The 72,089-nt window shown below is 34.5% G+C and overlaps 2 protein-coding genes and 2 long non-coding RNA genes across 8 annotated transcripts in view; 3 read left to right on the plus strand and 1 right to left on the minus strand.

Annotated features, from left to right (window-relative positions):
* Positions 1-16,243: 16,243 nt before the first annotated feature.
* LOC18433295 (peroxisomal targeting signal 2 receptor) lies at positions 16,244-17,215 on the plus strand. The gene has a single exon (XM_006843389.2). The coding sequence runs from the start codon at positions 16,244-16,246 to the stop codon at positions 17,213-17,215; it is 972 nt and encodes a 323-aa protein (XP_006843452.2).
* A 13,296-nt stretch (positions 17,216-30,511) lies between these two features.
* On the plus strand, positions 30,512-41,823 carry LOC18433294 (uncharacterized). Of its 4 annotated transcripts, none has more exons than XR_966647.3 (3): positions 30,512-30,900; positions 31,696-32,812; positions 41,366-41,823. XR_966647.3 is itself a non-coding variant. In XM_011624667.3 (3 exons), exons 1-2 carry the CDS (start codon positions 30,813-30,815, stop codon positions 32,565-32,567), a joined length of 960 nt encoding a protein of 319 aa, XP_011622969.1. In that variant the 5' UTR covers positions 30,512-30,812; the 3' UTR covers positions 32,568-32,570; positions 41,366-41,823. The 4 variants fall into 4 exon arrangements, 3 of the variants coding, with proteins under 3 accessions (XP_011622969.1, XP_088719347.1, XP_006843451.1); XM_011624667.3 differs by having other exon boundaries at positions 31,696-32,570; XM_088863221.1 differs by lacking the exon at positions 41,366-41,823 and adding an exon at positions 33,012-33,027 and having other exon boundaries at positions 31,696-32,570.
* Positions 41,824-54,272: 12,449 nt separating this feature from the next.
* Positions 54,273-56,601, minus strand: LOC148783791 (uncharacterized). 2 transcript variants are annotated; one of them, XR_016046781.1, is made up of 2 exons: positions 54,741-56,601; positions 54,273-54,595 (listed from the first exon to the last, which is right to left on the minus strand). It is a non-coding gene; the product is annotated as an uncharacterized LOC148783791 (long non-coding RNA). The 2 variants fall into 2 exon arrangements; XR_016046782.1 differs by having other exon boundaries at positions 54,273-54,598; positions 54,741-56,563.
* Positions 56,602-69,307: 12,706 nt separating this feature from the next.
* LOC148783792 (uncharacterized) overlaps positions 69,308-72,089 on the plus strand; it is a 3,464-nt gene continuing 682 nt past the window's right edge. Inside the window, exons 1-2 of the long non-coding RNA XR_016052964.1 lie at positions 69,308-70,021; positions 71,553-72,089. The exon at positions 71,553-72,089 is cut by the window's right edge and continues 682 nt beyond it. This is a non-coding gene — a long non-coding RNA (uncharacterized LOC148783792). The remainder of the gene's footprint in view (positions 70,022-71,552) is intronic.

A 72,089-nucleotide genomic window follows, 5' to 3' on the forward strand; every position in this document is an offset into this window, starting at 1 on the left:
GCTAAAAATAAAATCATATAATTTGAGGAAAAAATCATGGAACTCAATGGACAGTTCTTGGATTTTGCAAGGTCCGAACTTATATGCTTCATTGATGAGTTCATAACTCTCAATTCCCTTAGGATATCTAGCTGAAATTTTGCTGGTAGACCATACTCTAAAAAACACACAATATCACTGAAGTATGCAATGTAAAAATACATCATTATCTTCGTCATATCACTACTCCAAAATAGCACAGAATACCTATTATGCAGAATACATTTTTCGGTGTTTGAATATTCTAATGGTAATTAATCGTATTTGTATTACATGACCACAAAGGACATTAGTTTTCTTATATCTCATTATCAAGCTTGATTTAGACTCAATAAAGAAAAAAAATAACTAATGACATCAAGTATCAATAGCTCTAATATTAATGAAAGAAAAACTAATGTGATCTTGCCGAGGGATATATTTTTTTATTTTTCTACTTTTCATCCATTTTCTTTTTTTTTAGTTTTCTTTTTCTTTTCTTTTCTTTTGGGAAATATCACTTACAAGTAGTCTTATTACAATAACTCGTACTTCAAAGAAAATAAAATCCAATATCTTAAAACCTTGATGTCATTAAACCAATTTCTTTAAACAAAAAATATATGCACAATTCTTATGCTTGAGAATATAAAGACAATATAATAAAATATGACAATACACAAAAAAAGAGTGTCGGATATTACCTCAATTGGGCTTCGTACACCCCACACCAAGTCTCTTGATCGGTCTCTTGATTTTCTTACATATGGAAAAATCCTTTCAATGGCATATGAATCTAGATCTAAAACCAACTGCCTAATGCCTCAATGCCTTAACCTTGTTCAAGCCCCTTTGGCTTGATCTTTGGAGATATGATAGATAAATCAAAGAAAGTGGTAGAGATCTACTAGCAAAGGGTATCCTCCCTTTGCTACCCAAAAATCAAACCACTTGGGAGTGTCACTAAGAAACGAGATAGAGATGACTTGGGCGTGCCCTTTTGGCTTGGGGGAGATATTGGTAGAAACAAGATAGTGAGAGAGAGATGACTTGAGCGTGCCCTTTTGGCTTAAGAGAGATTTTGATTGGGGTGTGCCCCCTTTGAAAAACTTGGAGGAGATCATGATGCCCTAAGTAGGGCGTGTCACCTATAAAGAGATCTTTGACAGAGAGAGAGAAACCATTGGGGCGTGTCACCTATAAAGATATCTTTAGAGAGACCTTGAAGTGTCACCTATAAAGAGATCTTTGACAGAGAAAGATAAACCATTGGGGCATGTCACCTATAAAGAGATCTTTATAGAGACCTTGAAGCCCTATGTGGGTGTGTCACCTACAAAACGATCTTTGAGAGAGAGAGAGATAAGCCCTTAGAGAGAGAAAAGAAAATAGGTGTAGCAATTTTGTGAGGTAGGACCCTTAGAGAGAGAAGAGAAAATAGGTGTAGCGCTTTTATAAAGTGGGAGGGCCTCTTTTTATAGATTTATGTCTTGGGGTTTGCCTCAATTCGTAGGGTTAAATCTTGACTGTCGATCTAGGGAGATTTGTGAGGTGAGAGATTTGAGTCATCCATCGCTTTGATCCACCATCAAGATTCAAAGAGATGAGTTAGAGGATTATCTTCCATTTTTTAGATCTATTCTCTTCACATCTTTAAATAATATATATATATATATATATATATATATATATCTTATTTTCTATTTTAGTATATCCAATCTTTAATTCTTGGATGAAACAATTTTTAATTTAAAAATTTACAAAATATTTCAAATATTCAACATTATCATATAAATTAGTTATACCCAGAAGATAAACCAACAAACAAAGGGATAACTATTACCCAATATTGGAGAACAAGTTAATCCCTATCGATGGGGCGTGCCACCCTTGGTTTCCATTGGCCCCACCCAATCCCACATGTTTTAAATTAGGCCCTAGGTCCCATATAATTTTAGAAAATATTTTATTTTGTATTTAAAATTTTTAAATCGTATATTTTATTTAAAACATTGAAAAATTAATTTATCTTAATTTATAAATCCAAATAACCAAAAATAAAATATCAGAAGATTCACAAAAATTAAAATAAACATTCTAAAAAATCATATATCACAAAATTAATTAAAACTAATTAATTTTGATGGTAATTAGATCCTTTATGTCTATGAATTTATCAATATATGGGAGCACTCTACCTTCAACTGCGAACCACAATTTTTTCATAACCCACAGTCCAATGTTGGGGCCTATGATTGGACCACCAAGGTCAGCCAATAGACCAGGGGACGTAATCACAATTTATGGATTTCATATTCTCCCCTAGAGAAGAAAAATCATGGTCCTCCAGACCATGATGCAACCATGGTACATAAGGGTAATCTTGCAACCATTGTAATAACTCTATGGTACATAAGGGTAATCTTTTGCACATGTACACGCTTCACCTATGTATATGCCGTGTTATATCGCTTCACCCTCATTGGCAAATTTCAAAATAGCTATCTATGTACATACCGTGTGATGATATAACGATGAGGTTTTAGCCTTGTCTCTAATGGCTATTCATCGCACCTAAGGGCCACACATTCTATCGACTCTCATTTAGGCATACTCCGACCTCATCAATGGATAATTCAAGAGATAAAATATTATTATCTAACGGGTTGAAAATAACCACCCACCTCCCAGGATTACAGGACCACATTTCTCGGATATTTTAAGAGGTAAACCGAATATTGGAGAACGCCCTCCTCCCATCCTCTTTAAGAAGGGCTTTCATGGCCATGGAGAGATAGACGACATAATTAATTTTGAGTTCTCATTGTTTTGGGAAATAGCCTAATCTCTGCGATCCCAAGTTTCGCGACACTGGCCATAATCTTGGAAGCTTTGGTGTTTTATCTCTTCCCATCAAAACTCCAACATTGGTATCAGAACTGGTTCCATTATTTATATTTGTTTAATTATTATTTTTTATCCTTGATCTTTTTATATTATTTTCGTGATTAATTCGTACTCATCAATTATCATTTTTTTTTTGCTACCTAGTTACACAAAGACAGAGAGAAAAAAATCACATATTTTTCTTTTTTCTCTCTCCACTTTTATTTCCTGGTCATCATCAAGACAAACAATATATATATATATATATATATATATATATATATATATATATATATATATATATATTATACTGATCGTAGTATTTTTTTTTTTTTATAATACAATACACACAGATGATAGTAGCTTTATTCATCCACGTTTATCTGTGGATAAGAGTTGATAGTAGCTATCTTATTAATAATAATAATAATAATAATAATAATAAAATAATCTTTAACCCTAATTTTTATGAGCATATATTTCTCTCTCTCTCTCCTGTTAACTAAAGATTAGGGTAGCCGTGCGTTTGTTTATTTTTATTTTTTTACCCGTACACAAGTTCACTTTATTATTGCCAAGCCCTCCATTTCATCTTATGAAATTTTTTTTTTATTTTCCATTTAATATCACAGTGAAATTTACTGCATTTCAGTGAATATCAGGACTTTTACTTTTGCCCAAAAGAGTACGATCAAGTTCTTTTTTGTCCCCTGGAAACCTCATGTAGTTAGGAGGCACACGCCTTAACCACTCGGCCGTAGCAAATTGGTGGCTCTCTCTCTAAATTTGATGGTTAAAAAAAGGAAAAAAAAAAAGAAAAAAGGCTGCAGAAATTTTTGAGAGAGAAAGAGAGAACTACTGTTGGAATTTTAGAGAGCGACCGACACGTATAAATGCTGCCAATAATTAATCATTTTACTTGGTATGTAATTTAGAGATACTTCCACATATTCTATTTGCATAATAATTCATTACCTTGCATGATTTTCCTATGCTTTGGTCTCTTTTGCATAATAATTATCATTCCATTCTATAATTATCTTATGCTCTGGTCTCTTTAAGTTAGAAAATTTCAATATCTTGATTTTGTGAATTCATTTTTTTGTGATTATGCAATGCCATATTTTTGTTAAAAAATATCAAATATCATTGTAGACTCTCTTTGTTGTGCTAAGACATATCCATATATTTATGAAAATTATTCTTATATAAGAGTTGACATAAAGTAGTTGTTGCCTTACTTTATTAATTTTTTGTTGCATCACAGCAATGCACATAAACTATCCGAGAAAATTTTTCTTTGAGTTTGCAGCTCACTAAGAGTCGGTAAACCTATTGATTTAGCTAGCAGATAACTCTTTCTTAAATACAATTAAATTTTTTGAACTTTTAGGTTTTATCTAAAAATTTAAAATGGCATCTAGGCTAGTCATGTCAGAACTATCCAAATTTGAAAAAACTCAATGGGACCTATTTTTCTATGTGGAAAAGAAAAATTTGATATATTCTTTTCCAAGATAGCGTAACTTATGTCCTAGATGCAGAACCACCAGTTTTAGAGCCTAATACCAATGGTCAAGTCAGAAGATGACTTGACAAATGGTTAGAAGATGATAAAGTAGCTAGGACTACTATGTTAAACTTTATGAAAGATGACTTAATTAGAGTCTTTGAGGATTACACCACAGCTCAAATTATGATGGGTGCTCTATTTGAAAAGTATGGGATCACTTCTGAGACCCATGTGCAACTATTGTTAGAAAAATACAGTTCTTGTAGAATGAAAGAATCAGACTCAGTGACCGAGCATGTCAATAAAATGACAGTGCTCGCAAATGACCGTACTGCGGTCGGGAATCCAGTCCCTGACCGCATGCAAGTGTCTATTTTCCTTAACAATCTCCCTCCAACTTTGAAGCCTATTGTAATTGCATTGAACCATTCTGCATAAGGGATAACCATTTTAAATATTCCCATGCATCTCAGCATTGAGGCTAAGAGAAGAACGAGGAAGACGTCAAATGAGCTCCATTTTGCCCAAAGTTCATCTTTTCAGATTCCCGAGAAACCTTACAATAATCAGAAAAATAATAGGTATAAGGGAAATGAGAGAAATTTTAAAATCAAAATAATAAGGTTGAGAATACTTATTTTTATTGTAAGGAAATTGGACACATGAAGTTTAATTGTCCTAAGCTAAAAAATAAAAATAGGAACCAGAATAACAACCATGCTCGAAATAATCAAAATAAAATAAAGGACTTGACCTGTGTAATCCTAGGATGAATAGTTGTCGACCATGACCTAAGAAATTGGTAGGTCGACTCAGCCTCTACTCGACATGTCTCGAGAACCAATGACGAATTCACATAATTGAAGGAGATTGCAATCAGTAACTAGCGGATTTATATGGGAAATGACACCTATTGTGATGTACTTAATGTAAGTACTTTCAAGCTGTGTTTACCAGGAGGAACAAATCTCCTATTGACTCATACTTTGTATGCACCCAATATGAGGCGCAATTTGATTTATGCTTCTAGGCTAGACGACAAGGGTTATGAAATAAGATTCAGGTCTGGTCGGGTCACCATTTGGAAGCATTCTAGAGCATTGGTGTATGATATTAAAGTTGATAATTTGTACCGACTGAATATTAATAAAAGTTCCTTTTATGATTATTTTGATGCCTCTTTTGATGGTTTTAAGTGTATGGATGAACCATATTTATGGCACTTAAAATTAGGACATATAAATAAAGACATAATGAATCCAATAGTTAAAAGAGGCTTGCTCTCCAATTTAGGAGAAATTGTATTCAAAACGTGCGAGCCATGTATTTTTGATAAATTAACTAAGTAGCATTTTCCTAAAGGGAAAAGATCTAGTGAACTACTTAGTATTGTTCACTCGTATATATGTGACCCATTAAATGTAAAAACACACAGAGGTATGGAATATTTCATAACATTTATAGTTGATTATTCACGTTATAGATATATATAAGAAATCAGATCCATTAGAAACTTTTAAAAAATATAAAGCTGAGGTTGAAAATCAGTTAGGTAAACATATTAAAATTCTTCGAACAGATAAGGGAGGTGAATATTGCTCCGCGTTATTATCGAATTTTATAAAGAGCATGGTATAATTCACCAAACAACCATGCCATACACACCACAACAAAATGATGTAGCTGAAAGAATAAATAAAACTCTAATGGATATGGTTAGGTCTATGATGAGCCATTCAAATTTATCACTTTATTTTTTGGGTGAGGCTCTCAATACTGTAATGTATATTATTAATCGTGTTCCAACTAAATCTATAAGCTTGACTCCATATGAATTATGTGCAGGTAAGAAACATGACCTTACTATATTGAAAGTTTTGGGTTCTTGGGCACATGTGCTTATAGCACCACAAAATAGAGATAAATTACAAAGTAAAACTATAAAATACTATTTTATAGGCTATTCAGAAAATTTTGAAGGGTATAGATTCTATAACCATGATACTAGATCATTAGTAGAAAGTCTTGATAGTCATTTGTTAGAAAATGTAGATGATGAAAATATTTTAAATAAGTCCGTTGACTTACATGAAATTGATAAAAATAAGGGTTTGGAAAACCTTGTTTCTCATACTCCCTCTATATTTTGTGAGAATGATTCAATTGAATCAAGTATACTAGACATGCCTAAAAGAACTAGAGCCTCACCTATGACTTTAAAAGAATTTTATGTATTTATGAAAAAAAATAATTATTCTTCAATGAGTGATGATACAATAGATGAACCTCGAAGCTACAGTGAAACGATTAGCTCACATGACTCAACTGAGTGGACTCAAGCCATGGATGATGAACTTGATTCTATTAAAAGAAATCAAGTTTGGGAATTGTTTGACCTTCCAAAAGATTGAAAAGTCATCGGTTGCAAATGGATCTTAAAGAAAAGCTTAATGCAAATACAACCGTCGATAAAATAAAGCTAGGTTGATATCTAAAGGATTTACCTAAAGGGAGAGTATAGATTATGTAGAGACTTATTCTCGTGTAATAAAATTTTCATCTATTAGGATCATCCTAGCATTAGTGGCATATTATTATCTAAAATTATTTCAAATGGATGTCAAAACAGTTTTTTTAAATGTACAAACTTAAAAAAAATTATATGATCTAAAACAGTCTTCTAGACAATGGTACTTTACTTTTCATAATGCAATCACTGAGATTAGTTATATAACCAACATGTTAGACCATTGTATATATGTCTGGAATGGTGGGAGCAATTTTGTTATATTGCCACTATACTTAGATGATAATTTGATAGCCGGTAACGATATTGGCATGATTAACCATGCCAAATCATGGCTAAGTTCCCATTTCGAGATGAAAGATATGGGAGCAGACTCATATGTATTGGGTATTAAGATAACAAGAGATCGAAGTTCAAGACTTCTATGTTTATCTCAAGAGAGTTATTTAGAAAGTGTTTTAAAGAGATTTAAATGAAAAATTGCAAGCTCATAGATACACCTATTTGTAAAGGCTTGAAATTATCAAAGAAAATGTGTCCATTAAATGATAATGATAAAGCTGAAATAGAAAGAATTCCATATGCTCAAACTATATGATGCATAAATTATGTCATGTTGTGTACAAGACCTGATTTGAGTCATGCATATGGTTTTGTGAGTAGATTTCAGAGTAATCCTGGGATGACTCATTGGCACGCCGTAAAAAGGATACTCAGATACATTCAGAAAACTAAAAATTACAAGTTGTGTTTCCAGCTGATAATTTAGGGGTTACAGGGTACTTTGATGCAGACTTTGCAGGACACCCAGATGATAGAAAATCAACCTTAGGATTTGTATTTCTCTTTGGAGGTGGATGTGTTTCTTGGTCTAATAAGAAACAAGGTTGTGTAGCTCGGTATACTATGGAAGCCGAGTATGTTGCTTGTCGCATTGCTACAACTTATGTCGTTTGGATTAAACGTTTCATAAATGATTTGAAGCCGAATATAGCCGACACACCTGCTAAATTTTTTTGTGATAATCAGGCTGCTATCTCATCAATTAGAAATGAAGCTTATAGTTCCAAGGGTAAGCACATTGAAATTGATTATCATTACCTTTATGATATTATTGAAAAGAATGAAACAATTGTAAGTTATTTGACATCTTCAAATATGATTGCAGACCATTTAACAAAAGAATTGAGTGTAAAAATATTATCAAAGCATGTAGCTTTGATGAGACTTAGAAAAATTTAAGTCAGGAACTCTCAAATGAGATATTTTTGATGTCTTGATCATGAAAAAAAAGCCGTATTAGTGTGAAAAACCCATGACATGACTTTGGATATTTTTTGGTACGAGAAGTATAACTGCAATAGTGTGAAAACCTCATGACAAGGATAACTCATAAATGCTAAATCACTAAGTGATAATATTTTAATTTACCTAGCCCTCATGGCCAGTGGGAGAATGTTGGCACGTATAAGTGGTCATAGGGCCCTCAAATTGTTATCTCCTTATTTTATCAAAAAGTATATGCTTATCACTAAAATAAGGATGCTCTTAAAGAGAGACAATATCGTTATCTAACGGGTAGAAAATAATCACCCACCTCCCAAGATTATAGGGTCACGTTTCTCAGAGATTTTAGGAGGAAAGCCGAACATTGGAGAACGGCATCCTACCATCCATCTTTAAGAAGGGTTTTAATGGCCATGGAGAGGTAGACCACATAATTAATTTTGAGTTCTCATTGTTCTAGGAAAGAGCCCGATCCTTGCGATCCCAAGTCTCGCGATACTGCTCATAATCCTGGGATCTTTGGTGTTTTATATTTTCCCATCAAATCTCCAACATTGCAGATGTCCCTTTGGAACTGCCACGAGTTAATGTTGTAAAGTAAATATGCTAATGTTGTAAAGTAAAAGTTCACCTACGTTGGAGAATTTTAAGTCCCAAAAATAGTACGTCTTATAACAAGTTATATGGATCTTCTATTTTTAAGATTTTCAAGTATTTTTTTATTTGCTCGATCTATACTATTTTTTAAAATTAAATTTTATAACTGAGAATAAAAAGACATTTTGAAGCTATCATAAAGTTTTCGACGCCAAAACAACATCTCTAAGTAAATTTTATAGGTGCGCCTTATAGCTACAATATAAGGAGGCAACCTTACACAAATCTTACTGATGTTGTACATGCGGATCTTAATTTTTTAAAAAATATATGAAATGAGCTATTTATAAGCAGAAATTACAAAAAATGTCAATCAACTTGCTTTTTTATATATATATTTATGTCAAGATTACCTTTGGTTTGATGATGGAATCTTCGGTCTAAAATCTAAATGTTTTTAACCTAGTAATAAAAACTAATAAAAATTAAATTTCAGTCTAAGGATATCCTCGAACTAATAGAAAATTTTAAAAAAATAAAAAATTGGGTTACTGACTTTTTTTATAATTTCCACTATAAATAGAGCATTTAATAGCCTGTATACGGTTGGATTTTATCAAAAACACTATTTTGACTAAAGTTGACAAGGGCTACCGGGGCACCTGAGGCCCCATTTATTTGTGCTTTTTAAATATTAATTTTCTTTTCAAAATCTAGTACGGCTTTTGTTTCTTCCAATTTCTGGTTGGAGCCTGCAACTTTCTCGCTCTGTCTTTTCTAATTTCACCCATTTGTAAAATAGAGAACTTGTGTCGGCTTTTTTCTCTGCTACATTACAATTTGTTGGCAACTGAATTTTTTGGTGGTCCCCAGTCTAGCTTCTGTTGCTCTGAGACTAAATATCCCTGGATGTTATGTGATGCCATTGCATACTTGTTTTTCTCTTCCATGGGAAGTTTGAAAAACTCAGCTGCTGTAGCCTTCAACCTCTGGGATCCATGGTTTATTATATGTGCAAGTAATATCAGTTCAGGGTTACACTAAATTAGGATAATGTCGCATACACTTAACAGTACTCGACAGCTGCAAAGAATTATCGAATATAAATAGAGTTATGAGTTACTTTTCCATACCTAAAAGAAGCCCCATTCTTTGCAAGAAAGATCTAGCTGCTGGAGTTCATCTTCATTTGGTTGAGATAGCAATGGTGGGAATGTGAGAAGTGAGAAGAGGGGCAAAAAGTTTATATAGAGCCGAGGCTCTAAACAGTCAAATTGGAGCCTATCGCAAAAATTTCACTAGAAGAGGGTTTTTTGATGTCCAAATATCCTCAAATTGATCATCTCGACATCAAGATGTATGGACATGAAAAAAAAAAATAGATTTCAAGTTTTGGAAATACTGTATTTTGTAACGTATTTTTGGACCATCAATTTTCAAGATTTTCAAGTTTTCGTAGATTTATCGACCTACACTATTTTTTTTAAGCTTTAAACTTTATAAATAAAAATAAAAATAAAAATATATTTTAAGGCTATCAAAAAGATTTCCAGTATTGAAACGACATTTCTTGACACCATTTGATGGTAGGCTCTACACAAACCGTACCCATATATATATATATATATATATATATATATATAGGATTTCATTAAGCTAATGAAAGTGAAATGCAAAGTGATTGTGTTTCCTCGAAGTTGAGGTAGAACAGAAGAGCTTGAGATCCATTACAAACAATGACTTGAATCTACTTTGGCAAGTTTAAGCAGAACCGGGCTATGTATTCGGTTACATAGTTCAAAAAATTGACTCAGCCAAGGTATCTGGCCCTTGGCTGAGGTGATTTATTCGGACAAGGCCGAGTAACTCTCCTGAGTCCAACTTCTTCTTCTTTTTTAAAAAATAAAGATAAAATTAAGTTTTATATAGTAAAAGTTCACTTTTTATCATTAGGCCACATATGGGTGTGTTGGTTATTGTTGTGTAAGTAACAACTAAAAGGACAATTTTACGTTCCTGATTTAGGTTGGACGATTAAATATAATTAAATTCAAAAAAATGGTGTACAACCAACTCGATCAAAACTCATTGCGCCTATCGGGCGAGGTTGAGCTACTCGGCTGAGTCTAAATTACCTCGGCCGAGTTTTAGAATGCTGGTATTTTCTGTGTTTTCAGAGAGTTGAGGGCTCTCACTCTGAAATTTACATCTCTATCCTCGATCAACTCCTTTCGTTGGGTGAGTCAATGACGAGAGGGCCCCTACCCTATGTAGGAATTCAGTACTTTTTGTTGGGTGAGTCAATGAGGAGAGGCCCCTACCCTATGTAGGAATTCAGTCCAGGCTGATTACAAATCATCAAACGACAACCAATTAAGCCCAGCCGTTTTCCATCCATTCCCGTCCCTAGGTTTTAGGGATGAGAGACGGCCACCTAACCCCGTTTCCTCCAACATGAAAGACCCGATCCCAGACATCCATTTCATTATAATTAGGTATGGGAAAAGTTTGTACAACATTACAACCTTAAAATGTAGGATCACATATGCACATAAAAAATCTATCGAAAATGTTGTTTTAATGTTGAGAAAACTCTCTACTCGATCATCTCGACATCGAGATGCATGAATATAAAAAAACAGGTTTTTGAATCTTAAAAATAGTGCATCTTGCAACACATTATCTAGACCGTCCATTTTTTAAGATTTTCATATATTTATAGATCTACTTGATTTTAATCAATTTTAAAATTTAAAATTTTCTAATTAAATATGAAAATAGATTTTAAGATAATACTAAATATTTTTTACAACAAAATTATATGTTATGATAAAATTTTAAAGTGCACTTTAATTGGATTGTTTAAAGTTGCAACCTTATAGAAACCGCACCCAATAGGTATAAATCACTATTCTAAATTATACATTTCGATGCCTTGTGGGCCAAGATATAGTTGTTCGGCTTGACATACGCACCATCCATGTCATGTATTGTGGGCCTGAACTTGTATAAAATATTATTGTAGGGAGAAGTTTATATAGGGCCGAGGCTCTAAACAATCAAATTGGAGTCTATCATAAAAAATTTATTAGAAAAGGTTGTTTTGATGTTCAAATATACTCAAATTGATCATCTTGACATCAAGATGCATGGACATGAGAAAAAAATAGATTTCAACTTTTGGAAATAAACATATTTTGTAATGCATTTTTAGACCGTCAATTTTTAAGATTTTCAAGTTTTCATAGATCTGTCAATCTGCACTATTTTTTAAGCTTTAAACTTTATAAATAAAGGTGAAAAATATATTCTAAGGCTATCACAAAGATTTCTAATATTGAAATTACATTTCTCGATACTATTTGAAGTATGCTCTAATTTGATTGTTTAGAGCTTAGGTTCTATAGAAACCCCACCCATACTTGTATGGTGTAAATCCACGTAGAATTGGAGCCGCAATTCATATCACCATCACATTTGTTTGAAAGGCCTGGACATCAGGAGCCTATACAATGCACAAGATATAGTTGTCCGGTTCACACCGGCACCGTCCATTTGAAATATTGTCGACTCTGACGTGTGAACCGTTTAATTTTATTGAACATTGTAAATCCATATAGATTTGGGGCCGCCATTGATATCACCATCACATTTGTTTGAAAGGTGTACAATGCACACTGTTGGAAACTCGGCCCGAGGTGGACGGTGCTCTAGTGAAGCAAAAAAGTATTAAAAAATAAAAATATAAAAATAATTTTAAAAATATGTCTAAAATAAAATTAAACAAAATATATCTAAATAAGATTAAATAATGTTGAAAAAAATCAATTTGTGGCTGTGGGTATTTTATAAAGGGAACAGTTTATATAAGGTTGCAACCTTAAAATGTAGAATTATAGATGCATCTCAAAAATCCATCGGAAAAAGTTGTTTTAATGTTGAAAGGCCTCTAATTGATCATCTCGACATCGAGATGTATGAATGTGTAAAAAAAAATATTTTGAGTCTCAAAAATAGTGCATCTTGCAACACATTATCTAGACCGTCCATTTTCAAGATTTTCACATGTTTGTATATCTACATGATTTTAACTATTTTTGGAGTTTAAAATTTTATAATTAGATTTGAAAATATATTTTTAGATAATCCTAAGACATTTTTACACCAAAATTACATGTTATAATAAATTTTGGAGGTGCGCCTTAATTGGATTGTTTAAGGTTGCAACCTCGAAACTGCACGCTTTTATAAATAAACTAAAATAGAAGGGGAAAGATAGAAATAAGTATTCATGTCCAAAACAATTTTCAATCTTTGCCAAAATGATAAAAAGCATAAAACAATATATTATAAATAAATTTCTTTTTTTCGATTTACTGTAATTTTTTTTTAGATTCTCAAATTAGACCACCCAACTCGGGGATACTCATGCAAAATTGATTTGCATGTCTACTTTATTTAGATAGTCGAGATGTCGAGGCCCGCAGAACAAACATACGGTCTCTGATGCATGAAACACTTTTTCTTTCTTTCTAGAGGACCATGGCGATGGCACTCACATTTACAGTGACTACTTATGTTGAATAATGGAAGGAGCATAGCCACCACAAAAATACAATATTAACTATCAATTAATTTTTATAATAGGGAAAAGAGTATGGGCCTAATTGGTTCGCACTTGCAACTCCACGTCTTAGGCTCAATTCTTATCGAAACTAGGGCCGTCTCCCCTATTGACTCATCCAAATAAAAAATTAATTAATTCCTAAAATATATTCACTTTTTAATGTTATTTAAAATTTACTGCTAAGTTTTTATGTCATATGTACCTGTTTTGTAACCGTTATTAGTGATATTTAATTTGTGTTGTTAAGTTTTATGTCATATGTACGTGTTTTCTATCCGTTATTACAATAATACTTCGACATTGTTTTAAATGACTAATTTGCTTATTTTTCGATTTTCAAAATCCATTTTAAAGACTTTGAGATGTTCAACACAATGTTATCAAATTCGCATTGCTTCGGCCGAAGAGGCCGAAGCTTTTCTCAACACAATGTTATCAACTTCGCTTTGCTTCGGCCGAAGAGGCCGAAGCTTTTCTCAACACAATGTTATCAAATTCGCTTTGTTTCGGCCGAAGAGGCCGAAGCTTTCGGTTTTTAAGCATAAACCGAAGCGAAGAGAAGCGTGGTGCTGCTGCTTTGAGCAGATTCGGGCCGCCTCGGGTTGCTTGGTCAGATTTGGGTGTTCTTCGGTCGTAGCTTCTGGCTGCTTTGGTCAAAAAAGAAATTACTTATACAAAAGTATTTTTTAAGGGAAAAGTTTACATAGAGCCTAGGCTCTAAACAATCAGATTCGAACCTACCTAAAATATTTCACTAGAAGAAGTTGTTTTGATGCCTAAATATCCTCAAATTAATAATCTTGACATCAAGATACATGGACTTGAGAAAAAAATAAATTTCAATTTTTGGCCCATTAATTTTTAAGTTATTCAAGTTTTCATAGATCTTCTCGATCTACACTATTTTTAAAGTTTTAAATGTTATAATTAAAGGTGAAACTATATTTTAAGGCCGGTTAGAAATTTCCAATATTGAAACCACATTTATTGATACTATTTGAAGGTGGGCTCTAATTTCATTATTTAGAGCTTCGGCTCTATACAAACCACACCCATTTTTTATTTTTTTTTAATTTTATTATAACGATATAACCCTTTCCTAATAGTAACTTGTATTGAGTACGAAAACAAAACTCGCAATTTGAATTTGACAAGAAGCATTTTATTTATCTAAAAATAATTCTAAAAAAAATATAGATAAAGCAAATAGAAGCAATTTACAACTAAGACATATTTAAAGCCACTAAGTTCGATAATGAGTTATGATATTTTCATTCCAATTTATATTAAACATTATTTTCAACTATGTCATTTATAAACTTTGTAACATATTTATACCATTTAATGTTTAAAAAAACATATATTTATAACTTTTATTGTGTATAATCCAAATTCAAATTCATCTAACTTAATAAGAATATATACGACAATAAAAAATAAAATTAAATCAATGTATTAAAGTACTGATAATATCCCAAGAAATTCCAGTGTAAAATAATCCATTTTTCAATTAATTTTTTAGCCCTTAATAATTCATTATTGAAATAATTTTGATTCCTTAAAGTAGGGTTTTATGAATCCCCAAACTTATATGTATAAATGTGGCCCCACTTACTAATTCATTTTTTAAATAAATTTTGACCCTCATTATTAAGGAATGGAAAATGCTAGTGTAGGTCCACTAGCCTACCGTTACATATGAGCCCAAATAGTCTAGATTAAATATGGGCCGATCTGATGGACACGATTTTATTTTGTATTTGAATTTTAGTTTTAATTTTTTTACAAATCTAAAATGTTTCAGGAGTATTTTGGTAAATCTATTTTTTATGATTTTTTTTTTATCTTTTTATTGGATTCTTTTATTTTTCTAGAACACACGCTCAAAAAATTCAAGTGATTTGAATTTATAAAAAAATAATTAAAATTAAAATACGAAATATAATTGTGATCAATGGATCAATCCAGATTCAATCTGAACCATTGGGCTCATATGTAGTTGTAGGCTAGTGGGCCTATACGAGTATTTTTATTAAAGAATATACAGTCATTAATATGGAGATCATTAATGTGTAAAAAAAGTTAAAACTAAAAATTAAAATTTTTTAAAAGGAAAAATTAAATTAGATAAGATGATACAATATACACCATTTTCGATGCTTCAAAAAACCCTTTTTTTTTTTTATAAACGTCCAATGAGTTTCGAGGCCTCGTCGTATCAAAAACGTTATCCTACACCTTTCGGAACTGACTTAGAAGTCAATGTGGACAGACAACAGCTAAAAGCACGTGAAAACAGCCGCACCCTAAAACTTGGAAACACTAGTTGTTTAAAGTCATGAGAATAGAACTTGTTTTTTAGCGGCCAACCTTGGAATCGAATTATACATGCACCTAAAAAAATCCATCGGAAAACTTTGAAATTAGGAAGTTTTTTTCAATTTTTTTAGAGTGTGGACAATAAAATTTTAGTTAAAATATGAAATGCTCAATATTTTTTTTTTTCAAAATTACCTTTTAGTAAACTCCATTTTTTATTTTTATTTTTTCTTTTTGTTGGTAGAGCAGTGTGAGGCAATGCCGAAAAAACTAAAATTAAAAAAAAATTAAAATTCACATAGCATAACATTTTGTATTTTACATAAAATTTTAAAAAAAAATTTAAGACTATTTGACGTTAACAAGTACAAAGGTGAGCCCTCACTCCAATAAAAACCAAGGAGAAGTAAGAGAAACTAAAACAGAAGAGAGGCAGGCAGTTGTAGCATTTTGAATTAAGCTTGCTGCCATGACAATAAGAAGCTACCTTCTCTGCCCATGGGAGGGCCGAGCAGTAAGGTTCAATCCCCATCCTTCTCTACCAGGCACAGTAGCTGTGGCCACCGGATTCGGAGAATCCGGAACTGTGATGGTCTGTTGCCCGCATCCCACACTCAACCAGCTCGTTCAAGTGTCCATCACGTCCTTCCCCCAACCTGTCATGGCTTGCAGTTGGTCCCCGGCCAACGAGGATTTGATAGCATCGGCCCACAACGGCGTCGGTTGCATCTGCATTCTCAACATTCGCACCCATGAGACCCAATGGAGCTCCTTCCGTCACTCTTCCTCGGTTACCTCCCTCGAGTGGGATGTCGTCGGCCGAGAAACCCTAGTCTCCGCATCAGTAGACTCCACACTGAAACTTTCGAAGCCGTGTGAGAGGATTCAATGCACTTCGACCCTGCATAGCTTCCCGAGAAGTCCGATCCGATGCGTGACATGGGACCCGTCCGACACCGCAACATTTGCCTCTGCATCACAGGATGGACAACTCAAGCTGTGGGATGCACGTGTGGGGGTGCATATTGGTGTCCTTGCTGAGAACCAGCCGGACTTCTTCTGCTGCGACTGGGGTCGAGAGTCGGGCTCGAATTGTATCGCCACCAGCTCAGAGAATGGGTGGATAAGGGTTTGGGACCGGAGGCGGAGCGGTCGGGCAGTGGCGGCATGGCAAGGCCACGAGGGGCGGGCCGTGCATGGTGTCAGATTCTCGCCCACTGTTCCAAACACAGTGGCATCATATTCGAGCGGATCGGAGGTTTGCATGTGGTCCGGGGTTACAAGCCATGCGCGGCTGGCGGCCACATATTACATGCACACAGAGAGAGTGGGGGGCGTGGACATGAACCACGACGGGGAGTTTGCGAGCACTGCAAGCGACTGGAAGCTCACAACGTTTAGCTACGCTTGTGGTGGCATGGTCATGCAACGTCCCCATTGAAAAGCTCACTCGACTATTTTAATTTCACCAAGAAATCATTTTTTTTCTCCCACGGTTGAACAGGCATTACAACGAACGTTAGTTGAAAAAAAAAACAAAAAAAAAAAAGAATACTTTGGACGCTAAGCTCACAATTTTGTAAGAATTATGCGAAGACCACCCCAAACCTACAGCTCTCTCTTTTCTTTTCTTTCTTTTTTTTTTTTTTGTTGAGAATGCCCAAGATTAAAGGAAATCCATTGAGAAAATGTATGGCCAACAAAATAATATTGAGCGTATTTTTAATTAAAACAAGAGACATAGTTTTCAATTTAAACAGAAAATTTTTCAGACAAAACAAGGGGATAAAACAATCACTAAATGTCTTAGTACTCTCAAGAGTATGTAGGATGAGTTGGTAATGTACTCACATACAACTGTTGACTTGGCAATCTTGCAAAAATGTATTGAGGAGGACACAATATTTCAATTTTTAGCTGTGTAAAAGAATGAATATGAATATATTGGGAGTCAAATTTTAATGACTGTATAATTGCCTTCCTTTGACAGTGTATGTGGTACTATTTAACTAGAGCAAACTACGAAGAAATTATGAATCTTGATTTCAAAAACTCCAAAGAAAATGTTGAGAAATTTGCCCCGGTTGCTAATAATGAAAAATATGAAAGAAAAAGGCGTCAAAATAGTGGTGGAGGTAGAGGCCCTAACAACTATCGTAGTGGTGGAAGGGGTCGTAGTAATAGAGGGTGGCTTAGATGTGATCACTACAACAATATCGAACAAGTGAAGGATAGATGTTGGGTATTATTGTTATATATCATTTTTGAAGTACTTATATCCCAGAGGCAAATAAGGAGAGAGTCGATACTAACTTGATCCCGCCGGTGCCCAAGACTCTTGCAGACCATGGGAACACTGTAGCAATAAGCCTAAAATTGTGCGATATTTAAAGAAGTTTCAAAATGGCCTCAAATTACATGATAGGGTAGTTTTTGATACCCTAAGGACACACGTAAAGTTTCCTCACATTCTGATGACTTTTGATATGATCAGGATAAAACTTGGTTTTCAAATCCAGTTCCTATCATGCTGAAAATGGACCCTATAACTATAGCTCCACTTTTCGGGTCTCAAAATAGTGTTATGGAAAGGTTTCTATATTTCCCCTATAGCATAGAAGATCTATACTTTCCCTACCATCCAGCCGTCCAATTTTGATCAAGAGAGATACTCACCATTTGATCTTAGATCCGACGTCTCAAAGTATTTTTTTTTTAGTTTTTTTTTTTTATATAAATTCTATGAATATGAAATTTGGTATGTTCCATATTCTCATTGGGGCGCACTTATAAAAAATATTAAAAATAATTTTTCGATAAAATATACTGACCAAAATTCTCTTTAAAATTTTCAGGAGTATTTTGATCATTTTATTTTATTAAAATATGTTTTTTATATTTTTTACAAGTGCAAGTTTAATAGGGGATTGGACATCCAAAATTTGGTGTCAAAATAGTTTATAAAAAAATTATTAAAAATAAAATAGTGCAGAGATGTGACATTGTGATTGGGGTAATCTTAGCCCTCCAATCAGAATGGACGGCTAAATGAGGGGAAGTATATAAGTTTTATGCTGTAGGGGAAGCACATAATGCTTTCCCATAGTATTATACCACTGACATTACATCCAAAATATTGAAAAACCCCCAATTACCAAATTTCAGCTCAACAGGACCCTTCAAGACCATTTTGGGCCTAACTTACCATAAAAAAGTGAGTTTTATACTATCGCATTATAGCCTCGGTGAACCAGTTTCTATTTATGGAAATTATGTTTTCTTATTCAAATACTCATAACTTGCTCGTTTTAAGTCCAATTAAGCTCAAATTCGGATACGAGCTAGATCTCGACGACCCACTCATTTTGACATATGGTATGTTTCATGAGGTGGCTCGAAACGAGAGAATTTTTAGAGAGAATAGGGGCTCGAAACATGAAAATTTAGATTTTATAAAGAAGAATATACATTTCTTTGAGAGGTCATTCCTCAAGATCTCGATGTCGGATCGTCGCAAGTATGGGTCCGCTGTGACCGTGCTTCGAAGAGCTATAGTTTGATAAAAAATTTTATGTATGATTTGAAGACCGGATGACACGAATTTTAAGGTAAAAAATGGCATACTTTTACAGTAGCTGGAATCTCATTTTCTGATGACTTCTCAAAATTGGAACGTGCTCAAACGGATACCAAAATTGATGAAATTTATTACAAAATGATTGTGATAGTGTCCTCTTCAATTTGTGGTCAAAATGAAGGCTTGGAACGTCATCGATCGTGCCGGATTGGTTGTCGAAGAATCACAAGGTTATGGAACTTGGGCAGGTTATGGAACTTGGGCCAGATTTTGGGTTCTTCCTAAAACATCTGTTCCAAGACAATCAAAGGGTATCAAAACACAGGTAATAGTTCAAGCATCAATTCTACGATGATTGATTGCCCAAATTATTATTGTAAGCGTCCAAAAAAGCTGTCGAGGCCTAGCAATAGTAAGAGCCCCCTCATGGAGGGATGATTTTGTCTTTTGCTAAAAGTGCTTAGGAGTATTTTGGTCATTTGATCCAAAAAGAAGATTAATATTTTAATTCATAAAATGTGTATTTTTTGACAATTTTGATAGTTTTGAGCATTCCACCCTTGTTTTGTAGTTGCTCTATATAAGGAACTCAAGTCATTTGTAATAAGACTTTTGGAGAGACTCTTGAAGTTTTAGTCATCGGCAATCAAGCTTTTCAAATTCTTGCTTGTTCTTTTGCTTTTCTTTCAAGTTCAAGACTCAAGATGAGAGGAGAGAGAAACATTTCCTAGAGAGAGAAAATACCCCTGGAACCCCTCACCCCCTAGAATTCCAAAATTCCAACTACCTTAGGATTTCCAACTCCCAATTCCATACTCCCTAGAATTCCTTAGTTCTATACACCTTATAACCCCCTAGCTATACAATGAAAGTTACATAATAGATTTATAGAGTTACATAACGCCTACGTCCACGAGTGGTAAACCAATATTTCATTTATAGAGATTACTTTTGTTTACTAGAGATTTATAGAGTTACAATGTTTTTCATTTGGAAACAAATATCATTACAAATGTAATCTCACAAAATAGGAAACTCAATATCTTGTGATCCACAAGGGTTAAAGAGGAAGTTCTATATCCTAAAATCTATTATGTAACTTTTATTTGTATATAGAGCTTCCTCTTTAACCCTTGACAATACACAGCCGAGCAAATCTTTTTAGACCCGCACTCCCGATCAGCATGACTCACTGATCTTCATCTCAATTTCACAGCTAAGCCACTGTATAGGAAGAGACCATCTCTATTTCACATCTAAACTGCTATCAAAGAAGAGACCCTTGAGAGCAACCTAGACTCTCACTAAAACAAGAAACCACCCAAAATCACCATAGGAATTACTTCTCTATAAGAAACCAGTCTCTCACTCTACAGGATGCACATTGTGGAGTTTCTTTCCATAGAAGCTCACTTGTGTCTGAAAGGAGGCTTTGCCTTTCATGCACAGGAGGCCCCTGCCTCTCTCTCTCTATAGGAAGCCACCTTTTACATATGGTGATCCAAATAAGGTACACATATTCTTTCTTCTTTCATCCCATATATTTGAGGTTAGGAGTCCACACTAAATAGGAAACATCAAATTGATGGTACATATATCTCAAACCAAGAGATATACTTAATAATCCTAATATTTCTAGATTTCTATTTCCTATCAATATCAATCTCAATCCCACATAATATGAAATTTATGTAATTTTTGGATATCACCATATAGCCTTTTAGAGTCGGCTCACATCAACGAGCTCGCTTGCTGCACATTTGGTTCGCGTGAAATAATTTTCTTATAGTAAAGTAATTTCATAGGAAATAGATTTCTTAGGTTTAGATTTCATATGTTTTTCTTTTACGTGTTTTTTTTTCTCATGTTTAGTAATATTGTCTAAATTTCCTATGAAATTGTTTACTTTCGTTTGGTAAACTATTTGGGAATCTACCATCTTGGAATCTGGAGTGTAAGGTATTTTTAACTTTTACTTGTTATTACAAATATTATAGTGAAGGCATTAATAATTATCTAACGAATTCCTATGAAATTGTTTCTACCATCGTAGATTTTGAAATGTAAGCTATTTTTAACTTTTAATTATTAGTACAAATATTATTGAGAAGGCACTGATAATTATCTAATGAATACGATATCTTGAAAATTACCCATCTATTAGATGACCAACAAATTAGTTAACCATTAAATCCAAACATATTATCCTTTCTTTCCCTCCCTTTGAGGGCATGAAACGTTAATTATTTATTGATATCACTATTGTGTTAAAATGGTCACTCCCTGTCTAGATGTTAAAATAGCCTCTCTCCCTCCCACATAAGCTTCATATGAACCCCACCTAGTACCAACTCTATTCGATTTTAGTGCATTGTTAAATCAAATTTGCATCATAAAGCATAAGAGGACACATAGAGGATGAAGGGCACGGCATAATTCCAATGAAGCATACCATACATTTACTCTCTTGGGTAAAATACTTGAGAATTTTTTTTATATGAAATTTCACTAGATGATTATTATCAAAGAAAATGTTTGGATTTTGAGCTCTTGGACTTCTAGATCGTTCCCTCCAAAAATTGCATAGTACAAATGCAATCATGGATTGCCATTCTTTTTAGGCACATAGAGAATGAGAGTTAATTTTCTTTTTTTTCTTTGATGTTGGTTGCCTGGTTCTCGATATCACATCCCTAAAATTTGAAATATATAAAAGATATTCTTAGTATAAATTTGGCTGAGGGATTAGAAAGATAGTGTATAAAAGATCTCTATAGAAACTCATAATCTCTCTCTCTAGAAACCCAATCTCTTGTTAAAATTGTTAAAGTGTATTTTCTAGAAAGTATATTAGTTTTCAAGTTATTTTATTATGAGTGATGTAATGAGATTGTACTTGTTTGTGTAGTAGGAAATTATAAAAAGACTAAGTGGTAATTAGTTATTGTTGCAAGTGGGTAGTTTTGGTAGTAAATATGATAGTAAAAACCTCTATTTAAAGAGATGTGTGGTGAGAAAATTGGGTCATATGTTTTAAGATTAATCTTGGATGTCAAGATTGTAATGCCTTTGTATACCCCTCGGTCATATATATTAAAATTAATATTGGGTATCAAGGTTGTAATGCCCTAGCGTACCCCTGAGTCACATGTTTCAAGGTTAATCTTGGGTGTCAAGATTGTAATACATTTGTGTACCCCATGTTTTTTCTTTATGAATGTTTTTATTCCACATCATGTTGGTTCTTCTTCTTCTTGCTATTTGGTTGTGAGTCTTGGGCTAGTGTGACATTGTCACACTAATTAAGAAGCGAATTGTTCCGGTATTGTGGCATATGTCTTTCTTTATATGGTAGCAGAGCCACAAGGATGGTGGTTATGTGGTCTTGACTCCCTTGGTCAAGAAGATCAATTGTCTTTTTTAAGATAGATTCAGTGGAAAGTTTAATGGTTTTAATGTTGAGTTGGGAACCCAATTCAAGGTGGTCTTTCTATTTTCTAATTCTTCTTAAGATTTAGAATTTTTGTTTGGAGATCTCCCATTGATGCGGAAGAACCTATTTGGAGGCAGCAATGAAATGACTTATCATTCATGGGTTAAAGAGGGAGTATATTATCAATGTTACCTCCATTCAAGGGTGTGCTACGCAGCCCTACTTGGTGGAATTTGATAATCTTTTTGGTGGCTTGCTAAATGACCGGATTTTTAATTTCGAGAAAAAATGGAAATGAACATGTATGCATGGTGTCCCTTCCAGAAAATCACTTTAAGATGAAATGTTAAAATTGTCAAAGTGTATTTTCTAGAAAGTATAATAACTTTTATGTTATGTTATTATGAATGATGTAGTGAGTTTGTACTTATAAGTTTCTGTAGTAGGAAGTTATGAAACTACTAGGTGGTTAGCAGTTGTTGTTGCAAGTGGGTAGTTTTTGTAGTAAATATTGTTGTAAAAAAAATCTATTTAAAGAGAGGTATGTGGTGAGAAAATTCATTTACATGTTTTAAGGATAATCTTGGGTGTCAAGATTGTAATGCATTTGTATACCCCTGGGTCACATGTATTACGGTTAATCTTGGGTATCGAGATTGTAATGCCTTTGTGTCCCTCTAAGTCACATGTTTCAAGGTTAATCTTGGGTGTTGAGATTGTAATGGTTTTGTGTATCCCAAATTTTTTTTTGATGAATGTTTTTCTTCCACCTCACCTTGGTTATTCTTCTTTTTTCTATTTGGTTGCAAATTGTTCTGAAATTGTGCCATGTGTTTTCTCTACATCTCTCTCTCCGTATATATTCATTCTTTCTCTCTCTAGAAACCCAATCTTTATTTCTCTTTCTAAAAATCTAATATCACTTTCTCTCTCTAAAAACCCATTCTCTCTCACTAAAAACCCAATTTCTCTTTCTATCTCTAGAAATCCATTCCCCCTCTAAAAACCCATTCTTTCTCTTTAAAAATCCAATGCCTCACTATTTGAAAACCAGTTCTCTCTCTTTCTCTCTCCCTAAAAACTCTCTTTCTCTTTCTAAAATTCAATATCTCTTCTCTCTCTAAAAACCTATTCTCTCTCCAAAAACACAATCTCTCTCTATAACCTATTCTCTCCCTCTAGAAACCCAATTTTTTTTTCTCTCTTAAAATCCATCTCTCTCTCTAAAAACTCATTCTCTCTATAGAAATCCAATCTCTCTATAGAAATCCAATCTCTCTTTCTCTTTCTCTTTCTAAAATATCATTGTGTCTCTCTGAGAAAACCTAATCTCTCTATCTCAAAACCCATTCTCTCTATCGAGAAACCCAATCTCTCTCTAAAAATTCATTATTTCCAAAAACCCAATCTCTTTTTCTTTATCTAAAAACCGTCTCGGTCTCTACACCCAATATCTCTTTTTCTCTCAAAAAACTATTGAGAAAGGTTTTTATGCTTTCCTTATAGCATAGAAGTTCTATCCTCCCCCTATCATCCAGCCGTTCAATTTTGATCAAGAGAGTCACTCATCGTTTGATCTTAGATTCGACATCTCCAAGTATTTTATTTTTAGTTTTTTTGATACAAATTGTATAAATATGAAATTTGGTACGTAACATCTTTTCAATGGGGCACACCTATAATATATATATAGATATATTAAAAATAATTTTTCGATAAAATATAATGACCAAAATACACCCTTGAAACTTTCAAAGGCATTTTGATCATTTTATTTTATTGCAATTTTTTTTTTCCGCTAGTGGGAGTATAATAGAGAAATGGACATCCGAAATTTGGTCTCAAAATAGTTTATAGAAAAAAATTAAAAATAAAATAGTGTAGAGGCGTGATATTGTGAATGGGGCAATCTTAGCCCTCTATTCAGAATGAACGGTTGAATAAGGGGGAGGATAGAACTTCTATGGTGTAAGGGAAGCATAGAAAGCTTGTCCAAAACTGTTACCTCTATAGAAACCTACTCTCTCTCCCTCTTTCTCTCTCTCTCTCTAGAAACCCAATTTCTCTTGCTCTAGCTAAAAACCCATTTTATCTCTTTCCCTTTCTAGAAATCCAAACTCTATTTCTTTATTTAAAATCCATTCTCTCTCTTGAAACCCAATTTATCTTTCTCTCTTTAGAAACCCAAGCTTTCTCTATCTAGAAATTAATCTCTTTCTCTGTCTAGAAACCCAATCTCTATTTCTCTTCTCTTTTTAGATGCCTTAATTTTTTAAAATGCTCTAAATAATATTTTAGCATATATATATATATATATATATATATATATATATATATATATATATATATATATATATATATATATATATATACACACACACACACACATATGGGGTCGGGATTTTATGCAACGACTTCATAGTAATACAATACAACAACCTTCAAAAACCATGTTTGGGCAATTTGTTTGATCCAAATTTTAAAATGTACACTCTTTCTATTCTAATGAACAACAATCGCAAAAAAGAAAAATTTGAAATCTCAACTTCGAAAGTATTTTTTAACCCAATTAATATAGGCCGCCCATTTTGATAAGATGCTTAGATCGAGGCCATAGAAAGATTTTTTTTGTTTCTAATTTTTTTAGATGGCTTTATTATCATTAGATGAACAATGTTAAAAAAGAAAGAAATGATTTTGAGTTTGTAAATGCTAAGATCTTAAAATTCACCAAATGAATGGTCTAGATTTGTTGTTGGAGGAGTCACATTTCGACCAAATCTAGAGTTCAAATCAAACTTTTTTTTTTTTGGGATTGATTTTTTAGATAAAGAGAGTGTACATGCAAAATTTTGGGTCATACAAATACCACAAACATGGTTATCTAGATGTGTGGTTGCATGATACTATGGTATATATATCAAAATTTCGTACGCACACTTTCTTCATATAAAAAATCAATCTCAAAAGAAAAAAGTTTCAATTTGAACCCTAGATTTGGTCGAAATAAGTCCCCTCCAATAACGAATCTAGACCATTCATTTGGCGAATTTCAAGATATTAGCCTTTACATACTCAAAAGCATATTTCTATGTTTTAACATTGTTCATCTAATCATAATAAAGCCATCTAAAAACATTAGTAAAGAAAAAATTCTTGTAAGGACTAGATCTAAGTATCTCACAAAAATGGATGACCTATGTTAATTGGGCTAAAAAAATACTTTTTAGGTTGTGTTTTAAAATTTTCTTTATTGTGATTGTTCATTAGAATGAAAATAGTGTATATTTCAAAATTTGGATCAAATAAGTAGCCCTAACATGTCTTTTGAAAGTTGTTGCATCATACTGCTATATATATATATATATATATATATATATATATATATATATATATATATATATATATATATATATATATATATATATAGATGGCTTACTATAAACAAGAAAAGTTTGAACAGTAAAATAAAAAGAAAAAAAGCTTTTTAATGGAACGGGCCAGGCCTAGACCCCATATATTCTTTTTGAGTTGGGCCATTGATGCAGATTTGGTTGTTCAAAATTTTAATTTATTTTTATTAATCTTATTTTTAGAGATTGGGTAGGCTTTTTATTTTTATTTGTTAAGATTAATTATTAAAAATAAGATTTTGGCCGTTAGTTGATAAAATCCATATTTTTATTTATTTATTTATTAAAGTTAATTATTAAAAATAGGATTTTGCGGTTAGTTGATAAAGTCCATGTTTTTGTAAAAAGTTTAGTACTTTTCTTAAAATATGAATAAATTGTTCTCTTCGTTAAAATCATTTGTGGTGATATCCGTACCTCGATAAGGAAGATAAGAGGTTGCCACTTTTATCTTTAAAAAGGCGCGTATTAGTTGGAGGCACAAGTATATCTACTAACAAACGGAAGTACGTAGTTTAAAAAGGATTGTTTTACTTTTGGGAATTAAGTCCTATAGATAAGGGAAGTGGATAAATATTGTGTTTGTAAGGGGGAAAACTTTTAGAAGGATGGGAAGTTTAAAAGAGGAGGGGCGTGTATTATAGAGAAGGTAGTAGTTAGCGCATTAGGAATAGAAGTTTATTTGGGAGTAAAAGTTTGAGAACGCCAGATGACCGGTGTTGGGCGTAAAAACTAGCTTTAATCTTGGGATTTAGATATTAAAGTTAATTTACAACGTAAAAACTAGCTTCGATTTTAGGATTTAGGTATTAGAGTTGATTTACCAAAGTTTGTAAGAATATTACAAGCAGAAGAATTTATTGATTGGATTTATTCAGTGCATCTTCGAATACAAGAGGTTCCCAATGATTATAAAGAGGTTCCCACTGATCGAAAGGTCTCTCTACAAGAAACACTTTTTTTATTCCATAAAATTTAATCTCCTCAATTACAAATCACGTAGTCCTTTTAAAAGAGTTTTGCTTCTATAAAACTAAAGATAACTAACAAAAAAAGATAACTACAGAAACTTATTACCTATTCCCACCAAATTCAACTCCTACCCACGTTACACTTCACAAAGTAGGCCGTCCTTTCTATAACTAAAAGGTAACTACTTTGTCGATTTCTTAGTATCTCACGTCCCTATGGTAGGGGATAAGCTTCTTTCAATTTATGGACTCTCATTCTTCATCTCCTAAAATATCTTTCTAATAAATAACCAAAATTAAAATAAATTTAAAACAAATCCAAAAAATATCTTCTTACTAAATAACCAAAATTAAAATAAATCTAAAACAAATCCAACACAAACCTATATTAGATGCTTCTATCCCTCTAAAGACCCCACCCCTCTCGTAAAAAAGAACTACCAACTAATACCTCCAAAAATATTCCGTACTTATCTTTTTATTTTTAAACAAGGCTAAAAAAATTACGCATAAATAAATCACCACCTAGAAAATGAGGACAATTCCTAAAATATAACTTTATCAAAAAAATCCCTACTAATTCTATTTCTAAAAACTGATCCTAATTAATAAAAATAAAAAGTCTACCCAATCTATAAACATAAAATTAATAAAAATAAAAATAAAATTTGTAGCCACCAAATTTTAAACTGCATTATTCTCCCATGGTTGGAAAATATTCATCATCGAGTTTTAAAATGCAATAAAATCAAATTTTCCTCACATCCTTGAGTAAATGCAAACCAAACATGCCTTTTACTCCCTCGAGTAAATTTTTATTTAGAATTAAATTTAAGATCCTAAATTTTGAGGATGAATCTCTTCAACCTATAAATTAACCTCAATAAAAAAAATAAAAAAAAAAATCTTAATTGCACCCTTTATGCACTTGATAATAATAATTTCTCGAGAGTGAATAAAGACCCTCCAAGTTTGAGATTGTGATATCTAAGACTTGGAAAACTCAAATTTTAATCTTTTTATTTTTAGTGTAATCATCTACTGATTCTTAAGTGGTTCCCACCATTTCATATTGAAAAAAATACTCGTAAGTATGTCTTTTGACTTGGGAGTAGAAGTAAACTATACTCCCAAGAGGAAATATAGTTTATTTGCTCTTAACAAATACATATTAGATGTCATCTCATAAGTACTCTAAATTGTTTATTTTATTTGAACGGTGTAGATTGAACAATATTTTAAAAGATGTATTATGTATGGGTGCAATTGGCATACAGATGCATCCGTAGCTATAGAAGTAAGGTGCACCTTAAAATTTAACATGGTATATAATTTTGATGTAAAATGTTCTTATGATTAGCTCAAAATTATTTTTATATCTAATTATAAAATTTTAAATTTAAAAAATGGTTAAAATCAAGTAGATCCATAAACATATGAAAATCTTGAAAATGGACGGTGTAGATAATATGTTGTAAAATGCATTATTTTTTAGACTTAAAATCTTTTTATTTTTCATGGTCATATATCTCTATGTCAAGATGATCAATTAAAGGGTTTTTTAACAATAAACTACCTTTTTCGATGGATTTTTGAGGTGCATCCGTAGTTCTACATTATAAGATTGCATCTTTATATAAATTTTTTCCATTATGTATTGATACTGTTTTAAAAGATGTGTCAAATCTACATCGTCTCCATTATATAAACTTTTTTCATTATGTATTTATACTGTCTTAAAAGATGTGTCAAATCTACATCGTTTCTAATAAAATTAATAATAGAGAGTATTTATTTATTTTTAAGGAGAAGTATCCTCATACTTCTTAACTTTGATTTTTATATCTCAATAGATCCAAATATTCAAAATATATTTCCTAACCCCTGACTAACTTTACCCACTTTTAACTATTTTTTTTAGCCCTAACAAATATAGAAAAAACATGCTCATTCTAAACCTTTCATCTCTTTACGTGATATATTCTTCCAAATTTGTCTCTCTCTAACATTCACCTCCTTTGTCTCTCTAAGGGAGAGAGAGAGATACAAAAGAGAGGAGAGTAGGAAAATAGGTAGCGAGAGATTTAGGGAAAATCACATGTAAAAAGAAACGATGGTATTTAGAAATGATATGTCTTTTTAATATTTGTTTGGGGTAAAAAAAAATTTTAAAAAGATAAAATTAATTTAGGGAGTTAAAAGATATAAAACTTAAAATTTGCACGACTCAAGATATGTTTTGAAACTTTTAATTTATTGAGATATAAAACTTAAAAATAAAAAAAAATGAAGATATTTTTTTTATTTTTAAACATTAAGATCTTTTCATTGAGATAATAAAAAGAAGTTACAAGGGCGAAAAAAACTAAATAAACGTAAAGACAAAAAATGGAACAAAAGCACGAAGAGGACGTAACAAGCTTAGCAAGAAAATCAGCATCCAAGTTGAAGCCATGACGGACATAAACAAAAACCGACTTCTCGAGCCATCATCAATAGGAGAATCTCATCCATAATGGTACTCAGCTTCCAAGGCGTGAGGTCATTGCAAACGATCACATTAGCAAAATCTCCTTACATAATCCACCTTGTAGTGTCACATTCTTATTACCACCAATAAGATTGTAACCTTATATAATTGCCAAACTTCCCAAAATGTAATTCCTACATTCATGTTTGAGTGACCACATGACAGATAGAATAATAACTCCACAATATCTCAAATCTAAAAAAGCGTGAAAATTAATTTTCTCCACCTCTTTCCATTTTTGTTTTGGGTGCGGTTTGTATAGAGCCGAGGCTCTAAACAATCTAAGTAAAATACACCTTCACATAGTACCGAGAAATGTGGTTTTAATAGTAAAAATCTGAGTGATAGCCTTAAAATATATTTTTATATTTAATTATAAAATTAGAAGTTTAAAAAGCAGTGTAGATCGAACAGATCTATAAAAACTTGAAAATCTTAAAAATTGACAGTAAAAAAATGTGTTACAAGATGCGCTATTTTTAAAACTTATAATCTATTTTTTTTCTCATGTACATGCATCTTGATATCAAAATGATCAATTTGAAGATATTTGGACATTAAAACAACCTATTGTAATGAAATTTTTGAGGTGGGATCTATTTTGATTGTTTAGAGCCTCGGCTCTATATAAACGTTTTCCTTTTAGGTTTACAGGTTCGTATAATGAGGCTGACGTTGATTGCGCCTCCAAATTTCACCAATTTGAGGGTTAGTCGTGGAAATTCCAAGAAATAGAAAGGCATTTAGGAAGCGTGGGCCGACATGCAGGTGGACCGGTAGGCACAAAATCCCGGTCTGCGTCTTGGAATTCAGCTGCAACTTTTGCCTCCTTAGATTTTGCCCCTCTCTCTCTCTCTCTCTCTTTCTCTCTCTTCCCTGCACCCGTTCCTCTCTCTCTCTCTACATTCTTAGACCAAGCATCTCTTTCTCTCTCTAACTTCAAGATTACCTGGCAGACGCAGGCTCTTTCTCGCTCCAACTCCTGAGATTACCTGGCAGCCCGAGCTTCTCTCTCTTAACCTTCTCCCCGCTCTCTCTCTCTCTAGATATACCTCAAATTCCCAATTTCCGAGAGTATTTTTTCTCTCCTCTCTCTCTCTCTCTCTCTCCGGACATGGCGGACTGGAGAGCATCACAGGGCATCGGTACTCATGAAGCCTCCAAGAAAAGCACCAGGCCAACCCACAGGAAACCTCCTCCAGGTATTATCTCTCTCTCTCTCTTCTATCTCTCTATCCGTTTCTTTCATTTCTTATATTTTTTATGTGCTTCCGTTTTCTATTTGAGTTATGCTTGGTTTTCTGCGCTCTTTCTGCCTCTCTTTATTCTTATTTCGATTCTTGGGTATTGATTGATGGCGTTTCTTTCTCTAGGGTTTCTGTTGCTTTCTTGAAAATTAAGTAGGTGTTCTTGTGAGCTGCGTTTTCATTCTCTTTGAGTCTTTTCTTTAACCATGTAATTCTTGGGTTGATCATGGCGTTTTTAGGACGTTGTTGGTTCTCTGTTAGAACTTCGGCGTTACCGTCTCTGAATTTGAATGCTGTGTTTCTTTCGTTTCCTTTTTTCTCCATCTGGATTTTTTGTTTCTGGGGTTAGGTTGATACTGCTTGGTTTTTGGTTTTTGTAGGTTTTGCATGAGATATCTGCTTATTTGGAAACCTTTTTTTAGATTCAAGTTTGGTATTCCATTTTATTTTGGGTCAGTTTTACCTAATTTATGTGACCTCTGCCTGGAAATCGATTGGTATACGTGGTTTTTTCCGTTGATCCTTGTCATCCACCCTATTCTATTGCCTTTCTTTTCCTAGAGCGAGAGAGAGAGAGAGAGAGAGAGAGAGAGAGAGAGAGAGAGAGAGAGAGAGAGAGAGAGGGAGGGAGGGAGAGAGAGAGATTCTCTTGTGTGGTGTTGAGATAGAGAGAGGGCGGGTTTTCTTGCATTCTGTTTTGGTTTGTTCTGAATTTTTATGTGACATGCCGTGTCTTTTTTCTGATTCCAGGATTTTGGAAACCCACTGTGCCTTCGTGGGAGAAGGAGTTCTGCACCTCAGTGTGCTGCATACCCTGGCCAAAGCTCTGCGAAACAAAGAAAGTGATGGGAATGTATGCAAATATTGTTCAATGGAATGACTCTGCCGGTGAAGAAGCATTTCACAATGCAAAACAGAGGTTTTGGGCCATGATTAATGGTATTCGCTGTGATATTGCTCTTCCTGATCCCGACATTTACATCGACAAAGTTGATTGGAACTCAAAAGTTGTTGATCCCGAAGATCTGTTTGACCCACCTGATATAGATACAACACTAGAAGATAACGAACAGTTTGGCCTGGGTTTCGAGAATACAAGGGTGATAAATGATGAAGAAACTGATAAACAGGTGCATTCAAATTTTGGTTGGGGGCCTGAGTTTTGTTCAAATAGGATTGGCAATGAATTGAATGATTTGGTGCCTTGCTCTGGCTGGGGGGATTGTGATGAACCTTCAGAAACTGTGAAGAATGATTATTCGCCCTCAAGTGGTTGGGAAATAACTGAAGATAATTCATGGGACCGTAGAGGATGGGAGACCGACTTTCAAGTATCTCATTTTCCTGATAAAATAAAAGATGGGAATACGTGGCAAGCCAGAAACATGAATTGGAGGAAGAGAGAGCAGCTCAATCGAAACGGGTCGAGATATAAGACCACAAGGTATCATCAAGCAGTTGCAGATGAGGCTCATGAGGATAATGGTGTTAATGGTGATTGGTTGGATTGGAAGGGAAGAAATAGAGTTGACTTTACTCACCAATGGCCTGGTTATCCTATCACCAAGGAAACTTTCGTGCCCCGACAATGGAATACTATCCAGTCATGTGCTTACCGATAAATAGTAAGCACCCATGTCCTATTGGAATTATTTCAAGAAAGAGAAATGGCTTCCGCGACCTCTTTTTGTATGGATAATATTATAGAACATGATGGTTGGATTTTATAAGTGCCCCAACAACAATACACACTGGGGATCTTCTCATCCCTTAAATGGGTAGCATTATGCATCGTGATGGTTGGTTTTTATAAGTGTCCCAGCAACAGTACACAATGGGATCTTCTCTTCATGTATTGTGATTTTTGGTTGGTATTCAACAGTCTCTTGTAAGACCTATTACTATATAACTTAATCAATTGGTTGTTTTTAACTTCTGTGTAGAAAGATGCATTTGATGCTCGATGTGTAATTACTGTTATTCCATAATCTCTGTGTTCCGACTCGAAAACCTGACTTTGTCGGAATTTTGTAAAGTAATGGTTCAAGCTTATTCCTGACATGTAGGTACTTAATGCAACTTTAAGGTTGTGGATTCGTATTCTGCTCATCTAGTAAAAAAGAAAATACAAAAAAGGAAGAAAGGTAAATGACAATGCTGTTAAAGAGTGGACCAGAGCTCGAACAGCTGGGATACCGATTCGGTCAGACTAGTCAAACCAGACCAATCAGCTGTCAAACCGGTCAAAAAACTGAAAAAGAATCAGAATCTGAAGATATATATGACAATTGTTTACGTAGCTCATGTGAAAATGATAGCATAAGCCACAACATGCTTTCATTCAGATTTTTCATGTGCTTTAAACAAAATATGTTTCTGAGCACCACGATAAAGAGTTATGTTAATAACTTTTCTGTCATTTGATTGTATATCCAACCGCTTGATTTCTGTTATATTATATTGAAAATTTGAGCTGCATTTAGCATGTAACTTAAACTGAGTCTCGTTCATGTAAATTCCTTGCTTGGTTTTATCAATAGTTGTGCCAGGTCGACTGAGCTACTATCATTTTTGCAATGTTAGTCTTTAAATATCCATGTCAATTGTCTTTAGCTGCCATATGTGGACTATTGTATTGCATGATTTGACAGTTAAAACTGCTTATCTGTGTATGTTCAAAACTTAATAAAATGGAACTTTTTGATGAGTCATGGACTTGTTAAGGGCAATGTTACTGTTAGGGCAGTGCATGATACGCTTATGGTGGACGTTCATGGGAACGATAAATGGTGGACGTTCATGTGACAGAAAAATTCCCCCATCCGAACACGAGGCTAAGGCATCATCGTCGTCAATATCATTGCTGTCCACATACACTCACTTCTTCCTCCTCCATGTCATGTGAGTCAGCCTCCTTGATCTCTGGAGCCTATGTCGATCTGGACCCAACTGTCTTCTTTTTTTAGTCTACTTCTAGGTGACATCCAACCACGTGAGTTCCTCACTCTCAAACAACCGCTCAGCTCGTAGATCTACTGTCCACTCTGTGCCCACGGGTTCATCCATTACAGTTGGGTCCACATGCATGTGCTTCAAGAACCTCTCCCTAAGGCACTCACAATATCGTACATAGACGAGATCATTCAACTTTTGCTGCTCTAGCCTATTCCTTTTTTTGATATTGAACTATGGTAACAAGCAAAGATACAATCATACAAGCAAAGGAGAGAAGATTTTACTTAACTTAAGCAATGGCCAACGGATATCTGTTTTTCTACAATCTAGATTCTAGAAAATTGAAAACTAAGCAAATAAAGACTTGTATGCTCAAATGCGCTCCAGTTGCGCTCACGACCAGATAAGTTGCCTGCGAGGCTCGACACTTGAATAGCGAGACGTTGGAGATTTTGTGTTTTGCTCCCATATATGATACCCATCACTCAGCTGCGTATTATTTTAGATATTTAAGTTTCATACAACAATACAAGTATAACAAAGTAAAGAACACACAACGAAGTTAAGAACTTTTTAGTCAAAGTCAAACTTTGATCATCTGACTATGTGGTATACCTGTTACTAATCATGATATCATGTCCAAAGTTCCTAAGTGCACCCTTGAAATTTATCAATTCATTACTTTGAATCCAATCTGTACAGAAAGGATCAGGGACCAATCTCTTGAGTAAATCTAAGAACCTTCCATTTATTGTACGATCCAATTCATTAGAAGGGTTCTTATAATGAAGAGATGGATTTAGAAATGCCCTATTGCATGGTGGGGCACCGGTGAAGCTGGGTTCCTATCAATAAGTCTAAATTCTGGGATAGTATTTGGTCTCATCATTCTTCAAAGTCATTTTTATCTCTTCGTTCATAGTAATCATACCCTCATGTATGTAGCCCATGGCACGCCGTGCATTTCCTTCCACCAATTGATGCACTTTCACTAAAGGGCGAGACATTTTCGATGAATAGTAGTAGAATTGGATCTAGAGGGATGTGCTAAGAACAATTTTCTCTATTATTTCCGATCTTGATGCCTTGACCTCTTGTTTTTTGGGCACTTCTCTGAAGTGAACATGCTCCTTAGGGCATTTTATTTCTTACATAGGTTTTGAAGAGTGAGAATTGGCATGTCAAATCTAGTGACTCCTGCTCTCACTATCTGCCTCTCTTTTTAGTAAACTCTCTCATCATGGGTAGGTAATTGACTATAGATGAAATCAATGAGAAACTTAGCTTTTGTGTTTGCATGTTTGACCTTAGATGTCTTTGCTATGTCCTCAAGCATGAAATCAAGACAGCGAGTAGTGCAGGGACCCCAAAACATATGCCTCCTCTCCAAAGTCAAGATATCCCCCAACTGCAGAGTGATTAGCACCATTGTTAGTGATAATTGGTACCACATTGTTTTCCCCAAAAAGTTCATCACATGACTTGTCCAATGCATCAATAGATTTTACAAAAAAAAAAAAAAAAAAAAAAAAAAGCGTCGAAGGGAGAATTGACCAAAAAACTTAATAAATGCTCTAGAACTTTCCATCATACCATCCATCACATATGATAGTCACCCCATACTTCTCTCACCGTTCTTTTATATAACTCAAAGTTTTATTCACGTCATCCTTCAAAAGAGGCTCCCTAAGCTCACGAAATGAGGGGGTTTGAGCTTGGGCCCAAACGTTCTATTGCATCCACTAGAACCTTGAATCTATTGAGGGGTGTTGACAAGAAATCCGGCTTTCCTGTCAACACCCATCTCCTTTCTTGTTTCTATGTTCAAGTGTCCTTTTATTTTTTTTATTTTTTATTTATTTTTATTTTTATTTTCTGCCTATCCTCTTCGGGGTTAGGGTTGCAAAATGCATCCATTGGCCCCTCAGAGAGAGGCCTATTATGTCTAACATATCCACCATTATTTAGTACCGTGTCCCTTATAACCCTATGCCTTCTTCCACCTTTAGAGTCTTCATCATCCAATGGTTCTTTTTTTTTTTATTTCTTTACTTTTTCTTTTGTAAGGCTATCAAAGTATGCTCGAATCTTTCTTCTAATCGCATTTGTAGCTTGAGGGCATGCCCTTACATCCCGGGTAATTCTGACAAGGCGTGCTCAGTGATTTAAAAAGTGGACCCCCCAGCAGCCGGAGAGGAGATCTAGAAGGCCTGGGCGCATCGCCCATGCCTAGGCAGGAAATCCTTGGGCGCCTGCCTAGGTGCCTAGGAACCCGCCTAGACTGGCACCCAGACCCAGGGGGCCTTCATTGAGGGCATTTTTTTGGTCTTTTTTTAATATTAAAGGGGCACAATTGTGGGTTTACCTAGAACCTATTACAGCCTATTTTAGAGAGAGAAAAACCCCAAAAAACTAGTTTTTGGTGATTTCTATAGGATCGAAGGGTTTTTCAAAGTTACGAGAAATTGATCTAAGCATCACCCATTGATATTAGATTTAGTTTTGGATGTTTTATAAATCTATTAGAGGTTTTTTTAGAAGATTTTGAGTCCTTAGAAACATCTTAGAGGTGGAAGTTTGGAGATCGAGCAATCAAAGTTAGTGATTTTTTTTTATTGCTTGTATTATTTTGATATGTCTTCTTCGGGATCTAATCAAAGTGGTGATCCGGGTTGGAAATATGGCTACAACCCGAATCCTTTGGATAAAAATTGCATAAGATACAAGTTTTGTGAAAATGATACAAAAGGGGGCATAAACTGGTGCAAGAAACATCATGCATGTATCAGGGGGGATGTTGCCCCATGTAAATATGCTGTTAAAGAGGAGATAAACAATTTTTTTGATTCTTGTAAAAATGAAAAACGATGAGAGGCATGCATCCGTTTGGGGTTTGGTAACTTTGGTAATTTGGTTGGTAAATTTTAAGTTTTAACTATATGTGGACTGTGGAGTGTGGACTATCAAACTATGGATAATTGGATATGGACTTATGGTTATGGAGTATGGAGGAGTGTATGCTATGTGGACTTGTGTACTATACGTTTGATGTGCCCTAAATCCCTAATGCTTATGTTTTATGCAATTATATTTATACAAACTATAGAGACATTTTTCTTTCTATTGGGCCGCTTAGGCTCTGGGCACCAGCCTAGGTGCTGGGCAGCCTTGACCTCCCCAGTCGCATAGGCGCCATCTAGCACTTTTTGAAACACTGGATGTGCTTTTTTCCGGAAGATACCCTCTAAATATGTTTTCTCACATGGTATACAAAAAGTACTATTTTGATCTTTTGGGTTGTTGAGTCTTGAATCTCCATACCGGATCTTTGTTACTGGATGATGAAGAAGACATTTATTCAAAGAAAAAAGTAGTGCGAGAAGAAACTTACCAAAAGAAGTTGATCCTTGGTTCTAGACTTTAGATACCAAACCCAAAATTGAAAGAAGTTTTGATTTCTAGTTTTTAATCTCCTCAGCCTTGAATCCGTTAAATATTTAGTGAATCTGCACTCTAAACCTTTAAAATGATGCCCAAAACAATATCAAACAAATATCAAACAATTACTCAAAGATGTGAGGAAAAAACCCCATTTTTAAAAAAAGAACTTTGGGAACACAATTTTCATTTCCTTTTCTGAGTTTTGATCAATAAGACCTGGAGCGGCATCAATACAAAGTTAGAACTTTGGGGGGATGCTTTAGAATCAAAATATTTTAAAATTAGCCGGACCAAGATAATATATAGAATGCAAGTTTAGTAATAATAGGAGCAGAGACGAGGAAGTAGTTAAGTTTGACGGCCAAGAATTACCAAAAAGAGCGCATTTTTGATATCTTGGGTCAATAACCCAGGAAAATAGAGAGATTGAGGAAAATGTCTCACATAGAATTAGAGTTGTATGGGCAAAGTAGAGATGTGCGACCGAAGTTTTATATGATCACCGCATACAAATGAAACTGAAGGGCAAGTTCTATAGGACATATGTGAGACCAGCTTTGCTTTATGGGATAGAATGTTGGGCGGTCAAGAAACAACATACCCATAGGATGAGTGTAGCTGTGATGGATGAGTAGCAAGACAACAAGGGAAAGAATTCGAAATGAATACATTTAGGAGGACTTAGGTGTGGCTCCAAATGGCTATAAGATGAGAAAAAGTAGACTTAGGCAGGCTGACCATGTGTAACGTAGACTGAGTACAACACTTTTTAGGAGATGCAAGTTAGTTCAAGTGGAAGGTTCAGAAGGGCAAGGGATAGGCCCAAAAAGACGTGGTTGGAAATAGTGAAAAAAGATATAGTGGCTTATGGCTTCACTGAGGGTATGACCTTTAATAGAGCATAATGGCGGACTAGGATTTGTGTAGCCGACCCAAACAGTTGGGAAAAGGCTCCAATGATAATGATGATGATGATGAATTATGAAGAACCATGGTTCTAGGAGGTTTTGACCCATCAGCAAGGTTAACTATGCTGGTGCTCCTTTCCCCGCCTTTTCAGGAAGGTTTGGGTTTTTTGGTTCTGCTCGTGAGCAAGGTTTCCACCCATCGGCAGGGTTAGCTATGCTGGTGCATTGCACCCGAATGCGATGCACATGCACCCACACACATTGCAAATTCCTGCCTATTTGGGGTGGTGCAATTCGCCTACAGCCAGATAGCGCATCACGTGGCCGCATGATGCTTCATTCGACGACATTTGTTAGCAATGATTGAGATTTTAACATACTTAATACATTATTTTCTATTAAATTTTACTTGGTGATAAACACAATTTTATATTGTGCTAAACAGAAATACGTCAAGTTTATAGAATGATCAAGGAGATCGTTTGTCCAGTGGCTAGCCTCAATATGAGCACATGCATTCTAATTTCAAATTAATTTAGCTCATTACATTGAGTTTTATTCATTAGGCAAGTACTGTTTACAGTAAGTTTTGTTCATCTCTTAAGGTAGGTTACCACTGAATGTCTTTATTTTCTTCAAGTAACTTATATATCCATTATGGACCACATTACTTGCCTTTTAAATCCTTTTAAATCCTTATTTTGACCTTGCAGCTACTTTTTCTTGGTAGGGTTCCAAATTTTGAATTTGCCTTGAACGTTTCCTTTTCTGATAGTGACATATCGGTTATGACCCATGTAATTTACTAATTAGATCTTGTGGCCACTTTTTGGGTGAGTTTTTTGTTCCAAAATCAAATTTAAATTTTATGTGTTAATTTACTAATTAGATCTTGTGGCCACTTTTTGGGTAAGTTTTTTGTTCCAAGATCAAATTTATATTTAATGTGTTCTTTCTTTTCAGGTCACTTGCAAATAAGGTATGAACAGCATAACTTAGATTTAACTGTATTCCATAGTATAAGCCTTCTTTGGTCATATATATTCCCAATAGACCTATCAGTCATGATCCAATGTTAAGTGGGATCACCATCCAATGTAAGCAGGTATGTGCTCCCATGACGGGTCAGCTCCGGGGTCGTGGAACACTGGAACTGCAGTTTGGAAGCAGGACCATTCCGTATGATGGGTGCTTGTTGTAACTATGTGATTTAGGACCAAGGGTGCTTGGATCTTAACAAGTCATATAGCTGTTGCTGTGCTTTAAACATGGAGCAACAATAGTTTAGGTGGTTAAATCACAAAAAAAAAATGAAGGGCTTCTACGTAATAGTCAGGGAAGCTAAAGATGGGGACAGTATAGCTATGGTTGCTGGTTGAAGTTTAGGATGGATAGGGTAAGTGTTGGTATTAAATCGAGGGAGGTTATAGGGAGTGTTGGTTGCTGGAAATTACCAGTCCAGCAACAGCTAGTATAATATTAGAATCAACCTTATAGGTTACTTTTATCAATGGTGGTCTCACCTGTTTTTGTACTTGCCGTCCCTCTGTGAGGATAGCCGGAGTTTTCTGGTTAGCTTTTAGTCAGAGCACCCGAGATGTGGGCCGTCATGTACCTCTCTTCCTCATTCGCTCTCTTCACTGCTGTCTTTTATTCTTTCTCTCTCTTGCTTCTCATGCCTTCCGAGCATCCAGCCTTTGGGCTGCCAGCAATGGGCATGGGAGACTTTTTATAATTTTGTTAAATATTAATACACAGTACAGTCAACCTTGCTGAAAAGGAAAAAATTGGAATCAATCTAAATTAAAATTAAGGTGGTTTGGAAGTAAGGCGATTAGATCTATAAAAGGAAAATTCAATTTGGGTGACATGGAGGGGATTGAGGCATTTGATTTCATTTTTAATGACTGATTTGCAGGAGAGGGATGAGGAAAAAATGGGTTAAGGCTTGGAAGGATGAAGAAGATGGTTCCACTAGGTTTTAGATGGTTTGAGGGAGATCAACCCTAACATTAGCAAGACCAGCAAGCGTAGAGGATAGATTTTGGGGCCATGAGATTAGATAAAGCCTAATCTAAGGCTTCAGAGTGTACGGGTGTGGTGATGGCTATTGGAAGTAGAATATGAGCTTACTAGGGCTTTAGAATGATAGTTTTAAGAGGATACGGAGGATGATGAATTTGGTAAGGTGGATCTTTGATGGTTGTGGGGTTAAACTGATAACAAAAGGGGGAAAAAAAAAACAGATGATGGGATTTAGGGAAGGGACATACCTGGACTTAGGGTTCTTTTATTTTGGTGCGCATAAACACCTAACAAAATAGAAAATTAATGGCTTTAATGCATGGGAGAGGAATCAGCACCTCATGTTGATTCAACACCACAATTAGGAACCCTATAATTTATTTAGATTTGAATGAATGGAATTTGATCTGGATTTTAGTATTGAGGTAAGAACCTCAAACTTGGGGTGAGGTAAAGACGTGGCCAAGAAATGTGACTCAAAAAAGAAAGAGCTAAATTCATCCTCATCAACAATGTTGCCAACTGTTTTTTGTAAGTTGGGTACTTTACCTTTTAATACAAACGTTAACAGATTAAAAAAAAACGAGAGGAGAAAATGTTACAAAATATTAAAGTAAAGAAATTAATTACGAAAAACAAGGAAATATTTAAACAAAATCAACTTGGCTAATTTAATGGCCAATTTTGGGTCTTATTCTTTATTTGTGAGTTTCTCTTTAAAAAAAATGTGCCACCAAGGAAACCTAGGTATCTTATGTGGGGTCCAATAATTGGGCCATTTTTATCATGTGACCATTGTTGGTCTGTCCCTTATGGCACACTTCTCCTCCTAGGGTCTTGACTGTAGGATCCTCATCACCATGGTCCTTCCTACTAGAAACTATATTGTGGTCTGTCCTAATGGGCTTTTACTTGGATACCCAATCAAAATGTGATTACTCCAGTTATTTGCTGGTAGTGCAGATGGCCGGTATATGCTGCAAAGTGTGTTTATAATCATATGAATTTTTAACTTTCAAACAACAGAAACTAAATGAATGCTGATGAATGGAATTGCCTTGCCCTTAATTGTTGAAACTTGTCACTTGTAGGTTTCTTTAGAAATGCAAGAACATGAGGTTGATCGTTGAAGGTTGTAATGGGATCAATACCAAGCAAAGGAGTCCTTTCCTTTCTTTGATTGCCTGGGATTGTCATCCCAGGTCGTAATGGGATCAATACCTAGCAAAGGAGACCTTTCGCATTGTGAATTGCCTAGGATTGCAAAGGGAGTCCATCTGAAGATACATGGAATAAAGAATTAAGTATGGCCAAGGAGGACCAACTGATATTCCGACACTACCTTATGGGCTAACTTCGTGTTGGACACATGATCTCCAATGTTTTCCAAACCTGCTATCTCGTGCATGTCCTTCCATGATGTGAACAATGTATCTATTATTTGTTTGGTGTGTTGGGTCTGGGGTTGTTACCATAATTTATAGAAGGACCATCTTCATATGAACAAGAGTTTGTGCAATAATATATTTGTTATGCAACTTCCTGCTAATTACTAAAGCTCTTCTTTGAGAATGCTTTGCATTCATTTCTTAAATTCCCTTTACAAGCCATATTGGAAGCTCTTTGGAGTTTTACCATTCTGAAGCTCTTTTACCCCTTAGGTCTCTTTCTGATCTACTGTGGGTTTATAACCAAAGCCTCAAATGCTCTAGATCTCTTATTCTTGGAACATACATTAAAAATTTCTCACTTATGATGACGGGCACTAATCCCGTTTGTGATTGCCATAAAAAAGGAAAGGGACTTGGAACATTTCATCGGTGAAATGGACCAAGCAAACTAGATCACTGATAAATGTCATCATATGAGCAGTCACCATTCTAGGAGAGACTCTACAGTCTAAATTGTCCTCCACATTAATTTTCTCTTAGGGTATTGCTGTAAGCCATACTTGTATTTAGTAATGATGATGAAGTGATGTGAACTTGTGGCTCTTATGCCCAAGTTTGAAGGACTGACAGAGGAATTTGGTGGTATGACAGTCATATTGGTTGGTTGCTATGGTTGACAAAGTTAATGTCTTGTAGCATGTTTGCAAAAACTGGCGGGTTGACACAGACCAGCCCGAATTACTCGGATTGAACACGTCCAGTTAAGCCTGGTTCGATCGTCAAGCTCGGTTTCTTAAAAAAAATTAAAAAATATTTATTAAAAAATCCAAAAACATAAGAAATTTATTTTTAATGTTTTCTGTCGATTTAACATATATTGGAAAGTGTTTTTTTTCCATAAATCTTTTTACATTTTTCTTTCTCTTTTAGATTTTTTTTAAAATACTTCTGATCACAAATTGATTTTTTAAAATCTAGTTTTTACTACTCTTTTCATCTTCAATTAGATGTGTTTTGTTTAATGTTACTTTAAATATGTTTTTCATTTTTTTTGGATTTTTATATTAAAAAAACAAAATTAACACTCTTGGACTTGCCTTATACTTGCCTGACTCGAGCCGGGTTACCCCGTCGTGGTTTCCTACACTGTTTGTTAGTTTCACAGCTGGTCAAGGGTTCATAAGCCTTCGTTTTTTCTTGTTTCATAGATTGTATGATCGCAAAAGTCATGCTGATACTTTTTCTGATAGTGGATATCAGACCTAAGATACCTTTTCAGTGGTACACAGCTAAATATTACTTTTTCTGCTTTGCATTTTTCTTTTTCGTGATTATTTTTATACTTGGGCAATCTTTATTTGTAAATTAGTTTTGGAAGGTTTTACACCTTTACACCTCCTTTTTCCTAGACCCGTGATACCTCATCTCTTGCCTTTAAAATTTACTTTTAGAAGGTGATCAAAATGTCCAGCAATTTTTCGGCTACACAAATTTTTTTTTTTTTTTTCCATTATTGATTGTAACTGCTTCCAAAAGCCCCTGGCAAAGCCCGGTAAATTGGGTGTAAGCCCCTAAAGAGCCACCCCCTGTGCCACCAGTCCAAATCCTGGTGAAGCAGTGGCCTTGGGTTTGTATAAGGCGCCTTTCCGTTGTAGAGGTAAGGCATACCTCTAAAGTTTACTTAGATATACTTCTCATGTGTGAAACCTTACGATGCATTGGATATCTATTTTTATATTTGGCTATGAAATTTTAAATTTGAAAAATAATATAGATCGAGGAGATCTATAAGCAATTTAAAATCTTGAAAATAGACAATCCAGATAGTTTGTTACAAAATGCATTATTTGTAAGACTTAAATTTTTCTTTTTCATATTCACACATCGTGGTCGAGATTAATTTGAGGGTTCTCCATAGTTTTAACACTTTTGGATTTTTGATGTGCACCTTATTTCTACCGTAGTAGGTTGCAAATAGTGGTTTAAAAAACGGATCGTTGCCCCGAATCGTGCACTTCAAAAATCTATCTGAATCGGTGATTCGGATCGGGAATCGGTCGAATCGGTTAGATTAAACCTTAAAAAAAATCTAAAAAAATAATTAAAATTCATTATAAATGTTGCTTTTTAGGAATCCACTAAGAAATGAGGGTACTACATTATTAACTTTCATTTTTTTCATCAATATGTGAATATTGAGATGTTCTTTCCCTGTAAAAACTTATCTTAACAATTAAATTTACATCACACAAGAGAAAAATAATAGAATTATCATGTATGAATTATATAATCATACATGAAATACAATAAAGAATGGATTAAATTGATTAAAAAATGGCCACCAAAATCTCAAATTGAAAAGAAAGCCTTAATGTACTAAAAAAAAAACCAAATTATTACAATCTAACTAACATTAATCCAAAATTATTACAACCTAACTAACTATAATTTTATATACTAAAATTGAAGTTGTTGATTTACATTTTATAATTATTTTACTATACAAATAATAACAAATCCAAAATATATTATAATATCATCTAATTTAAAATATATTATTTACAACTGTAAAAAAAAAGTAAATTACATAATTTATACTGTAAATAAATTAATAAATAAAATATAAGATTTGGTTATCAATGTAGAAATTATTGAAATGCCTACCAATTTTCAAAAATCTAAGTTTCTAGGTTTCAAAAATAAATTTTTTTAAGGTTTCTAGAATAAATGTAACTCAAATGCATGCTTAAAAAGCATGATACTTGTTGTATTATATATATATTTTTGACAATAAATACTTATTATATTATCTTTTATTTTTATTTTTTACAAGAAAAATAAGAAGACCATGCTGCCTAGGTAACTTTTTTTTTTTGTCAAGGTAACTTTTTTTTTTTTGTCAAGGTAAATTTTATTTTTTTGTCAAGGTAACTTTTATTTTTATTTTTTGACAAAAATTTATTTTTCTGTCAATGCAATTTTTATTTTTTTGTCATAACTTTTATTTTTTTTGTCAAAGTGACTTTTTTTTTTTTTTTCTCAAGGTAACTTTTATTTTTTCGACAAAAATTAATTTTTTTGTCAAGATAACTTTTATTTTTTTGTCAATATAACTTTTATTTATTTATTGTCATTACTTTTAGTTTTTTTTGTCAAGATAACGTTTTTTTGGTAAAATAACTTCTTCCTCTCTTTTTTTTGACAATGTAACTTTTATTTTTTTTGATAATTTTTTTTTTTTTTGTAAAAATAGTTTTTATTTTTTTGTGTCATAAATTTTATTTTTTTGTAATAACTTTTATTTGTTTTTGTCAATGTAATTTGTTTTTGACGCAACATTTATTTTTTTTGTAATAAATTTTTTTTTTGATGTTTTTATTTTTTTTGAACTTTTAGTTTTTTGTAATAATTTTATTTTTTAGATTTTTTTTTTTTTTTTTTGGACATAAAATAAAAGCTATTGACCGGGGAGGTTCGAGCTTGGAACCCATGGAGAGAGGGATAGAAGCGGGGGTTCGGGCTTGGAACCATTGAGAGAGGGATAGAAGCGATAACCACCTAGACAACCTGACGACATTTGTTCTTTATGGTAATAATAAAACTATATATTATATAACATTGTCAAGCCTGCGTAGTGCGTAAATTAATATCCCACATCAAAGCTTTTAAAGATGAACGGGTTCCATAAATAACAAATTGGTAGCATGAACTGTTGCATGCATAAAAAAGCAGTCGTCTTCCCATGTGGCGTGCTTGTGCATGCCCGTTGCATGTATGCAAAACTCGGGTTTACGAATGACGCATTTGTACGAGAACTCGTGTTAATGTTAGAATCCGTTTGGTTTATTGCTAAACACGGGTGGTAAACACGGGCGGGTGTCATTCTAAACGCGGGCGATGGGGTGACACGGGAAAATTTGAAACAGGGGGTAAACACGGGTGGGTGTCATTCTAAACAAAATTTGAAACGGGCAGTAAACAGGGGCGGGTGTTTAGAAGCACGGGCGGTGGGCTAACACGGGAAAACTTGTTCAGACTCGCCTGTGGAACTCGTGTGATCATCAGCCGATTCGTGATGTCATAATCCACCCGGTTTGTTTAAGAATCCGCCAACGAGCGAAACACGAGCGGGTGTGACGAAATTTGTTTAGATTCTTGTCATCAGCCGATTCGTGATGTCAGAATCCGGTTTGTTTCTAATTCTCGCCCGTGTTATGACATTATCAGCCGATTAGTGATGTCAGAATCCGCCCGGTTTGTTACAGAATCCGTGATGTCAGAATCCGGCCAAGCAAAACACGGGCGGGTGTGTCGAAATTTGTTCAAATTCTCGTCATCAGCCAATTGGTGATGTCAAAATCCGTCCGATTTGTTTCTAATTCTTGCCCGTGTTTTGACATCATCAGCCGATTCGTGATGTCAGAATCCGCCCGGTTTGTTTCAAAATCCGTGATGTCTAAATCTGCCCGGTTTGTTTCAGAATCCGCCTGTTGGTTCGTTTTTAACTCTCGCCCGTGTTATGACATTATCAGCCGATTCGTGATGTCAGAATCCGTCCGATTTGTTTCAGAATCCGTGAAGTCAAAATCCGCCTGGCTTGTTTCAGAATCCGCATGTTGGTTTGTTTATAACTGTCGCCCGTGTTATAACATCATCAGCCGATTCGTGATGTTAGAATTCGCCCGGTTTGTTTCAGAATCCGTGATGTCAGAATCCACCTGGTTTGTTTCAGAATCTGCCCACAAGCGAAACACGGGTGGTAAACACAGGCGGGTGTCATTCTAAACACGGGAGAAATACGGGCAGTGGGGTGACAAGGGAAAATTTGTTCAGACTCGCTCGTGGAACTCGTGTGACGAAGTTTGTTCAGACTCTTGTCATCAGCCGATTCGTGATGTTAGAATCCGTCCGGTTTCTTTCTATCTCTCGTCCGTGTGATGACATCACGAATCCGCCCGACTTGTTTCTAACTCTCGCCCGTGTTATGCCATCATCAGCTGATTCATGATGTCAGAATACGCCCTGTTTGTTTCAGAATATGTGATGTCAGAATCCGCCCGGTTTGTTTCTAAACATGTGGAAAAATTTGTTAAACACGTGGAATTCGTGGGAAAATTTGTTCAGACTCGCCCGTAGAACTCGTGTGACGAAATTTGTTCAAACTCTCGCCCGTGCTATGATGTCATCAGCCGATTCGTGATGTCAGAATTCGCCCGTTTTGTTTCTAACTCTCGCCTGTGTTATGATGTCATCAGCCGATTCGCAATGTCAGAATCCGCCTGGTTTGTTTCAGAAAACGCTAGGTTTGTTTCTAAACACGTGGAAAAATTTGTTAAACACATGGAACTCGTGGAACAATTCGTTGAACAAGTGGAACTCATGGAAAAATTTGTTAAACACGTGGAACTCATGGAAAAATTTGTTAAACACGTGGAACTTGTGGGAAAATTTGTTCAGACTGGCCCGTGGAACTCGTGGGACGAAATTTGTTCAGACTCGCAACACGTCGAACTCGTGGGTGTCATTCTAAACATGGGCGGACATGGAACTCGTGGGAAAATTTGTTTAGACTTGCCCGTGGAACTCATGTGACGAAATTTGTTCATAACTCGTGGGTGTTGTGAAACACGTGGAACTGGTGGGTGTCATTCTAAACACGGGTGAAACATGGGCGGATGTGGAACTCGTGGGAAAATTTGTTTAGACTCGCCCGTGGTGTGATGAAATTTGTTCAGACTCGCAACACGTTAAACTCGAGAAAACACATGGAACTCGTGGGTGTCATTCTAAACATGGGCGGTGGTGTGACATGGAAAAATTTGTTCAAACTCGCCCGCGGAACTCGTATGACGAAATATGTTCAGACTCTGGCCCGTGTTATGATGTCATCATCCGATTCGTGATGTCAGAATCCTCCCGGTTTGTTTCTAAACACGTGGAAAAATTTGTTAAACGCATGGAACTCGTTGGAAAATTTGTTCAGACTCGCCCGTGGAACTTGTGTGACGAATATTGTTCAGACTCGCAACACGTGGAACTCGTGAAACATGTGGAACTCGTGGGAAAATTTGTTTAGACTCGCCCGTGAAACTCGTGTGACGAAATTTGTTCAGACTCGCAACATGTGGAACTCGTGGGAAAATTTGTTCAGACTCACCCATGGAACTCGTGTGACGAAATTTGTTCAGACTCGCCCGTGTTATGACATCATCAGCCTATTCGTGATGTCAGAATCCGCCTAGTTTGTTTTTAAACACATGGAACTCGTGTGAAGAAATTTGTTTAGACTTGCCCTTTGTGATGTCAGAATCCGCCCGGTTTGTTTCTAAACACGTGGAACTTGTGTGACGAAATTTGTTTAGACTCGCTCGTGTTATAACGTCATCAGCCAATTTATGATGTTAGAATCCGCCCGTTAAAAATTTGTTCAGACTCGCTCATGGAACTCGTGTGACAAAATTTGTTCAGACTTGCCCGTGTTATGACGTCATCAGCCGTTTCGTGATGTCAGAATCCACCCAATTTGTTTCTAAACACAGGCGGTGGGTTGATCGATTCCCTTGTCAAGTCGCGATTTTTCAAACACTGCTGTTAATGTCAGAATCCGCTCGGTTTGTTTCTAAACAGGGGTGGTGGGGTGATCGATTCTCGTGTTGAGAACTCTTGTGACAAACATCGCATGTGTACGAAACTCGTGTGACGAAATTTGTTCAGGCTCGCCTGTGGAACTCGTGTGACAGAATTTGTTTAGACTCGCCCATGAAACTTGTGTGACGAAAATTGTTCAAAGTCACCCGTGTTATGACGTTATCAGCCGATTCGTGATGTCAGAATCCGCTCAGTTTGTTTCTAAACACTTGGAACTCGTGTGACAAAATTTGTTAAGCGTCGCCCGTGTTATTACGTCATCAGCCGATTCTTAATGTTAGAATCCGCCCGATTTGTTTCTAAACACGAGCGGTGGGGTGACCGATTCTTGTGTCGAGTTGCGATTTTTCAAACACTGGTTGCAAACTTAGATAAACTCTTTCCTAAATAATTATGGTTGTAACCCTTATATACAGTTTCTATACCCCAAAATAAACCTTCTTGGTACTATTACGTAATGGTGACCATTTTCTAAAATATAAGTTGTATTTTTTATTTTTTGAATAAAATATAGGAAAATTTATAGAAAAAACTTTTTTGTTTTAAGAATGAAAAAAAGGGAAATTTACCCATAAGTCTTGTTTTATTTATGAAATTAAAAAAAAATGTCATATATATCATATTTTATACTAGAGTCCCATTTTTTTAAAGTATAGTATTTTAGTCTAAATTCGGCATGTAGATATTTTTCACCGTCACACACTAACAACAATGTTTAAAAAATAGTTTAAAATAATTAAAATAACAAAAATACTCCTAATTTTTTATGGTATTTAAGTTAGTTATTTTAAAATTATTTATTAACCCATATGTATGTGAAGGTGAAAAGTAAGAACATGCCAAATTTGAGTTTAATTCAATTTATGAAAAAAGAGATAAAATTAAATTATGTTTTGTGCTCTTAAGAAATAGGATTTGAATGTAAAATATGAAATACATGACATATCATGAGACTTTTAAATTTTTAAAAATAAAAAGAAATTTCTTTTTTGTTGTAAATTTCCCAGAAAAGCAGACCCAAATATTTCATATGTTACATTCAATTTCTACTTTGTGCAAGCTTATAGTGTGTTTTATTTCTTTTTTTTGTTATATATTCAATTAAGATCAAATTATTATCAAAATACCCATGAATATTGTAAGGGTATTTTGGTCATTTATTATTATTATTATTTTATAGTTTTCATAGGTGTGTGATGTCGGATATGCCAAATTTGGACTAAATTTGAACTTAATGTGATTTATGGAAAAGGATAAGATTGAAACATGTGCTCTTAAAAGTGGAACTAGAGAAACTAGAGTGTAAAATATGAAACATATAAGATTATTTTTAAATTTTAAAAATAACTTAAAATTTTCCTGTAAATTTGTTTTGATGTGGCGATGCCGGAGATGAGAGAAGTTTGTGATGATCTCCTACTATCTACATTATTCCGATTCTCAAAATTTCCGTTAGAAACATATCTCTCTCAGGCATCTACACCACCTTGCTTCTCAAAAATTCCGTTGGAAACCCAGCTGCGCTCCCTCCCCAACCCTTCTTCTCGTCCGCTCTCGGGGATTACTTGAGTATTGCTTTCCTTTAATTTCACTTGGGATTAGGCCGTTTCATCTCGCGCGAGTTGTTGCTAAGATTTTAATCGACAAAAAAAATAAAAAATAAAAAAAAATAAATAAATGGGAGAAAAGCTTCCCATATTAAAGAGACCATGTGAACTATATTGGTGATGATTATGTCGTTGAGATTGGATCAAACTACTGTGTTTTATTGTTATGTAATTTGTATTATTTATGTCTTCACGTTAAGTGTCGTTCAAATGTGGGACTATAGTCAATCTTTGTATGTTGGTTTAAGTGGGGGCTCATTCGGAGTCTTGTAAACTTCTTTTAGGGTGCCTTTAATTGTTTATTTGTGAGTTAAAGCGGCTTGCATCTTGCCGTAGTCTCAGTCCAAGGATGTAATTTTGATATTTTTAGTTAAAATTTTAAAAGGTGTGGTTTGTATACAGCCTAGGCTCTAAACAATCAAATTAGAGCCTATCTTTAAATAATATGGTTTTAATATTGAAAATCTTTGTAATAGCTTTAAAATATATTTTTATATTTATTTATAAATTTTAAAGCTTAAATATAGTGTAGATCGACAGATTTATGAAAACTTGAAAATCTTAAAAATTGACGGTCCAAAAATGTGTTATAAAATACATTATTTTCAAAACTTGAAATCCATTGTTTTTCTCATGTTCATACATCTTGATGTCGAGATGGTCGATTTGAAGATATTTGGGCATCAAAACAACCTTTTCTAATGAAATTTTTGGGGTAAAAAAAAAAAACGAAGGGAATTACACCACCACTGGTTCTTCAATATAGATTCCCATCTTCGCCAATCTATCCACCTCCATGTTACTCTCTCGATATACATGAACCAATACAGTTTCCATACTTTGACAAGCTTCATATGCCTCTCTCACCACTTCATGTACAGGCCATGGAACTTCCATCTCATTTTTCAACCATTTTATTACATTTAAAGAGTCACCTTCTACCATTAAAGGTTTATTGAAACTTTTGGCCAACTGTACATCTTGAAGAACAGATTGTAGTTCAGCCACATTAGCAGTTGTTCTTCCCACCGGGCAAAACACAACTCAACTCATCCCTTACAATACCTCCCACACATTTCCCATATAACTGCCATCGAAGTTCAATTTTAACCACCCATTTTGCATAGGTTGTCAAATACGCACCCTTTTAACCTTTAAAGCCTTTTCTTTCAGAATCCTTATCTTTTCACGCAACTCAGTTGCTGATTCACTTTTATCCTCGAAACAATTCCTATCCTTCTCTTTTCAGACCTCCCATAAAATAGAAGCTTTAAAAATTCTCCAAATGAGTTTGCCTTTCTTCCCAATACCTGTTAGCTCCCAATCATTAAAAGGATTTTCTAAATTCACAGGAACATTAATGTGAACTCCTACCCATTCCAAAACCCATTTCCAAACTGATATAGCATAGTCACAGTCAATGACCAAATGCTCAACAGTCTCTTCAGCATTTTTGCGTATAATACATACATTGGGTAAGATTTTTCCCTGCTTTCTTAACATATCCATTGTCAAAATCCTTTTCAGTGTTAACAGTCATGAGAAACTTCTCACCCTTAAAAGAATGGGCCATTTCCAGATATTGGCTACATCAATATCTTTCCAACCAATACGATCCTCATACAGTAATTTATAAGCAGACTTAACCGAGAAATTCCCATTCGTATTAGGCTCCCACACAAATTTGTCTTTCTCCTTTTGATATAGAAGTATTGTTGAAGCATGCTCAAACACTGAATATTTTCTTCGGCTACAATATTATCTACTCTTGCATTGAATCCACTTCCCTCACCATATCACTAACCATTTTGCTCTTTGAATTGACTTTTGCAAAGAGATTAGGGAATTGGGTTTTTGAGGACATCTCTCCAATCTACCTTTGCTATCAGAAATGTAGGTTATCGCCTTTCCCTACCATCATTCTCATACTGCTTAGGAAAAAGATCCTATGGGCTACCATACCTTTCCATAAATATGAGATTCCTTTCTTATTGGTCCCCTTCGCCACAATGCCATGTTCCATATCAGACCCATATTTTTCTGACAAAATGCCTCTCCATAATTTTTCATTCTCAATTGCACATCACCACCACTTAGTTAATAGAGCACTATTCATAAACTTTAGTCTTTTAATTCCCATCCCCCCATCGCAAATAGGTGTACACACCTTATCCCATTTGATGAGATTAAAACACTTCTTGTTCTCATTGCCACCCCAAAGAAACTTCCCCATAATGTTCTCCAGAATTTTAACAATCTTACTTGGCAATTTGAAAAGAGTCATAAAGCAAACAAGTAGGTTAGATAGAGCTGCTCTCAGTAGGGTCAGTCTTCCCCCAAGAGAAAGAAGTTTAAATTTCCATGAATCCAATTTATACTGCATTCTTTATATAAGAGGGTCCCAAATGGTTGATGATCTATAATTACTAGTTAGGGGCAAAGCCTAAATAGTTAATTGGAAAACTGCCTACCCCACAATTTACCATCGACACATACTCCTCAACTTGTTCCTCTTCACAAGCCACCCCATATGTACTTGTCTTTTGGCCCAGTAACCACTTCAAACACTTTAAGAAATCTCTTGAGGGTTTGAATATCCATCTCACTTGCATCACAAAAAGTAAGAGTATCATCTGCATATTGCAGATGGGACACTATCGTACCATGGCTTTTAACTTGAAAACCAAAGAGCAATCCCTTATCTACCACCTAGTTAATCATAACACTAAATATCTCGGCTATGATAGTGAAAAGAAAAGGGGATAGTGGATCCCCTTGTCTAACACATTGTGATGTTCTAAAAAATCCTTTTGGTCGTCCATTTATGAGGATGGAAAAGTGGGTAGACTCCAAACACCCTTTCATCCACATCAACCATCTGTCCCCAAAACTCATAAATTTCAGGGGTTTTAACAGAATTTTCCACTCTAATTTATCATAAGATTTTTTCAAATCAATTTTACAAATGATACCTGCCTTTTTATCTGCATTCCTAGAGCATATCAACTCTTGAGCACATAAGATACTATTAATAATCTGTCACCCTTGAATAAATGCAGATTGGGGACCTTTAACTATAAAGGCATAACATATTTAAGCCTTCTAGCTAAGCATTTGGCTAAAATTTTATACAAGCTAGACAATAAATAGACTGTTGGGTCTTATTATCAGCAAGACTTTCTATCATCCCCTTCTTTGGAATCAGAGCAATAAAGGTCGAATTAATACTTATATTCACCACTCCTTTATCATAGAACTCATTCGTCATACATACAACTTCATTCTTAACTTGTTCCAAAAAATGTTGGATGAAACCTAAAGGAAACCCACTGGCCCAGGGGCCATATTCCCTGCCATACTAAAAACACCTTCTTTAATTTTGATCTCACAAAATAGTCATTCTAACCAATTTCTCCTCTCCTCAGGAAGTTTATAAAAAGCACTTGACTAAAGTCAATATTTGGAATAAAACCTGAAGAGAAAGCCTTATGAAAGTGTTGGATAAGTGCATTCTCCAACCCCTCGGAATCCCCTTGAGCCACCCCTATCTTTTCCTAGCACTTGCGGTGGCGTGAAAAAAACTGGTATTCAGATCACCTTCTTTGAACCATCTGATACGGGACCTCTACTTCCAATAGGTCTCATCTGCCCTAAGCCAATCATGCAGCTCCTTATTTAAACTAAACCACAAACTCCTATCCTCCAATTCTATGACCCTAGTATCTCATTCTTCTAGGTCTATTTCAACAATCTTTAACAGAGTCTCATAAATCTTTTGTTTATAATTCACCCCATTATTTTTCCTCCATTCCACTAGCCCTTGCTTCACACTCTGAATATTTTTAGATGCCACAAAACCACACCATCCCTCTACTAGTATTATCCCATCTTTTCCTAATCAACTCATTAACCTCTTTATTTTTTAACTAAGCCATATCAAATTTGAGGTATCCCCTAGTACTTCCTAACATTTCACTTTTCCAATGTAATAGAATGTGATCAGAGGACATTTTTGGGAGGGCCCGAACTGATTCCTTCATAAACAATTCAGCGTACCCAATACATACGAAAAGCCTATCTAATCTAGTCATAATAGGATTTTCCACACAACAATTGGATCAGGTAAATCTTGCCCCAATCATAGGAATATTCATCAATTTCATATAAGAGATGAAATTAGAAAAACCCCTCATACATGAGTTTAATCTATGATTAACACTTGATTCCTCGGGCCATCTAATTGCATTGGAATCTCCCCTATATGCCATGGCAAAGAATGATCCCAATCAAAAGAAGTAAGCTCATCCTAAAAAACAGATATCAAAATAGGTGCATTCGGACCATAAACATTAGAGATAGAGAACCGAAAACCACCACTATTATGCAAATAAAAATACACGATAAGAACCAGTTCTTCATACTTCCCATAAAGTCTAAAGCCTCCTGACATACCATCCAAAGTTTTACAACAATATTGCAAAGGACGACCACCTCAGGCTGCTCTAATGGACTGGAAACTAGAACATTTGATTTTAGTATGCGGAAGCACAAAACCAAATCAGGACTTACTCCAAATGCCTCCTGGCATACCATCCGAAGGTTTACAACAATATTGCAAAGGACGACCACCTCAGGCTGCTCTAATGGACTGGAAACTAGGACATTCGATTTTAGTCTGCTGAAACACAAAACCAAATCAGGATTTACTTTTTAACCAAACATAGAAGCTCTGATTTGCGACTAAGATCACATAAGCCCCTAGTATTCCATGATAGGATTTTTAATATTTAGAAGAGGATGGACTATGCCCGGTAGCATACCTGCTAGCAGAAATAATAGAACGATCGGGCTTAGCCGCTGTCTTAGCTTTCGCTTTTACAACAGATTTAACCTTTCGTTTGTTTACTTTTATTGTTACTTGCGCTTTTCCTTCCAGAGTTTCTTTTCTGGTTCGGCTCCTGTTGTTTCACCGGACTTTCCAAAGCTTGGACCATATCCACGATTGCTTCAGCAGAGTCGATGGCCTGAATTTTCATAGCCTCTATCATCTGAAACACCTGCCTCCATTCCTCAACAACGGTTGTCAGAATCATTATTATTGGTATAACATTCTCGAGAATCTCCTTCTCTGTTCATGGCTTTGTCCTCCTGACCTATTTTAGGGAAACTAGGAATAATTATATCCCCATTATCCACTCCATTTTCATCCACCTCTTCCTTATCAAGCTTCCTGTCTCCACTTATGCCCTTCTAGCAAGCCCGTATCATCCACCAAATCAAGACCAAAACCTAGAACCCCATCCATATTTTACTTTGAGCTCACAATATTATCGCTAATAATCTTCCGAGCACCATTAGCATTCATAATCTCAGCATCAATCTTTCCTCTCACATCATGGCCATTTAGCTTCAGATTATATTTATTGCTCATATCCTCACCAATAAAACATTTGCTTTGATAAGCATCTTTAGCATTTGTGTTCTTTTTACTTGCCATCTCAACTTGCCGCTCATTCCCTTCCCATTAATCTTTTGAATTTTACCACACTGTCTTCCCATTAATCTCCAACTGATTTCCCTATCTTGCCAGTAAATTTGGACCCTGATTCCTCTATTTTTTTCTGCGAACCTCTTGCCATCCTGCATCTTGTTCAATCTTCTTCTTCTTTCCCACATTACAGTCATCCTTTGAGATATGTTCTATCTCGTTATTTCTTTGATTACTATTTCCCTCATATCTCTTACCAGTACCATTTAAAACTTTTAACAAAACTTCAGAGTTTTCAGCTTTCAAAATAATAAAAGAATGACTAATAACTTCTTCAATTCTCAATCTTATCAAACCAATACTTGAGCCAATAACCGAATCCCAGTCGACAGCCACAAATTTACCACACAGAGATGCAATTTTCTTAAAAACGTCAAAATTCCAAACATGAATGGGTAGGCCAACTATCTTGAACCATATTTCAGAGGACAAATTTTTTAAAAGGATAAAGATTCAGACCATTTTTTAACAGTTAATAATTTCCCTTTGAATCTCGAGTGTTTCCTACGAATGATCCAATCCTTGCAATCTTTCTCGCAAGATAAAACAGAACATAATGATTCACAAAAAATTTACATGTCGATTTTTTAGATAAACCCCATACCTTCAATTCCCAGCGATCTAAACCACCAAGATCTGATAAAGGCGATGAGAAAGACCCCAATACAATAGATCTTAAAATATTCCTACGAGAAACAAATATCATCGTCAACCTTAATGACAAAAGTATTATCACGAAAATCATCCACCTTGCACATTATTTTCATCTACTCACTATTCATCAATCATGGAGACCATCTAGCATAAGAAGGTCTTTCTTTAAAGTAATGATCCTATATGACCCTCCGTAAGATAAGAGAGGATATCATGGGTAAGACTTCACTTTTTCAGAAATTTGTGTTAAATTTAACTAAGATCGTTCACGTTCTTCCACGGAAAGTCTGAAATGATCATTAATCTTCTATTGCCCAACACATCCATCCTACTCCCCTCCCGTCAACACTCTCTCTCTCTCTCTATCTGTCTCTCTCTCTCATCTCACTCTCTAGGTTCAGACTCTCTCTCTCTATGCTATGGTCCATCCATCGCCTGCACATTGATAACTAAGATCATGACAAGTTTAAAGCGAGTTCGTTGTACAATAATTTTATAAATTATATTTATATTTAAAAAAAAATTTATATAAGGTTGCAACTTAAAAGTGCAGAATTAAGGATGCATTTCAAAAATCCATCGGAAAAGATTATTTTCATGTTCAAAAACCTCTAATTGATCATCTCGACAACTAGATGTATGAATATGAAAAAAAAAATTATTTTACATTCTAGAAATAGTGCATCTTGTAACACATTATCTAGACCGTCAATTTTTAAGATTTTCATATGTTAATAGATTTAGTTGATTTTAGCCATTTTTTAAGTTTAAAATTTTATAATTAGATATGAAAATGGATTTTTAGATAATCCTACTAAATTTTTACACCAAAATTATATGTTATGATGAAATTTAGAGGTGCACATTAAATGAACTGTTTAAAACTTGCAACCTGGTAGAAATCACACCGTTTCCCATTTTTATAAAAACTTGTCACTTTTTTTATTTCATAGAAGCATATCACTTTTTTTATTTCATATAAACTTTAGAAAATGAATCAAAACCGCAACCTCCGTTAGGGGGGCCGCCAATATCCCACGTCATAACCAACACACTATTGACTATTTGATGTTAAAAAACTTTCTACTAAATAAGTATATTATGTGTTTTTTTTCATTTTTTTTTTCTTAAATGAGCTGGATTTTGAACGAGATAATCGGATTCACCCGAGTAAATCGCTTAGGCCAAGGCCCAAGTGCATTGGCCTAGTCGATTTTTGAACACTAACTAAGATTAATAGGGTGGATAGCCTGGCCACCAATTCAGATCCTGTTGGCCGGATCAACTGCCTATCAATAAAGTACCTAATCTTGCTTCCCATGTTTTCTACTTACTTTCAAAGTTTTTTTAATATAAAATTTTGAAATAAGTTTATACAAGGTTGGCACTATAAATTGTAGAACTAAGGTCCACCTCAAATATCCATCGATAAAACTATTTTGACACTTAATATGAACCATTTTCTGAGTATAAAATTGAGAAGATTACGCATGTATATGTTATTTTTACCGCTATTATAATATCACCTAAAATTTTCACTTGCTATATTTACTTTTTTCGTATATTACATATATAACCGTTTTTAAGAGCCCCAAAATTTTTTCCAACATTGCCTTATTCGGATCTTCATTGCAATTTTCGGTTTCAGAAAATATGAAAATTTAAACTTAAAAGTAAATATGGGTTTGAAGAATCTTATAATTTTAATTATGAATTTTCAAAATCTAAAAATTTCATTTTTAAACAAGTTTCGGATTTTCAAATTCCGGAAATGTTGGGAGGGCTCTAAAATGAACTTTTTCATACGTTCAACATCCAAAAGTTTCAATACTGATTTTGAAAATCTGAAAATATTAAAGTTTTGTTGAGAAACCGAAAGGTTCAATTGTTGTCAGTTGGCACGAATATAAATTTTGGATCTTGAAAATCCGAAATTGGTAATTCGATTATTTTTTAAAAATGTCGACCAATGTGTAATAACGGAAAAAATGTGGTGATGCTATAATATCATTACAAACAATATATATATATATATATATATATATATATATATATATATATATATATATATATATATATATATATATATATATATATATATATATATATATATATGAACGAAGATACTGCCTATAGGTGAAAATGAAAAGTGATTTTGCCTAACCTTATCACCATCCAAACTTCATTGCACTGTCACAGTTGTCCGGTAGTATTTCAATCTACATTGTTTTCTTACTAATTGGAATGATCTGAAAAATTAAAACACTACCAGACAACTGTGACCGTGAGATGAAGTTTGGATGATGATGAGGGAAGGTAAAATTATTGATATATATATATATATATATATATATATATATATATATATGGAAAAGATGAGATTAGCCCACTAGCTCATATAAACATATGAGCCCAATAATCCAGATTGAATCTGAGCCGATCTGACGATAACAGATGTCCGATAGTGTTTGAATTTTATTTTATTTTTTACAAATCCAAATAACTTGAAATTTTACGTATGTGCTCTTCTCATCAAGGCGCACCTAATAAAAATATATAAAAAAACTATTTGGGAAAATAAAATGACAAAAATACCTCCTGAAACTTTTCAGGATTATTTGGTCAATTTTTTTCATATTTTTCAAAGATTCACCTATTTTTGATGAACATACACCTAAAATTTCAAATGATTTGTATTTGTAGTAAAAAAACTAAAATTAGAAAACTACCTAACATCTGTGATCGTCAGATCGGCTTAGAATCAATCTGGGACATAGGGCTCATATGTTCATATGAGCTAGTGGGTTAATCCCTTCATTTCCTATATATAAATACACACACACCACTTGTGGTGACCTTAAAGTGCTCAACATTTTTAGACATTTAGATACCTTTATCCTATAGCATAGTAACTTTTTGTTTAGGGGTATTGTAAGTAATTAATCAAGAGTAAATTAAAAATTTCTAATAGAAACAAAAACATTTATTAACAATAATAGACAATGACATCACTTATATGGTGTGTGACATCACCCATAAGATGCATTAATTGTTTTTAACTACTAATATAATACCGCTATTTTTATAAAAATATTCATTATACCCTCTAAATGACCAAAAATGCCTCTACTTGAAAAATTTTGTATTACAATTCAAGGGCATGTTAGTGTCAAAAAATGTTGAACACTTTAAAGGTCTACACCACCAAGTGGTGTAGCCTAACAAAACCCTATATATATATATATATATATATATATATATATATATATATATATATAAGCCCAACGGTCCAGATTGAATCTAGGCCGATCTGGCCGTCATCGATGTCTGATAGTGCTTGAATTTTATTTATTTTTTACAAATCCAAATCACTTGAAATTTTACATGTGTGTTCTTCTCATCAAGGCATACCTAATAAAAATATAAAAAAAATTATTTGCAAAAATTAAAATGATCAAAATATCCCCTGAAACATTTTGGGGGTATTTTGATCAATTTATTTCATGTAAAGCATTTTTTAATATTTTTTGAAGATTCATCTATTTTTAATGAACATACGTTTAAAATTTCAATTGATTTGGATTTGTAGAAAAAAAACAAAAATTTCAAAAACTACCTGACATCTGTGACATCAGATCGGCCCAGATTCAATCTGGGCCGTTGGGCTCATATATTCATATGAGCTAGTGGGCTAACCCCAACTTTTTCTATATATATATATATATATATATATATATATATATATATATATATATATATATATATATATGTATGTATGTATAGAGAGAGAGAGAGAGAGTCGAGGCTCTAAACAATCAAATTTGAGTCTACCTCAAAAAATACACTAGAAGAGGTTGTTTTGATGCCGAAATATCTTCAAATTGATAATCTCGACAGCAAGATGCATGGATATGAGGAAAAAAAAAAGATTTTAAATTTTTGAAATAGTGTATTTTGTAACACATTTTTGAACCGTCAATTTTAAAGATTTTCAAGTTTTAATAGATTTCTCGATGTATACTATTTTTGAAGCTTTAAAATTTATAAATAACTATGAAAATATATTTTAAAGGTGTCATAAAAGATTTCCAATAATGAAACCATATTTCTCGACATTATTTGAAGGTAGGCTCTAATTTGATTGTTTAAAGCCTAGGCTCGATACAAACCGCACCCTATATATATAGGAAAACACTATGCACTATAGGCGAAAATGAACAGTGATTTCGCCTACCTCCATCATCGTCCAAAGTTCATCGCGAGGTTACGATTGTCCGGTAGTGTTTCATTTTTTATTTTTTGTTCTACAAATCGGAATGACCTGAAATTTGGAGCGTGTATTTGTTAAAAACTAAGAGAATATTTGAATAATATAAAAACAATATTTTATATGAAAAAAATTGGCCAAAATACCTCCAAAAATTTTTGGAGGTATTTTGGTCTTTCGCAGATAATTGTTTTAATATTTTTATTAGATGCGCCTCAGTAAGATGTACATACTCTCCAAACTTAAGGTTATTCTGATATGTAAAAAAAATAAAAAATAAAAAACTACTAGACAATAGTGAACGCACGATGAAATCTGGACGGTGATGAGGGTAGGCGAACGTTGGGAATAGTTTTTCACACACACACACACACACACACACACACACACACACACATATATATATATATATATATATATATATATATATATATATATATATATATATATATATATATATATATATATATATATATATATATAAGGGGCGGTTTGTATATGGTTGCAACCAAAACTATTGAAGTTGGGTTGCAGTCATTTCCACCCTCCATTCGTTGGATGGCGAGGATTTTGAAAAATAATTGGGGCTTCCCATTGCCGGTTAACTTGACCTTACGAGAACCATTTGGGCTTTTAAAAAAGGAAGCCCAACCCTACTTTTCTCTCTTCTCTCTCTAACTTCTGCATCTACCCACAGTTTTCTTTTCTCTTTCTCTATCAACTTCTCCAGCTCCACTAGATTCTCCCATTTTCCCTAACACTCTCTCACTTTCTCAAACTTCTCTCTCAAAACCTCTTTGACATTTCCTCTTCTCTCTGAGAAAGAAAGCCTAATCCTTTATCAAAATAAGGAAGATGAACCATTTTGTTGCAAAATACTATCTCTCTCTAAAATACAAGCCGGGTTTTTTGTCTATGGTGGGTTTATCTCAGGACATGATTTTTCTCTATGATTGGAGTGGGTTTATCTAATGGGGTCGTGTTTTGTTTTGCTCTTGCTACCCTAGTTAAGCAGCTTTGGCCTTGGCTGGATGCCTACTCAGTCCGTTGTAAATTTCTTCATTCTTCCTTTTTAGTCATGAATGATTTTCAGACCAGCCCTAAAGGGATGGTTTTCAGTTATTCTTCCATGCCAATGCAATGTATGTTCATAACCATCTCCATTATAAGGTTTCCCTGTTTTTTTTTTTCTTTTAATAGAGAGAGGTTTCGTTTTCTTAGGGAGCCAAATGGACCAAAATCTATGGTCTTTCTAGGTTTTTTTTGCTTTTTTTTTTTATCCCAGTTAAAAGAAATGATTCAATTGGCATGATAGGATTGATACAGATAGCCTGAGTTTTCTTTTATTGACTCCATTTGGGTGTATTTTTCTTTCAATTTCCTTTTAGGTCTTGGATGAGCAAATGGATATTTGCATATGTCTGGCTTCCATATTAAGATAATTTGTGTGCTCTATTATGGCCTCCATTTATGTGTATGACTATTTTCACTTCTTTGACTTGGTTGAGCAAAGAGATGTATCCTTATAAATCCTCCATATTAAGACAAGGGCTCTTTAGAGCAATATATCATTTTACAAGTATGATGAAATATGACCTTTTTATTTTGGTTTTCCTTATTTTTTTTTTATTGGAGTGAAGAATGGCTCGTTATTGTTACATGATAAATGTTGAAATAAATTTGATCCAAATAATATGGGGAACGAATTAGTTCACTTACTGTGTAACCTCTTGAGAAGGGTTGGTTTGTTAGTGACTTTAAAAGATATTGTATTGCTAGCTATGAGTATTCATGATGGGGTAAAAACTATTTGGTTTATCTTTCTTTTCTTGCTAGATTTAATAATATATTTGAATACAATGGGAATGAGAATTTGGGCGAGGCTGGTAAGTGATAATGCTTTTTCCAATTTTTTTGTCAAGGAGTTCAAATGTGGGTTCCTAATGGGCATGTAAATGGTTATTTAAATGCTCATTTATTACCAAATTCTTGTTCAAGTAATTATGCTTATTTTATTTTAATAGTAATTCAAGAAAGGGAAAGTTTATATAAGGTTGCAACCTTAAAATGTAAAATTAAAGATGCACCTCAAAAGTGCATCGAAAAAGGTTGTCTTAATAATGAAAAACCCTCTAATTGATTATATCAACATTGAGATGTATGAATATGAAAAAAAAGAAGAAGAGATTTTGAGTCTCAAAAATACTGCATCTGGCAACACATTATCTCGACCATCCATTTTCACGTTTTTCATGTGTTTATAGATCTACTTGATATTTAACCATTTTTATAGCTTAAAACTTTATAATTAGATATGAACATAGATTTTGAGATAATTTTAAGAATTTTTTATACCAAAATTACATGTTATGATAAAATTTGGAGGTGCACATTAATTGGATTGTTTAAGGGTTGCAACCTTATAGAAACCACACCCTTCAAGTAATTCTTATTCAAGAAGACTTATAAATTTCAAATGGTTAACCTAATCAGCAAATAATTCATGAATTTAGACGGGCTTGCTGAATTTTGATCTTTTCATATAAATAATGCAACTATTCCCAATCAAGTTATATGCATTTGTTAAGTTGTTGTGGTTGGTATTGTGAAGTAATTCTAATGTTTTATACTTCTTCTTTGTGTTCACAAGCTTTAAACATCAATATGTTTCTGGGTGTGCATGCAATTGGTTATTTGGATACTCACTCATTTTAATTCCAGTAATGTGTTTATTTCCTTTTGGAAGTCATTCAAATAATTATTACAAAAGCAAATTTTTGTTCTTAATTTCAAGTTGATATATATAGATCAACAACATGTTGGTAATTCATTTATTCACATAGATGTGCAAAATATTTTGCTGACAATATGAGCTAGAGACACTTTAATTTTACAAAATAAGAAAAAACTAAGTCATTTTATTTTGATCATTTGTGTTGTGTTTATCAGGCCTTTGTGGAGATTCATTCTTGAGGATAAGAATCCAAAGCTAAAGCCACTGATCTCAAGCCCCCCATCAACATTATCTTTTGAGCCTAACTAATAGCCTAAATATGTATGGTGGCATGAGCCTTGAGGATTTTTCAGAATTGTTCAGACGGTGGTGGAAGGCCTATTGCTACTTGCCAACTTAGCCAATCACAACCACCCATTAGCATCAATGGCTACTCTAACCAAAGCAAGCACGCCTTTGCCTTACTTGGCCATGATTTGGGCAAGATCTCAATATGCAAGTGACATGCACAAATCTAGCATGAAGTATCTCCTTAAGTAGTTTGTTTTGGTTACATAACTTTGGAGAGAGACACAATGATTGGGTTAGAAGCATTGTGGGTTACTTGAGCCCTCGACAGTGACGCTTCTGTACCAAAATATAAAAAGAAAACAATTCAATAATATTTAGAGCATCTGATAAAACAATTTTCATTTAATAGATTCTATTATTAAGATCAGTTTTTAAACAATATTTCACAAGTTGGAGCTAAGTAATTAACTAACACAAAATCGTTCATAATCATTAAACTTGAGTCATCAAAGTATTAAAGAAACAATAAATAGTACTTCGATTAGCTTTGAAAACCTAAACTCACAACTATGAAATATGATTGATCGTACCTTGCACAATAAAGCCTATCATGACCTACGACTCCACAACCACCACACTTTCTCTTACTTGTTCTCTCTTCGTACTGAGGTTTGATTCTCAAATGGGTAGGTGGTTGTTCCTTTGGCTTTGCACAAGTTGGAGCCTTTATAGTCATATGTGGGTTAGAAGCCACGGAGAGGATGGGATTCACACAAAGGGCAGGTGTTCCTAAGGATGTAAGGCTACTAGGGGTAGGAGAGACTTGTTTTGTGGAAGCGTTCTCCTTGTCCACTCTAGTAGCAACCTTGTCGCATGCCTCATCTATAATCATCTTTGCGTATTCATATGCATTAGGACTCACGGCCCCATTAGCTAATAGCATGTTGCACCTTTGAAATAGATCATTGTAGCGCATAGAATAGGCATCCTCATGATTGGCCCTTACTTGAATTCCAAAACCATCACGAGCAACCCCCTTTGTCACATCCTTTGTCCATCGCTTCATTATATTGTATTGGCATAACTCAATGATAATTTTTAAAAAAAATACCCTAAATATATGACTACAAGGGATACCCATGCGCTCATATAGATGGCAGCCACATGTTACTTTCTCCTCATTATTATTGAATACAATTGTGTGGGCAGGGTGGCATGCCCCATATTCTTTCAAACTCAAAGTGCATATTATCTCATCATCCTTTTGCACGTCACAAGTAAGATCAGTGACCTTCATCAACTCTGGCTGAAAGAAGTTTTTAAATATAGTTGGGGTGTAAATTTGAGCTATTTGCCTCTCCGTACGGGTCACAATCTTCATAACTAGGGTAAGCCTGCACTGTTTTCCTCATCAAAAATTTTATCAATTAACTCTTGAAGTCGGCTAACAAATATAGTCAAGTTAGTATGGGAATTTACATATGCCTTAATGTCCTTATTCATGGCTTCGCTTCTTCCACTAGTCCTATTACCAGCAGAGAAGCAATCTTGCAAATATACATCTATCCACTGGTGTTGGATTTCATATAGGGACTGCATCCAATCATTGTTCATCAATTCATGTCTTTCTATCATTCTTCGCCACTCATCTTCAAATTCCATGATGGTGGTGCAGTGGTCAATACACATGTATAAATCCCCACGGAATGATGGATGTTTGTGCTCAACTTGCACCATTTTCTGCTCATTTTTTTGTATAATATCATCTACACAAGCGATGTCGGGATTCTGGGAATACATTTTGTATTGCAAGGGCCATTGCCCTATCTTGGTCTGTGATAATTGTCTTGGGTTGGCGTCCATTCATCACCTCGAGTCACTTTGTGAACAATCATGTAAATGACTCATCATCTTCTCTATGAAACAAAGCACATCCTCATAATATAGTTTTTGTGTGGTAGTTTACTCCTAAAATTAGGGCACATGGAATCCCATAGGCATTGGTTTTGTATGTTAAATCAAATATAATTACATCCCCAAAAAACTCGTAAGCGATGCATCAACCCATATCACGTTTGTTAAGTGCATGTCTTCATCAACTTGTATCTTGTATACAAATAATGGGTTTCTAGCAATCTTAGTAGCAAAGAATTCCATCAAACCCTCCTCATCCCCATCAAAAAGGGAGACTTCTTGGACCTCCAACTTGTGTAGACAACACTTTTGTTATCTTTGGGCCAATTAACCCACATGAGTTATACATGTAAATCATCTCTCTCATGGCCTTCGGAATTGTACGATGCGACCGAAGGAGATGGACTTTGGATAGTAAAGTAAAGGCATGAGAATGATCTTCTCATGTTTCTAAATGAACCATATGCCATATTCATCTTTCTTGATTCTTAGCTTTGTTTGACACTCTATCCTTGTATAGGGTCGAGATTGATTCCCCCCATACTTCTTGTGCCGCAGACCTTGTTTTGAACATATATATTCTCGAGCAATGATCGACCCATATTTTCTTGATCAACAAGTTGAAGAACATCAAACACTAAAACCCATTCTTTTTGTATATTTATTATAAAAATCAAATGCGGCTTCATGAGATTCAAACCGCATACCTTTTTGTGGAACCTCATCATTACATTCCGAAGTTATTGGCTCTACCGTGCAAGTCTCATCCCTGACTTACATAAGAGTCGCTACCATTGTCATCATCCACATGAATAATATCATTTGTTTCATTGTCGTTATACTCCTCAATAATATGAATACCTGAAATACTCTCCACGCCCATGTCAATTATGTTCTTTGTGTCTAACTTTAGGTCCATTCTATTTTACAGACCTATAAACATGAAAGCAATTCTAATTAGACGTTTATCGACTCGTTTTAAATCAGAATTATTCAAAACATTCTAGAGGTAGAATTAAAGACTTCTCCTTATCATACAATTGTCAGGCTTTAATTACTACTCGTTTAACAATCCTAATATTTCTAAGATGGTTATCTTCATCACAAACAATAATAGCAACAAAACCATGAACATATAAATATCATAAGGGTGCTACCATAAGGGTGCTACAAATATACACATTCTCTCTTTACATACTCATTTATACACATAAAAAATTCTTACTATACAAATAATGGGCTAGCCTTTCTTCCTCATTCATATATAAAAAATATTTAATATTCTCATAAAGAGCAGTGCAACTAGCATGTTGCTGCAAATTTACAGAAAAATTGCAATATCTGTAATTTGCCAACATTTTATAACATCATCTATATAAAATTCCTATTAATCCATGTATATAATGTACATTGACAAGTACATCACACTCATTTATCTGGGATGAATGAGTTCAAAATCGAAAAGCAAAATATAAACTTAAATTAATGGGTTGAGAATATTTTTAGCTTTATCTAACATGTTGCAAATTTACATAAATTTTGGAGCATCTTCTATCACCACCATTTCAAAATCCATTTACCATGCATAATAGTTTTGGTATTTGTAATTTTTAGGAAAATTATTCAATTCAGTGATTAAAATGTTTCATTCTTTTTTATTTTCCAGACAAATTGGTTTGATTTTTTTTATTTGCCATGCTTGATTCAAATTAATTTAATAGGTGGATTAAGATGATTAGATAATTTGTAGCCCAATTCCAAAGTAAATAACAAAACTAAATCAACCAAATTGTTGATCTTGAATTGAAAATGATTTTCTCATAGTTCACACTAATTTGATCACCATTTATCCAAAAAATATTTTTCCCCAAAACAAAGAGTAAAAGAAAAAACTAAAAATAAATTCAGTGACTGAACCCAAGGTTCTTCAAAAACTGTGGACTTTGCTAGAATAAACATCCACTAAATTCATGCAAGCAATGGATGCATTAATAATAGCGTTACATGGAACAAAATGAGGTGGAAGAAAAATTTAAGGCAAAAAAAAGAAAAAAAAAGAAAAAAAAGAAAAAAAAAAGAAAAACAAAGAAAATAGAAGAGAGCATTTCTCAGATGCACCAGAACAAAGAGAGAATAATAGCTCAGATGCACCAGAACTTTAATTTGTGCAAAAGAATCCTCATATGGGCAAAACAAACACCCAAAGAAATCACCAAGAAAAAAAAAGAAGAAGAAGAAAGTAGCTCATGTATACCAAAATAGCTAATTGGGGGAAAAAAAATCTTCATTAGGGCAAAAAAAAAAAAAACTAGAGAGATTATTCTGGATTTTGAACTCTAAAACCTACAATAGAGAGACTGCTTGATTGAGCTGCTGGAATTGTAAAGGTTACAGAGGATTTCGAAGGTGCTGGAATTGTAAAGGTTATAGAGGATTTCGAATGGCAGCAAATGCTAGCAAAGAGAATCATTAAACTTTTCTTGAACTTTGCAATTCCTCCTTGACTTGGGCTAATTTTGAATGGCAACAAATGCTAAGACGACCATTTCTAACCCAAGCCCTAATGGTCTCTTTCAATTTTCTCTCTTTGTAACTCTCTCTGTCTCTACTTTTCTTCGATATGCTCCTTCTATTTCCCTCAATCTTCTCTCTGTATACCCTCTCTCAGCCTTCTCTCTCTAAAGTGTTGAGACCTTTTCTAATCATAACCTATAATGCTCTCCTTCCATCTTCTCTTTGTACCTCTCTCTCTAAACCTCTCTGTACCTCTCTCTAAAGGGTTCTACGATGAACCTGATGAAGAGAGAGAGTTGTCCAAGAGGATAGAGAGAGAATTTGGTAAGAGGTTATGATGATGGAGAGACAGACGTCCAAGAGGATAGAGAGAGAGAGCAATTGAAAATGGCAACCAAGGCTATCCGTTTTCCAGTTTCCCGCCTCTCTTTTATTTTTTAAATATCCACTGTCTATTTTATTGGACGGTGAAGAAGGTTGCAACTGTAACTGTTGCAATAATATTGTAACCTTATTAAAACTTTTCCTATATATATATATATCTATGGGTTTGTCTAGAGATAACAACCCCTCAAAATACAAAACTTAAAGTTAGAACGGGATGTGATTGGTGTATTTATCAAAAAGTTGTGGTTTGTATAGAGCCTAGGCTCTAAACAATCAAATTAGAGTCTACCTTCAAATAGCGTCGACAAATGTGGTTTACCACTAGAATCTTTGTGATAGCCTTAAAATATATTTTTATGTTTTTTTTTATAAAGTTCAAAGCTTCAAAAATAGCTTAGATTGACAGATCTATGAAAACTTAAAAATCTTGAAAATTGACGGTCTAAAAATGCACTACAAAATACATTATTTCCAAAACTTGAAATCCATTTTTTTCTCATGTCCATACATCTTGATGTCAAGATGATCAATTTGAAGATATTTGCGCATCAAAACAACCCCTTCTAGTGAACTTTTTGAGGTAATATCAAATTTGATTGTTTAGAGCCTTAGCTCTATATAAACTTTTCCCTTATAAGAAAGATCATTACTTTTTGTTTAAAATTTTATTTTAATAGGTAACTTAACTATTAAGTAATAGCAAATTTGAAATTTTTACAAAAGTACATGGCATTTTGGAAGTTAATGTCTTAGAATTTTATTTGTAGAGTGCCATTATTTTTTAATAAAAATTTCAATTTTACCTTTTTTGGAGAAGACAAAAGTACGCCTTGTCTTGTCGTAATATTTATGAAATTGTTCCTATTTAATGATGAAGATAGCACAAAATGTAATTTTTTTTAAAAAAATAAACTATAAAATTAATAAATCCACCATTCACAACTCTCTCTATCTTTAACTTTTGTAATTTGAAAGTTGTAAAGTTTAAATTATCCTTTTATATATATATATATATATAAAATATGAAATTAAGCCGCTCGTGCATATGCTTCAGTTGCGCCCAACGGGCATCTATAAATGGACGGTTAGTAAGACAGTAGGAAATGTCTGCATTTTTTGTGAAAAATATGGTTTTTTTTAATGGGGCGCTGTCAGTGCAGTGCATGAGTACTGACATGCACGATTATCTCTCTTCCTGAAACAACACGCCCTCTCGTCTCTCTCTACCAAAACAACATGCCCTCTCTCTGTCTCCTCGTTTTCTTCCACATCTTTTTTTTTTCTCATTGCTACTCTCTTGCCACGCAGTGGAACTCCCTCTCTCTCTCTACGCAGTGGTCCTCCCTCTCTCCGTGCAGCAGAAAAACCCAACTTTCTCTCTCTGTGCAGCAGAAAAACCCAACTTTCTCTCTCTGTGCAGTGGAACTCCCTCTCTCTCTATGCAGTGGTCCTCCCTCTCTCTCTATGCAGTAGAAAACCCAACTTTCTCTTTCTACGCAGTGGAACTCCCTCTCTCTCTCTGCAGTGGTCCTCCCTCTCTCTCTATGCAGTAGAAAACCCAACTTTCTCTTTCTACGCAGTGGAACTCCCTCTCTCTATGCAGTGGAACTCCCTCTCTTTGTGCAGCAGACAAACCCAACTTTCTCTCTCTACATGGTGGAACTCCCTCTCTCTCTCTCTAGGTGGTGGTCCTCCCTCTCTCTCTGTACAGCAGAAAAACCCAACTTTCTCTCTCTCTACTTGGTGGAACTCCATCTCTCTCTATACAGCCATTGAAGCCCCATCTCTAAAGGTACTCTCTCTATCTTATTTGATAGGTTTTAGTGAGAGAAATCCCTCCATGATTTCCGGCTCTCCTCAAGCCTCTTTTTCTTGCTTCATTTACAGCCAGGTAGTTTAGATTGATTCTATAGTTTGAAGGTTTTATTCATATTTGATTGATCTTAGTTTGGAGAGTGTTCGATTGAGAGTTTCTTGAATTGTATCGACTGATTTTTCTGTGCAATTTCTGATTTTCTCTGCAATTTATTGGATCCTAAATGAGTCAATGAGATCATCATTTTGGTAGGACAAATTGAAAATTTAAAAATGGAAAACTATTTCAAATGTTTGTGGAGGAGGAGTTTGAATTTCTAAGTGTTTTATGGATTTCCGAAGAGAAGTATAAAAATTGGCATCCCAATATTTGGGCTAGAAAAAATTGAAAAAGTTAACAATAGATTACAATTCGTTAATTTGACTGGTATTACTTGTTGCTGAAAGATACACACCTTTGTTTGTGTCATTTTCCTTTTTGACTTTGATATTCTGTTTTTATGGTTGAGGATTGATATTGGATGAATCAATTAACCCTTTGTAAATTTTCTTCGATAAGGTTATCTGGAATTGTTAGGCTACACCACATTTGGTGTAAAGCCACATTTAATTGGAGGTCCTCGGTCCGAATTCTAATGTAAATATAACTCTTAATAAATCCTGAATTGAAGTGACACTTTTCTGGTTGGGAAAGATTTTTATATTTTTTCAACAACATAGAAGTTCTATCCTCCCCCTATCATCCAGCGGTCTATTTTTTATCAAGAGAGCCACCCACCGTTTGATCTTAGATCCGATGTTATTTTATTTTTGGTTTTTTTTAATACAATTTTTCTGAATATGAAATTTGGTACGTGCCATCTTTTCATTAGGGTACACCTATAAAAAATACTAACAATAATTTTTCGATAAAAACTAATGATCAAAATATCCCTTAAAACTTTCAAAGATATTTTGGTCCGTTTATTTTATTAAAAATATTTTTTTTATATTTTTTTGTACATGCTAGCATGCTAGTTTAATAGAAGAATGGACGTCCAAAATTTGGTATCAAAACAGTTTGTACAAAAAAAAATTTAAAAATATAACAATATAGAGACGTGACGTTGTGATTGAGATAATCTTAAACCTCCATTAAAAAGTGGACCGTTGGATAAAAGGGGGAGGATAGAAGAACATAAAAAGCTTTTCCTTTCTAGTTTAGCCTCTATAAAGATAAAGGGGGGAGGATAGAAGAACATAAAAAGCCTTTTCTTTCTAGTTTAGCCTCTATAAAGAAGGAGAAAGATTGCTCTATCCCTCTAAAGTGAAAGTGCAACTTTTGATGGGCATAACTTCTTCACTTCGATATCAGAGTTGTTGTCATGACGACATTTGATAAATAGTAGTAGGAGATCTATAATGGCAAAATATTTGTCTGGAGGAAAAATTTATACAAGAGCGAGGCTCTAAACACCCTCGGTGCTCCTCTTTCAAGAGTCGCCTAAGCAACTCAACTCACCATGCAGACCCTGAACCCAGACTTCGCTAAGACACTGCCGAGCACATTTGCAAAGGGAGACATTGTCGAGGCACCACTCGGCCGGCCCAACAAGAAACGCTTTCGACAATGCATATTTCATGATCATGCAAAGAGGGGTTGGCCTCCTCTTCTCTGATCGAGGCCTTGTTTTAGGGTTTGGGTTGCAGCCGCAGTCACCGTCTCCTTCATCTAGCAGTAGCCGCTGCCTTCGCCAGCACCGCAAGGAGCAGCACTAGTAGTAGCCATCTTTTCTTCTGCCAATCAGCAGCTCCCTCCCACTTGAACAGAGCTCTGCTAGGGTTTACTCTGCAGCTACAGCCACCGTCTCTAATGTCTAGCAGCAGCAGCTGCCGTCTTCGCCACGACCACCAGGAGCATCAGCTGCCTCTTCCTCCACCCTTCACCACCCCCCTCCGCCTCTTTACCCCTAGAGGCTTGACCTTCCAGCCCTTTTTCCTTACCCTCCTGCTCGCTATCTCTTGTTTCTCACTTACACCTCTTTTAGGTAGGGTTTTCCCTTCTT

The sequence above is a fragment of the Amborella trichopoda genome, chromosome 1 (assembly GCF_054954075.1).
Source record: "Amborella trichopoda isolate Santa Cruz 75 chromosome 1, AtrichopodaSantaCruz75HAP2 v2.0, whole genome shotgun sequence".
NCBI classification, from domain to species: Eukaryota; Viridiplantae; Streptophyta; class Magnoliopsida; order Amborellales; family Amborellaceae; genus Amborella; species Amborella trichopoda.

Bases quoted from the DNA above. Each gene is read 5' to 3' on its own strand.
- LOC18433294 (XM_011624667.3), top strand. From the start codon at position 30,813: ATGGCGGACTGGAGAGCATCACAGGGCATCGGTACTCATGAAGCCTCC. The intron at 30,901-31,695 runs GTATTATCTCTC...TTCTGATTCCAG, and splicing joins CCACAGGAAACCTCCTCCAG to GATTTTGGAAACCCACTGTG.
- LOC18433295 (XM_006843389.2), top strand. From the start codon at position 16,244: ATGACAATAAGAAGCTACCTTCTCTGCCCATGGGAGGGCCGAGCAGTA.